At 63.6% G+C, this 58,665-nt stretch overlaps 3 protein-coding genes across 3 annotated transcripts in view; 1 reads left to right on the top strand and 2 right to left on the bottom strand.

The window, feature by feature from the left end:
• The first annotated feature begins 9,785 nt into the window (after positions 1–9,785).
• NDUFA4L2 (NDUFA4 mitochondrial complex associated like 2) lies at positions 9,786–24,417 on the top strand. The gene is made up of 4 exons (XM_050925416.1): positions 9,786–9,877; positions 16,602–16,690; positions 23,554–23,614; positions 24,173–24,417. Exons 1-4 carry the CDS (start codon positions 9,821–9,823, stop codon positions 24,227–24,229), a joined length of 264 nt encoding a protein of 87 aa, XP_050781373.1. The 5' UTR covers positions 9,786–9,820; the 3' UTR covers positions 24,230–24,417.
• A 2,430-nt stretch (positions 24,418–26,847) lies between these two features.
• Positions 26,848–38,585, bottom strand: SHMT2 (serine hydroxymethyltransferase 2). Its single transcript, XM_050925409.1, has 12 exons — positions 38,485–38,585; positions 35,359–35,553; positions 34,950–35,029; positions 34,094–34,294; positions 33,682–33,763; positions 33,112–33,234; positions 32,659–32,798; positions 29,881–30,046; positions 29,680–29,779; positions 28,706–28,861; positions 28,137–28,244; positions 26,848–27,456 (listed from the first exon to the last, which is right to left on the bottom strand). The coding sequence occupies exons 1-12, from the start codon at positions 38,515–38,517 to the stop codon at positions 27,329–27,331; spliced, it is 1,512 nt and encodes a 503-aa protein (XP_050781366.1). The 5' UTR covers positions 38,518–38,585; the 3' UTR covers positions 26,848–27,328.
• Positions 38,586–45,006: 6,421 nt separating this feature from the next.
• Positions 45,007–58,665, bottom strand: part of NXPH4 (neurexophilin 4) — a 20,371-nt gene continuing 6,712 nt past the window's right edge. Inside the window, exon 2 of the mRNA XM_050925682.1 lies at positions 45,007–45,965. Within this exon, the coding sequence (XP_050781639.1) occupies positions 45,222–45,965 (744 nt within the window). The 3' untranslated portion in view covers positions 45,007–45,221. The remainder of the gene's footprint in view (positions 45,966–58,665) is intronic.

Genomic DNA, 58,665 nt, shown 5'->3' on the forward strand with positions numbered 1-58,665 from the left:
CTGCCCCCAAACCCTGCTACAGGTGCTGGCCTCCTCCGGATGGAATCCCAGCTCCTTATGCTAGGCAGCATGGCCTAGTGGGTAGGGCCCTGAACAAGCCACCAGGACTCCGGGGTTCTATTCCTGGCTCTCCCAAAGACCTCCTGTGTGACCATGGACAAGTTGCTGCCCTGCTCCCTGCCTCAGTTTCCCCTCCCACCCTTCATCTGGCTTGTCTATTTAGACAGTAAGGCCCACATGCTCAAAGGCCTGTGGGTGCCCAACTCCCATGGGATCCCCCCGTTACGGGCGTGTGGGGCCGGATCGCTTTGAGGCTCTGGACCCAAGCCATGTAGGGCAGAGGCTGGCTGTGCTGGGCCCAGCACTCCAGTGGGGCGTCTCCCGGAATACAAGTCACAGGCGGCAGGGCCTGGCAGCTTCCCTGGGCAAAGAGTGACATCATTGTCGCCCGCGCGGTACAAACAAGTGCAGTAAAGCGACCCTGGGGGTTCGTCCGGGTTCCCCGATCGCTGCTGGCGGAGTCGGGCTCACTGTGGCCCATGGGGGCATCAAACCGTGAGCTCGGCTGGCCGCGCGTTGGGCATGGGAGCCCCAGTGATATAGCAGTTACTGGGGAGGCAGTCGCCTGCCTCCTCGGGGCGCTGTGAAAACGACACCCACTGGAAATATTTATTTTCCCCTCTGGCTGGTACATGTGTGTATGTGTGTGTCTCTGTGTAGCTGGTGTGTGTGTGGCTAGTGTGTGTCTTTGTGTCTGTGTGGCTGGCTGGTGTGTGTGTGTGGGGGGGCTGGCGTTTGTGTCTGTGCGGCGTGTATGCGTCTGGGGGGGGCTGGCATGTCTCTGTGTAGCTGGTGTGTGTGTGGCTACTGTGTGTCTTTGTGTCTGTGGCTGGCTGGCGTGTGTGTGGGGGGGGGCTGGTGCGTGTCTGTGTGTGTGTGTGTGTGTGTGTGTGTGTGTGCGCGGCTGGTGCGTGTGTGTGTGTGCGTGTGTCTCTGTGCTTCTGTGTGTGTGTGGCTGGTGTGTGGCTCCTCTGTGTATGTATGTCTGTGTGGCTGCTGTGTGTGGGGGGGGGGGCTGCTCTGTGTGTGTGTGTGTGTGTGTCTCTGTTTATGTCTGTGTGGCTGCTGTGTGTGTGTGTGTGTGTGTGTGTGTTGCTGAGGTCAGGTGCTGTAATTCTTTTTATCTCTAGGGAGAAAGTCTCAAGCTGTCTTGTTCTTCCCCGAAACCGCTGAACCGTCAAATCTGCGGGTAACTCGGCGCTGGAGAGGGAATCCATAAACAACCGGAGGTTCAGCCAGTTACCGCCAGGCCTGCTGCCTGGGCCAGGGCGAGGGTCCTTCCCAGCCTGGCTCGCAACGCTGGTCTGGCCGACAGGCACCCAAAACGTGCTAATCGTCGCCTGTAATTAACAGAGGAGGCAATCGCCAAGCTCAATTACAACATATCCTAATTATAATAATGAACAATCAAGCAGGCAGCTGGCTGAGGAGGCCGGCTGGTGTGCAGGAAATCCAGCCGTGGGTCTGGCTGCGAGGGAAGGCAGGTGGGAAACACCAGGGCCACAGAGGAGCAGGCCCCATGAGCTGCCACATGGACAAAGAGTGAGAGGGGAAACTGAGGCACGGAGCAGGGCAGAGACTTGCCCAGGGTCACCCACTAGGTCAGTGGCCGAGCCAAGGGAACCCAGGTGTCCTGACTGCCTCCAGCCTGCCCTCTGGAACGGGTGAGGCATTTCATCGGCTGGCTGGACGTGAAACTGGGCTTCTGACCCCAGGAGATTTGTCCTGAGCCAGCATCTGCCTCCTGCGGAAAATTAGACTTTTCACACACAAAAAACACCCCCAGTGCCAAGAGCCCAGAATAATTCAGTTTGGAAATGCCACCCTGGTGCCTCCTGGGAGTTGTATTTCTGTTGCTTCATAGCCCAGTTTTCCTCTGTGTCAGGGGTGTGCAAACGTATTGGCCCGAGGGCCACATCTGGGTAGGGAAATTGTATGGCGGGCCATGAATGCTCAAAAAATTGGGGTTGGGGTGCCGGAGGGATGCGGGCTCTGGGGTGGGGCCAGAAATGAGGAGTTCAGGGTGTGGTAAGGGGCTCCAGGCTGGGGCAGAGGGTTGGGGTGCGGGGGGAGGGAGGCAGGGCTCCAGCTGAGGGTGCAGGCTCTGAGGTGGGGCTGGGGATGAGGGATTTGGGGTGCAGGAGGGTGCTCTGGGCTTGGATCAAGGGGTTTGGAGGGTGAGAGGGGGATTAGGGCTGGGGCAGGGGGTTGGGGCATGGGAGGGGCTCAGGGGTGCAGGCTCCGGGCGGCACTTATCTTAAGCAGGTCCCAGAAGCAAAGGCATGTCCCTCCTCTGGCTCCTACATGGAGGCGCAGCCAGGTGGCTGTGTGCTGCCCCGTCCCCACAGTTCCCATTGGCCACGGTTCCCAGTCAATGGGAGCTGTGGGGTTGGTGCTTGGGGCAGGAACAGCGCGTGAAGCCTCCTGGCTGCCTCTAAATGCTGGAGTCGGAGGGGGAACCTGCTGCTTCCAGGAGCTGCGCAGAGCTGCCCCTGACCCCGGGAGCATGGCAAACCCAGACCCCAATCCCCAGCAGGAGCTCAAGGGCTGGATTAAATTAGCTGGTGGCCCGTGGGCTGTAGTTTGCCCACAGCTGCTCTATGTGCTGGCCTCCTCAAGTGGACTACATCTCCCATGATGCACCAAAACAGGGGGGCCCACAAGCCCCACCTCCTCTTAAAAAGGAGGGGACACCATCGTGCATCATGGGAGATGGAGTCTGACCAGGGGGACCAGCCCATAAAGCAAAATGAGAACATGATGCACCTGAACTACAACTCCCAGGAAGTGCCACAACAGCATTTCGAAACTGAAATTTGTTGGTTTTTTTTGTGCGCCTGCCGCAATTACCCAGTAACTCTGTGCAAGGGCCATGGGCCCCCCAAAGCAGCTGGGGCAGGAGCTGTGTAGCCAAAATCTCCAGTTCACTCCGGCAGAAGCAGGTTAATTAATTGGCCCCACTGGTGCAGAGGTAAAGGGCCTCCCCACCCAAGTTTCTGCTCCGCAGGACTCATGGGTTCTCTTCCCAGATTTGTGAGGGGAGGTTTCTCCAGTAGGTTAGCGCAGTGGCCACCAAACCTGGGGCCAGCCTGTATGGCATGCCCTAGAAATACAGAGCCCCATACCCCATTCTGGCCCCCCCAGCCAGGGGTGTCAGTTTTGGTTGGACGCATTCCTGGAGGTTTCATCACATGACATCATCTTTTCTTAAAGATTAATCCTTAAATCCTGGAGACTCCAGGGCAATCCTGGGGGGTTGGCAACCCTGCCCCCACTAGCACCCCCCAGAGGGGAAAAGGCCCCATGCCCCCTGAGCCCACCAGCCCCATGCTGTTTAATTTTCAGCACTTTAAACAGAGCAATATTTCTGTCCCCCCCAATAAAAAGACCCATCAATTCCCCCCAGTCGATTAAGAGGCACGTCTCAGCAGCTGGAAAGCTAGCAGTGTCCCGCTGCTCGCTGAGTGCCGCAGCCGGGGCTGAGAGATACCGGCTGGCTGTTGTGCAGGGTGTTTTTTCCAGGGAGAGGAAAGCTGGCTCTGCTCTCCTGGGCCCGCTGGGTGCGCAGGAGAAGCGCCGAGGGAGCGGAGGATGCAATTTGTCTTGGGGAGTGGCACTTGATCAATTCGATTTCAAAACTCTAATTATACCGACAAAGGGCTCCGCACGGCGCCGCTGGCTGCGAGTCAAGCTTTGTTTATTTATTTCTGTGCACGCCCGCGACGTTCTCCCCTTTGTCCTTTCAGACTTTGCTGGAAGAAATGAGGTCACAGCGGAGGGGCAGCGGCAGATCTGGCGGGTGGAGGGCTGGAAGAGCAGGGGGGAGGGCTGCGTGTGCCTGCACTGTGGGTCGGGATTGAGGGGTTGTCATGGACTCACAGATTGTGCCCGTTCTTGGCCCCATACGGTCCCTGGGGTTGGTTGTGACTCCCAAGCTGGGCGTGCTGGTCACCCGTCACTGGAGTCTCCATTCTCCAGGCAATTGGCTGGGGTCCCAAGTTCCCTAACAACAAACTCCCTCTCCCATCACCTGGTTAAGCCAGTAACCCACAGGGAAACTGAGTCCCACCCCCTCTGCATGCAAACCATTGGAAAAAACAAGGAAAATACCAAGAAACGCCCCCCCCCCACTTCGTCACAGGGGTCTTGGCAGAGCTTTGGGGTGTGGAGAGTCCAGGGCTGGGATACCGGGGTCGTGAGTCAGGACTGATGGATGGTGTGGGGGGAGCCATAGATAAGAGGGGGTTGCAAGCTGGTAGCTGAATGACCCGGGGGCTGAACTCAGCGGGCTCGCTGGGCCGTACCGGGGATGGGGGAGTCCCCTTAGCCCACCTGTGTTCTTCACAAGGCCCAGCCGTGGGACTAGACGGGGCAGACGCTTGGCTTTTCCAGCCGCCTGCCTCTCTCTCGCCCCATTGTAAATAACCATTAGAAGATATTATCCGCCCGCGATGTGGAATATTAAAAAACTAATTAGAGCCAACTTTAAAGCAAACTGGGGTCTGTTCCTTGCTCATTTACCGAGCCGTATAATAGTTGCCTGGTTCTTTCTTTCAGGCAGACGTTCTGTCAATCTACAAATCTTTTGTTAAGAGTAAATGGATACAAATAGCTGTTTTCCATATGCACGGCAGCATCTGTTACTGCCAGGGAAATTTGCATGGCTAAATGTAAATTATGCATTATGTCATTTATCAAAAAGGGGGCAAGGGAGTGTGTGGGGGAACCCAGGCAAACAGAGGGGGAAGGTGTCACAACAAATCATAACACAAACCATTTGCACTTGTCAACGTCAGGCCGCAAAGCGCTCAGCAAAGGAGAGTGGGTGGTCTTGGCCCCATTTTACAGGTGGGGAAACTGAGGCAAAGGACAGGGAGGATGGTGTCAAATGGACACAGCTAGAGCTGAGAACAGAATTCAGGAGTCCTGCTGTAACCACTGGTCCACACTCCCCTACTCAGAACTGGGAATGGAACCCAGGAGTCCTGATTCCCAGCCCCCCCATCTCTGACTGCTAGAGCCCACTCCCCTCCCAGAGCTGGGGGTAGAACCCAGGAGTCCTACCTGCCAGTCTCTAACCATGGTTGCCGGCAGGCAGCACAGCTGCGTAAGCACCGAAGGGTCCCTCGTACTCACCCAAGGCAGAATTCCCCCCCTGCCCCCCGTGGATAGCCCCATCAGTTATAACCTGCTCCAGCGCCATTTGGAAGCCCAGCAGCAAACGTAGCGGTGCTTCGCTTGGATGAAAAAGGCCCCGGCTTGCAGGCTGGCATATGGTGGAGAGGCGCATTTTATCGGCCTTGTCAAATCCTGCCTGCCAGAGCCCTGGCGGGGGGGGTGGGGGTTGCCCAGCCCCGGGGCTGGCTGTATGGACCTGTCCCTCTGGACCCTGTGGTGGGGGATGGGGGAGAGGGGGGCTTAGCACCCTGCTGGAGACATGGGCTGACCCCTCGTGGGGTGAGGCGGGTGCTGGGGCAAGTTTCCCTGTGCAAAGAAAGCACCTGGCACCTCGGACCCCTCTCGGCAAAGGTCAGATCCTGTATGTGACCTTCAGTAGGGCCCAGGTCTCCCCTGGCGCCCGCCTGCTCCACTCAGGCCAAGAGCAAATTGACCGCACGGAGAGCCCACTTGAGTCCCTCAGAACTCAGCCCCCCAAGGCCGGCCTTCCCCACACGCAGGGAGCCAGGGGGCTGTGGGAGATGGGGCTGGCTGGGGAGGCATGGCCCAGAATACAGGGGTTGGAGCTGCCCTGCCTTGGCACCGGCCAGCCTGGGCTGGGCAAAGTCCCAGGGAACGGGGTGAGGGTCTCACCTGCCTGGGTGGTGGCCCCCTCAGCTCCTGCCTGGGATCAGGGCCCAGCTGGTGCAGCGCCAGTTGGGAGGGGGATTTACCCTCCTTTCCCAGGTGCTGCTGATCAGGCCTTGGGAGGGGAGAGGGAACAGCTGCCCCCCCCCGGGGGAAATCAGAGGGAACCCCTCTGCCCCCTTCACAGCCTCCCTCTGATCCCTTCCCATTCCAGCTACCGTTCCCCAGCCTCCTCCCCAGTTCTCTGCTTCCCCTCCTCCTGCCCCTCCCACTCCCCACCCCTCCTCTGCTCCCCCTGGGTCTCTGCTCCCCCAGCCCCCCTCTGCTTCCCCTCTCACTGCTCCCCCTGGGTCTCTGCTCCCCCCAGCCCCCCTCTGCTTCCCCTCTCACTGCTCCCTCTGGGTCTGGGCTCCCCCAGCCCCCCTCTGCTTCCCCTCTCACTGCTCCCCCTGGGTCTCTGCTCCCCCAGCCCCCCTCTGCTTCCCCTCTCACTGCTTCCCCTGGGTCTCTGCTCCCCCAAGCTCCCCTCTGCTTCCCCTCTCACTGCTCCCCCTAGGTCTCTGCTCCCCCTAGCCCCCCTCTGCTTCCCCTCTCACTGCTCCCCCTGGGTCTCTGCTCCCCCAGCCCCCCTCTGCTTCCCCTCTCACTGCTCCCCCTGCATCTGGGCTCCCCTCAACCCCCCTCTGCTTCCCCTCTCACTGCTCCCCCGGATCTCTGCTCCCCCAGCCCCCCTCTGCTTCCCCTCTCACTGCTCCCCCTGGGTCTGGGCTCCCCTCAGCCCCCCTCTACTTCCCCTCTCACTGCTCCCCCTCGGTCCCTGCTCCCCTCAGCCCCCCTCTGCTTCCCCTCTCACTGCTCCCCCGGATCTCTGCTCCCCCAGCCCCCCTCTACTTCCCCTCTCACTGCTCCCCCTGGGTCTCTGCTCCCCCAGTCCCCCTCTACTTCCCCTCTCACTGCTCCGCCTGGGTCTCTGCTCCCCCCAGCCCCCCTCTACTTCCCCTCTCACTGCTCCCCCTGGGTCTCTGCCTCCCCCAGCCCCCCTCTGCTTCCCCTCTCACTGCTCCCCCTCGGTCTCTGCTCCCCTCAGCCCCCCTCTGCTTCCCCTCTCACTGCTCCCCCTGGGTCTCTGCTCCCCCAGCCCCCCTCTGCTTCCCCTCTCACTGCTCCCCCTGGGTCTCCGCTCCTCCCAGCCCCCCTCTGCTTCCCCTCTCACTGCTCCCCCTGGGTCTGGGCTCCCCCAGCCCCCCTCTGCTTCCCCTCTCACTGCTCCCCCCGGGTCTGGGCTCCCCCCAGCCCCCCTCTGCTTCCCCTCTCACTGCTCCCCCTGGGTCTGGGCTCCCCCCAGCCCCCCTCTGCTTCCCCTCTCACTGCTCCTCCTGGGTCTGGGCTCCCCTCTACCCCCCTCTGCTTCCCCTCTCACTGCTCCCCCGGGTCTCTGCTCCCCCCAGCCCACCTCTGCTTCCTCTCTCACTGCTCCCCCTGGGTATCGGCTCCCCGAGCCCCCCTCTGCTTCCCCACTCACTGCTCCTCCTGGGTCTGGGCTCCCCCAGCCCCCCTCTGCTTCCCCTCTCACTGCTCCCCCTGGGGCTGGGCTCCCCCAGCCCCCCTCTGCTTCCCCTCTCACTGCTCCCCCTGGGTCTCTGCTCCCCCCAGCCCCCCTCTGCTTCCCCTCTCACTGCTCCCCCTGGATATCGGCTCCCCTCAACCCCCCTCTACTTCCCCTCTCACTGCTCCCCCGGGTCTCTGCTCCCCTCAGCCCACCTCTGCTTCCCCTCTCACTGCTCCCCCTGGGTATCGGCTCCCCTCAACCCCCCTCTACTTCCCCTCTCACTGCTCCCCCTGGGTCTCCGCTCCCCCCAGCCCCCCTCTGCTTCCCCTCTCACTGCTCCCCCTGGGTCTCTGCTCCCCCCAGCCCCCCTCTACTTCCCCTCTCACTGCTCCCCCTGGGTCTCCGCTCCCCCCAGCCCCCCTCTGCTTCCCCTCTCACTGCTCCCCCTGGGTCTCTGCTCCCCCAGCCCCCCTCTGCTTCCCCTCTCACTGCTCCCCCGGGTCTCTGCTCCCCTCAGCCCACCTCTGCTTCCCCTCTCACTGCTCCCCCTGGGTATCGGCTCCCCTCAACCCCCCCACTTCCCCTCTCACTGCTCCCCCTGGGTCTCTGCTCCCCCAGTCCCCCTCTACTTCTCCTCTCACTGGTCCCCCTGGGTCTCCGCTCCCCCCAGCCCCCCTCTGCTTCCCCTCTCACTGCTCCCCCTGGGTCTCTGCTCCCCCAGCCCACCTCTGCTTCCCTTCTCACTGTTCCCCCTGGGTATCGGCTCCCCTCAACCCCCCTCTACTTCCCCTCTTACTGCTCCCCCTGGGTCTCTGCTCCCCCAGCCCCCCTCTGCTTCCCCTCTCACTGCTCCCCCTGGGTCTCTGCTCCCCTCAACCCCCCTCTAGTTCCCCTCTCACTGTTCCCCCTGGGTATCGGCTCCCCTCAACCCCCCTCTACTTCCCCTCTTACTGCTCCCCCTGGGTCTCTGCTCCCCCAGCCCCCCTCTTCTTCCCCTCTCACTGCTCCCCCTGGGTCTGGGCTCCCCCAGCCCCCCTCTGCTTCCCCTCTCACTGCTCCCCCTGGGTCTGGGCTCCCCCAGCCCCCCTCTGCTTCCCCTCTCACTGCTCCCCCCGGGTCTGGGCTCCCCCCAGCCCCCCTCTGCTTCCCCTCTCACTCCTCCCCCTGGGTCTGGGCTCCCCCAGCCCCCCTCTGCTTCCCCTCTTACTGCTCCCCCTAGGTCTCTGCTCCCCGAGCCCCCCTCTGCTTCCCCTCTCACTGCTCCCCCTGGATATCGGCTCCCCTCAACCCCCCTCTACTTCCCCTCTCACTGCTCCCCCGGGTCTCTGCTCCCCCCAACCCCCTCTGCTTCCCCTCTCACTGCTCCCCCTGGGTATCGGCTCCTCTCAACCCCCCTCTACTTCCCCTCTCACTGCTCCCCCTGGGTCTCTGCTCCCCTAGCCCCCCTCTGCTTCCCCTCTCACTGTTCCCCCTGGGTATCGGCTCCTCTCAACCCCTCTCTACTTCCCCTCTCACTGCTCCCCCTGTGTCTCTGCTCCCCCAGCCCCCCTCTGCTTCCCCTCTCACTGTTCCCCCTGGGTATCGGCTCCCCTCAACCCCCCTCTACTTCCCCTCTCACTGCTCCCCCTCGGTCTCTGCTCCCCCAGCCCCCCTCTGCTTCCCCTCTCACTGCTCCCCCTGGGTCTCTGCTCCCCCAGCCCCCCTCTGCTTCCCCTCTCACTGCTCCCCCTGGGTCTGGGCTCCCCCAGCCCCCCTCTGCTTCCCCTCTCACTGTTCCCCCCGGGTCTGGGCTCCCCCCAGCCCCCCTCTGCTTCCCCTCTCACTGCTCCCCCTGGGTCTGGACTCCCCTCAACCCCCCTCTACTTCCCCTCTCACTGCTCCCCCTGGGTCTGGGCTCCCCTCAACCCCCCCTGCTTCCCCTCTCACTGCTCCCCCGGGTCTCTGCTCCCCCCAGCCCCCCTCTGCTTCCCCTCTCACTGCTCCCCCTGGGTATCGGCTCCCCCAGCCCCCCTCTGCTTCCCCTCTCACTGCTCCCCCGGGTCTCTGCTCCCCCCAGCCCCCCTCTGCTTCCCCTCTCACTGCTCCCCCGGGTCTCTGCTCCCCCCAGCCCCCCTCTGCTTCCCCTCTCACTGCTCCTCCTGGGTCTCTGCTCCCCCTAGCCCCCCTCTGCTTCTCCTCTCACTGCTCCCCCTGGGTCTCTGCTCCCCTCACTCCCCATCCCTCGGCTCCCCCCGGACCCCTCAGCCCCGACTCCCGAGCCCCGCCCTGGCCAGCTGCGCCGGGAGGAGGGACAGAGCGACCGCCCACAGTGACCCCCCGGCCCGGGCCGCCCTTCCCCGGGCGGAGGCAGCGGGACTCGGGAACCTGCCGCTGCTGCTGGCGGAGCGAGTCAGCCCCGGCCGCAGCATGGGAGGGACCCGGCCCGGGTTCGCCTTCGCCCGCCAGCTCAGGAGGCATCCCGGAGTGAGTGACCGGCCGCTCGGCCCGGCCCCTGCCCCCCTTCCTCTGCCCTCCTCTGTCCTCCTCCTCTGCCCCGCTTCCCCTGCCCCCCTCTGTCCCCCACTTCTTCCTCTGCCCCCCTACTTCCTCTTCCCCCCTCTGTCCTCCTCCTCTGCCCCCCTTCCCCTGCCCCCCTCTGTCCTCCTCCTCTGCCCCCCCTTCCCCTGCCCTCCTCTGTCCCGCACTTCTTCCTCTGCCCCCCTACTTCCTCTGCCCCCTCTGTCCTCCTCCTCTGCCCCCCACTTCTTCCTCTGCCCCCCTACTTCCCCTGTCTTCCTCTGCCCCCCTTCCCCTGCCCCCTCTGTCCTCCTCCTCTGCCCCCCTTCCCCTGCCCCCCTCTGTCCTCCTCCTCTGCCCCCCCTTCCCCTGCCCCCCTCTGTCCTCCTCCTCTGCCCCCCACTTCTTCCTCTGCCCCCTTCCCCTGCCCCCCTCTGTCCTCCTCCTCTGACCCCCTACTTCCCCTGCTCCAGGCTCTGCCCACCTCCTCTGTCCCCCAGTCCTCCTCCGCCCCCTCTTTCCCCTGCCCCCCTCTGTCCTCCTCCTCTGCCCCACCCCCTCTACTCCACTTCTTCCTCTGTCCCACAGTCTTCCTCCTCTGCCCCCCTTCCCCTGCCCCCCTTTACCCTATTTCTTCCCCTGCCCCCCTCTGTCCTCCTTCTCTGCCCCCTACTTCCCCTGCCCAGGCCCCTGCCCCCCTCTTTCCCCTGCCCCCCACCCCACTTCTTCCTCTGTCCCCCATCCTCCTTCCCCTGCCCTCCTCTGCCCCCCACCCCCTCTATCCCACTTCTTCCTCTGTCCTCTGCCCCCTGCCCCCTCTACCCCACTTCTTCCTCTGTCCCCTGCCCCCCTCCTCTGTCCCCCTCCTTCCTCTGCCCCCTATTCCCTCTGATTCCCTCCTCTGTCCCTCCATCCCCTGCTCCCCCTGTCCCACTCCTTCCCCTGCCCCCTATTGCCCCGTCTCCCTCCTCTGTCCCCCTGTCCTCCTCCTCTGACCCCTGTCCCCTGCCCCGCCCATCCCCCTGTCCCCCCATCCTCCTCCTTCCCCTGCCCCCATCCCCCCTTCTCCTGCCCCTCCTCTGTCCCCCTCCATCCCCTACCCCCCTCGGTCCCCCTTTATCCCACCCCCCAGTTTGCTTCTATCCTCCTTCCACCCTCCATTCCAGTTCTCCTCTGTCCCCCCTTCCAACCCCCTCCCAGCCACCCCCATCATCAAGCCCCCCCAATCTGCCCCCAGTTTCCTGCCTTCCTCTTACTTTCATTAATCTCCCACTCCCGCCCCCGGCTTCCCCTGCCTCCCCCTAGAGCCGCTGGGGGCCCCTGGGCCGCCTCCTCCCAGAGCTTGTCTGCTGCCCCCTCCCCACCCCGCTATGCAATGTGGGGGCGGGGAGCTGCTCTGTAAAAGAAAGCAAGGCCCCAAACTCCCCCCTGCCCATTTCCTGTTCTGCATTTTGGCCCCTAATCCTGGGGGTCTTTGCACTTCGCCCCTACACAGGGGAAAGTGGGGACTGTCTGTCCTCTCCCTCCCTGCAGCGGTTCCTTCTCCCTATGGCGTATGCGGCACCGAGACACACCAGGGTCCCAGCTCCACCCCCCATTTGATCCTCTGCCACCCCTCCCAGCCCCCCAAATTCAGAACCTTTTGTTAGCCGGGCAAGGGGGAGAAACCCACCTCCCATCCTTTCATGTCAAATCCATCAGCTCCCCCCCGGCCATAAAAAATTCATGATGAGGATTTTGTTTACAAATAGGAATAAACCCTGATGAATGTGAGATGCTGGGAACCTGCTTCAACCCCCCCCCCCCCCGAACAGGCCGAGGAAGGGGGCTGGAACTGGGGGTGGGGGCTGGGGGTGGCTGCACCCCCTGGCTTGTTGGGGTTTCTGTCATACATAGGGTTTACAGGTTGGGTCAATGGCTCTCAGCCCCCGCTGCCCCCCACTACACACATTGTCCTGAGAAAACGGGGGTGTGGTTTGGCCCGGTGTTTTTCCATACGACGAGTTTCCATGGGCTAAGCTAAGAATCCAGCTCGCTCCACGAAGCCACCCAGGGCTAGCCAAAAGCTTTCCCCAGGGAGCTGGTTCACCTCTGTGGGTCTGGCCCTTTGCCCGGGTGATTCCAGGCGAGCGGCCGGCCCTGTGAGGACGGGGGTGGCGTGGGAAGGGTTAAGCCCAGCGGTGGTTTGGTTTTCGGGAGGCCTGGGCTACACATTCAAACAGTCACGTCCACACTCTGCTCTGGGCCAGCCGGGGAGGGGCAGGTACTGGGCAAAGACGTGATGCTGGGGAGGCTGGAAATAGGGACGCATTGGAGTCTAGGGGTTAGAGCAGGAGCTAGCCACAGGACTCCTGGGTTTTTAGTCCCAGCTGAAGGGGGTGGGGATTAGTGACTGAAGCAGGACTCTTGGGTTCTATCCCTGGCTCTGGGAGGGGAGTGGGGTCCAGCGTATAGAGCAGGCGATGCTGGGAGCCAGGACTCCTGGGTTCTATCTCTATCTCTGGGAGGGGAGTGGGGTCCAGTAGTTTAGAGCAGGAGAGGCTGGGAGTCAGGACTCCTGGGTTCTATACCCAGCTCTGGGAGGGGAGTGAGGTCTAGTGGTTAGAGCAGGAGAGGCTGGGAGTCAGGACTCCTGGGTTCTATTCCTCACTCTAGGACAAGAGTGGGGTCTAGTGGTTACAGCAGCAGCCAGCGTCAGGACTCCTGGGTTCTATTCCCAGAGGAGGGAGGGGTGTTTGCTTTTTGGAGCAGAGAGGAGCTGGAAGCCAGGATGCCTGGGTTCTGTTCCCTTCCTTCAGGTTGGGAGCATGGACTAGGGGTTAGAGTGAGTGGGAGCCCCACTAGGCCCTGTGCCCAGCTATGGGCAGTATTTGCCATGTGAGGTTGGTTTCCTCATCTGTAAAACTGAGCAGGGAATTAGTTCCTGTAAATTGCAGGGGAACCTGCACGTGGGGCTCGTGGGCAGCCGAGCGGGGAACCTGCCTTGGCCCCTTTAAAGGCAGAGCACTTTCTGACACGCCAGCCGTTCTCCGGGCTGAGCGCTCCTTGCCGGGCGGCCCCATCAGCACGTTCACCTTGTCCCGACTTCTGCTGCTGCCCGGCTGGCTTCCCGCGGTGCCCAGCTGCCAGGCCTCGCCGCCTGGGCTGTGATTAATGCCGGCTCGACAGCAAAGGCAAACGGAGCAGACTGGCTGCGAACTCAGGGCACTGCTAGGGGGACAGAAATGGAGCGGGACAGGAGCTGCTCTTGGGAGCTGCTTTGCTGCCTGCCGCGCACCCCCTGAAAGCAGCTGAGGGGGACGAGCACCCCCCAAGCCCCTGCCCAGGGGTCACAGGCCCCTTAGTATTCAGTATTGTGCCCACCTGCCACCTAGATCCCAGGGGAGTTAGGAGCCTAAATAGCTTTGAGCCTGGCACCCACATGACACCCAGCGAGCGCCTCTCCCAGTGGCCTCCTGTGTCCCCCCCACCCTAATCTCTTTTAACAGCAGCTATGGCCTGAATTACTTGGAAGGGCCAAAGGATGCAGCTCTGACTCCATGGGGCTGATGGGAAGGTGGGCTCTGACCCCTGGCCGCCTGGCCAGGCAGCAGAGCAGGGAGTCCCCGAATCCTGCTTTGCCTCTGCCTGTTGCCCCAGCTATAAACAGGGGTGACAGCCTCCAGCCCAGAGCAGGATTCCAGCAGCGTCCCTGCTGGGGAATATCGCACGAGCTGCGATCTTTTCCTTAAAGCCCCAGCACCTGGATTCATGGGAAGGTGGCCAGACGTCAGCTCACATCTCTTGTTTGATAACATGAACGTTTCTAGCCCTCAGGGCAGGGCAGAGACTCTTAAAACAGAGGCCTGTGAAGGCTCGGAAAAACCAAACAAACTCAGAAAGCAACAGACCCTCCCGATTTCTGATGTTAAATCTTCTGCTTTTCAAGCCAATCTCATGATTTTTTGGGGCAGGTGTTTTCTGAACCTTTGCAGCCAGCCACGCTGCAATTCGTCCCATCGCTGCCACTGACCCTAGCTCCAGCTCCCCCCACACCGCCAGCCTCTCAGTTCATTCCCCGGCATTAATAACCCAGAAGTGTCAGCAGCAGATGGCGAGACGAAGGCCTGTCCCCGCGTCTCCTCCACAATTCCCAGGAGTGCGGAGTCCGGTGTTATTACCTGGCATGGCCAGGCAGCGGCGGCTGCCAGCTCTGACTGGCACACGGCGCAAAAGATCATTAGCGGCCAGCGTCTCTGACCTCCAGGATCATAAGCAGCATCTGCTGGAAATTTGATACGCCAGCAGACGCGGGGCGAGGGGGCACTGGGCGTCGAAATTCAGCTGTCACGGTGGGGGAAAGGTGAGAGGAGATGATGGACGCATGGCGGCCCTGGGGCCGATAAGCTGGCAGCGAGCAGCAGTGTTCAGATCCGTGCAGCCGGACCCTGAGCTATTGAGGGACCAGCAGGGTCTAGGGGCATTGGGCTGCTCCTCAGGATGCCTGGGTTCTATTCCCGGCTCTGTCGTTTCACCCATTTTCTCACTCTTCCCTCGTCCGTTTAAACTGCCAGCTTTTCGGGGCAAGGATTGGCTGCGACTGTGGGCCCAGCTCCCGGCGCAATGGGGGTCCCCGGCGTGTAATAAATACTGGCTAATGTCTCGTGAGAAGGCCACTTGGCACCTCCAGAGCAGCCTTCGTGTCTGGCTCCCCAAACGGGTTCCTTTAATGAGCCCTGGGAGACGGGGCCGGAATTATTTTACCGATGAGGAAACCGAGGCATGAGGGGATCAGTGACTTGCCATGGTCACACAGCCAAATGGCTGAATTGAGCACCCAGCCCAGGAGTCTGGGGTCCCTGCACTCCATTGGCATCAGAGGGGCCAGATCCCCCACTGGTGGAAACTGATGTAGAGCTGGTGGAGTCAGTAAGGCCGGATGCCCCGCTGACGGGAATCAATGTCACAGGCCCAGCCAGGCTGGGGCCTGCAGAGCGGGCGGCTCCGTGGGGTGGGGAGCGAGCGAGGGAGGGAGCTGGAGAAAGTGACCCTGGGGGACGATACAGAAGGGTCTGTAATGGGGCGGGAGTCGGGAGCACTTTCATTTCATGAAACCGGGAGCCAAACAAACACCACATTGAGGTACCAACACATTGAGGGTGTGTCCCCCCTGCTACCGGCACTGGGGGCAGGACACAGTCACGCGGCATCCTACAGCTGGCCAGCCCCATGTGTCCACCTAGCCCCACACCCCCAGTCCATCCCAGCATGCCCCAGTCCAGCCCCACACCCCCTGTCCAGCCCCCCATGCCCAGTCTGTCCCAGCATGCCCCAGTCCAGCCCCACACCCCTAGTCCAGCCCCACACCTCCAGTCCATCCCAGCATGCCCCAGTCCAGCCCCACACCCCCTGTCCAGCCCCCCATGCCCAGTCCGTCCCAGCATGCCCCAGTCCAGCCCCACACCCCTAGTCCAGCCCCACACCTCCAGTCCATCCCAGCATGCCCCAGTCCAGCCCCACACCCCCACTTAGCCCCACACCCCAGTCCTGCCCCACACCCCCAGTCCATCCCTGCATGGCCCAGTCCAGCCCCACACCCTCACCTAGCCCCATGCCCTCAGTTCAGCCCCACACCCCCAGTCCAGCCCCACACTCCCAGTCTGGGGGAGGGGGGAGTGTTCAAAAGGGGCTGTGTGCTGCCTAAATCAACCAGAGTCTATAACGACCAGGTGCTAGTGCCCAAGTCACTTAGCACCCCCTGGCCATTCAGCTTCTTCTGGCTTTCAGGGCTCGGGTGACCCTGGGGCACTTTTGAAAATGTTTCTCGTTATGGGCTGTGCAGCAAGGCAGCTGTGCTGGTCCCAACATTGTTACATGGGCTAATGCATTGCGTTGGCCAGAGAGAGATGGGTGGGGGGCATGGGGAGAGAGAGGGAGGGGGTGGAGGGGGGTAGATAGATATATAGATGGGAGTGTGGGGATAGATAGGGTGGGTGGGGATGGATGGATAGCTGATAGATGATGGATCTGTCAGGGGATGTGTGGATGGCTAGATGTGTAGGTAGACAGAGAGGTACGGCTGGGGGCGGACGGATGGCCAGCTAGGTAGACAGAGGAGTAGAGAGAGATGCATGTCTGTGGGGCTGGCTAGGCTGCCAGCTGTGTCCGGGGCCTGGGGGTGGAAGGATCGGGATGCAGAGGGGTACGGCTGGGGGTGGACGGATGGCCAGCTAGGTAGACAGAGGAGTAGAGAGAGATGCGTGTCTATGAGGCTGGCTAGGCTGCCAGCTGTGTCCGGGGCCTGGTGGTGGAAGGATTGGGCGGCAGAGGGGCACGGCTGGGGGTAACTGGGTGGAGGGATGTGTAGAGAGGATGGGTGGGCCCCGATACAGCACTAACGTGTGCCCCAGCGCCATCCCCACTCGCTCCCTGCCCTCCACCTCTCCCAGCCCCACTAACGCAGACGGGGGTGGGGGGAGCGTGCGATTTCTCATTCCGAATCCAATTCCTCTCCAACACAAGCCTATTTTTCTCCCCCCTTTGAATTCAGTCACTCAAGCTGACAGCTACACTGTGTAGGGAGCCCAGGTACAGGATTGCTGTGCCGGTAAATCTCCCGGCGTGTCAGGCTCCCTTTCACTCTCCCGGCGGCCTGATAAATATTCATTTCATTGGGGCATTTGTCATCTCTTCTCTCTCCCTCTCTTTGCAGCTCATTCCCCTCATCGGCTTCATCGGTCTCGGCCTGGGCAGCGCCGCTCTGTACCTGCTCCGCCTGGCCCTCTGTAGCCCCGATGTGAGGTATGAGGCTGGGGCGGTGGGCTGGGCTCAAGGAGCAGCCGAGCTTGCTGGGGCAGGAAGTGGCTGGTTCGGTGTTTGTACAGCCCCTGGCACTGGAGGGATTTGGTCCATGGCTCTTTGGCACTACTGCTATATACTAACAAATAACCCCAAAGCGGAGGCCCTGGCGTCCAGGGAGTAGTTCCTGCTGGGTTCTAGTCCCAGCTCTGTCGCTTCCCCGCTCCATGCCTCAGTTTCCCCTCCTGCCCCTCATCTCCTTTCACTTGTCAGGGTGTTTAGGTGCCTGGTCGGGGTAGGGCTCAGCTCCCAGCCCAGCAGTGTCCTGCTCTCAGCCAGGGGCCTCGTGGTGCTGCCCTAACACAAATCAGGAAGGCGAGTCACAAATGGCAGAGGGAAACCCAGGCAGTGCATCCCCGTTTGGGCCGACCTGCGGGGAGGGTCGTGCACCGGGAGCTCCCCAGGCTGTCTCTCATACCAAGCAGGGTAGGGTCCCAGGCACAGAGTGGGCTGGATACTCCAGTGTTAGGGGATGTGAGGCCTAGTCATCCCCCCGCCAGCCCGTTGGTCTCCTCTGTCCCCCAGAGCTCCCCACACAGCCTCAGTCAGGGCAGCAGGGAACCCCCCACACCCTAGGAACCAGGGTGGGCAGAGGAGTGGACCATACGCTGGCAGGAACTGTCCCTGCAGGGTGTGAGAGAGAATGGGAAGGGAGAGAGATGGATCAGGATGGATGGACGGAGAGAGAATGAGAGCAAGAGAGATGGGTGTGTCTGGGGATGGATAGATAGATTAGATTAGATGGGGTGCATGGAGTTAGGTAGAGGGGGTGTATGGGGATTGATAGATAGATGTCTCTAGGACGGATGGGTGGATGGATGGATGGATAGAAGGATGTGTGTGAGATGGATGGACTGATGGATGGATGGGTGGATGGGTAGATAAGAGGGGTGTCTCTGGGACGGACAGATGGATGGATGGATAGATAGAGGGGTGTGTCTGAGACGGATGGATGGATGGGTAGATGGAGGGTTGTGTCTGAGATGGATGGATGGGTGGATGGATGGATGGATAAATGGCTGGGTAGATAGAGGAGTGTGTCCGAGACAGATGGATGAATGGATGGATGGATGGATGGACGGGTAGATAGAGGGGTGTGTCTGAGATGGATGGATGAAAGGATAACTGGATAGACAGGGGTGTGTTTGAGACGGACGGATGGATGGGTGGAGGGGTAGATAGAGGGGTGTATCTGAGACGGATGGATGGGTGGACGGATGGATGGATGGATGGGTGGATGGGTAGATAGAGGGGTGTGTCTGAGACAGACAGATGGATGGGTGGATGGATGAACAGGTGGATGGGTAGATAGAGGGGTGTGTCTGAGACAGATGGATGGGTGGACGGATAGATGGATGGATGGGTGGATGGGTAGATAGAGGAGTGTGTCCGAGACGAATGGATGGATGGATGGACGGATGGATGGATGGATAGCTGGGTAGATAGAGGGGTGTGTCGGAGACGGATGGACAGGTGGACGGATGGACAGATGGATGCGTGGACGGGTAGATAGAGGGGTGTGTTTGTGACGAATGGATGGATGGATGGACGGATGGATGGATGGATGGGTAGATAGAGGGGTTTGTCTGAGATGGATGGATGGGTGGATGGATGGATGGGTGGATGGGTGGATAGAGGGGTGTGTCTGAGACGGACGGATGGATGGATGGGTGGGTGGATGGATGGATGGATAGGTGGAGGGGTAGATAGAGGGGTGTGTCTGAGATGGATGGATGGATAGATGGACAGGTGGATGGGTAGATAGAGGGACGTGCCTCGGCTCTCTGGGTACCTATCAATATGTATCCTGACAGATTCAGCGTTTCCCCCTCCCTGGCTCTGGGCTAGGCCCGGCCCCTCCCCTCGGCCCGGCTCTGCCAGTGCGCTCTGGAAGGGTCTGACTCCATCACTGATTTAATTTGCCGCTGGCTGCCCAGGCCCCTTGGCTCAGCAATTAGCAGTTCCCAGGCCAGGTGCCTTTGATGGGGGAGAGGGGGTCCCAGCAGCCCCAGTGACATTAGCCAGGTCCCGGGGCACCTGCCAAGGCACCACTGGCTCCACCCCCCCCACCCCCGGGCTAGCAGCCGGGGGAGCAGGAGGTGGCCAAGCTCGTTCTGGGGGGGACGTCTCTGGAGCTCCCCCTCCCCCCAGCCGCTCGGCTCCCTGGGACGGCCCAGTGCCCCCCCGCCCCATGTTCCCCACCCCCGCTGCTGGTGACCTCACAGTGGGTTGCTGTGGGGACAGCTGTGAGGTCATTAGCAAAAAGGGGCAACGGGAGCCTCGGTGCTGCCATGGCCCATTGAGTGCAGCCGGGCAGGTACCACTGGGATCCGAACCCGACGGGGGGGTGAGGGGTGGGGGGGATGGAGGGGTGGATGGAGGGAAGGGTGTTATGGGGACGGATGGAGGGAGGGAAGGGTGTATATGGGGATGGAGGGGTGGATGGAGGGAAGGGTGTTACGGGGATGGATGGAGGGAAGGAAGGGTGTATATGGGGACGGAGGGGTGGATGGAGGGCATGGTGTTATGGGGACGGATGGAGGGAGGGAAGGGTGTATATGGGGATGGAGGGGTGGATGGAGGGCAGGGTGTTATGGGGACGGATGGAGGGAGGGAAGGGTGTATATGGGGATGGAGGGGTGGATGAAGGGAAGGGTGTTACGGGGATGGATGGAGGGAAGGAAGGGTGTATATGGGGACGGAGGGGTGGATGGAGGGCAGGGTGTTATGGGGACGGATGGAGGGAGGGAAGGGTGTATATGGGGATGGAGGGGTGGATGGAGGGCAGGGTGTTACGGGGATGGATGGAGGGAGGGAAGGGTGTATATGGGGATGGAGGGGTGGATGGAGGGCAGGGTGTTACGGGGATGGATGGAGGGAGGGAAGGGTGTATATGGGGATGGAGGGGTGGATGGAGGGAAGGGTGTTATGGGGACGGATGGAGGGGGGGAAGGGTGTATATGGGGATGGAAGGGTGGATGGAGGGAAGGGTGTAACGGGGATGGATGGAGGGAGGGAAGGGTGTATATGGGGATAGAGGGGTGGATGGAGGGAAGGGTGTTACGGGGATGGATGGAGGGAGGGAAGGGTGTATATGGGGACGGAAGGGTGGATGGAGGGAAGGGTGTAACGGGGATGGATGGAGGGAGGGAAGGGTGTATATGGGGATGGAGGAGTGGATGGAGGGAAGGGTGTTACGGGGATGGATGGAGGGAAGGAAGGGTGTATATGGGGATGGAGGTGTGGATGGAGGGCAGGGTGTTATGGGGACGGATGGAGGGGGGGAAGGGTGTATATGGGGATGGAAGGGTGGATGGAGGGGTGGATGGAGGGAAGGGTGTTACAGGGATGGATGGAGGGAAGGAAGGGTGTATATGGGGACGGAGGGGTGGATGGAGGGAAGGGTGTTATGGGGACGGATGGAGGGGGGGAAGGGTGTATATGGGGATGGAAGGGTGGATGGAGGGAAGGGTGTAACGGGGATGGATGGAGGGAGGGAAGGGTGTATATGGGGATAGAGGGGTGGATGGAGGGAGGGAAGGGTGTATATGGGGATGGAGGAGTGGATGGAGGGAAGGGTGTTATGGGGACGGATGGAGGGAAGGAAGGGTGTATATGGGGATGGAAGGGTGGATGGAGGGAAGGGTGTAACGGGGATGGATGGAGGGAGGGAAGGGTGTATATGGGGATGGAGGGGTGGATGGAGGGGTGGATGGAGGGCAGGGTGTTACGGGGATGGATGGAGGGAGGGAAGGGTGTATATGGGGATGGAGGGGTGGATGGAGGGAGGGAAGGGTGTATATGGGGATGGAGGAGTGGATGGAGGGAAGGGTGTAACGGGGATGGATGGAGGGAGGGAAGGGTGTATATGGGGATGGAGGGGTGGATGGAGGGCAGGGTGTTACGGGGATGGATGGAGGGAGGGAAGGGTGTATATGGGGATGGAGGGTGGATGGAGGGGTGGATGGAGGGCAGGGTGTTACGGGGATGGATGGAGGGAGGGAAGGGTGTATATGGGGACGGAAGGGTGGATGGAGGGAAGGGTGTAACGGGGATGGATGGAGGGAGGGAAGGGTGTATATGGGGATGGAGGGGTGGATGGAGGGCAGGGTGTTATGGGGACGGATGGAGGGAGGGAAGGGTGTATATGGGGATGGAGGGGTGGATGGAGGGAAGGGTGTTACGGGGATGGATGGAGGGAAGGAAGGGTGTATATGGGGATGGAAGGGTGGATGGAGGGAAGGGTGTAACGGGGATGGATGGAGGGAGGGAAGGGTGTATATGGGGATGGAGGGGTGGATGAAGGGAAGGGTGTTACGGGGATGGATGGAGGGAAGGAAGGGTGTATATGGGGACGGAAGGGTGGATGGAGGGAAGGGTGTTATGGGGACGGATGGAGGGAGGGAAGGGTGTATATGGGGATGGAGGGGTGGATGGAGGGAAGAGTGTGTATTGAGATGGATAGATGGAGGGGTGGATGGAGGGCAGGGTGTTACGGGGATGGATGGAGGGAGGGAAGGGTGTATATGGGGATGGAGGTGTGGATGGAGGGCAGGGTGTTATGGGGACAGATGGAGGGAGGGAAGGGTGTATATGGGGATGGAGGTGTGGATGGAGGGCAGGGTGTTATGGGGACGGATGGAGGGAGGGAAGGGTGTATGTGGGGATGGAGGGGTGGATGGAGGGAAGAGTGTGTATTGAGATGGATAGATGGAGGGGTGGATGGAGGGCAGGGTGTTATGGGGACGGATGGAGGGAAGGAAGGGTGTATATGGGGAGGGATGGAGGGAGGGAGGGAAGGGTGTGTATGGTGATGGAGGGAACAGTGTGTATTGGGATGGAGGGATGGATGGAGGGAGGGAAGGGTGTATATGGGGGTGGAGGGAAGAGTGTGTATTGGGATGGATGGATGGAGGGAGGGATGGATGGAGGGAGGGAAGGGTGTTATGGGGACGGATGGAGGGAGGGACGGGCATGGCTGTGGGCAGGGGGCGGGCTAGGCAGACGATGGCCGGCCAGAGGGGTGGGACAGTCAGTACAGTGGTTAGAGCAGCAGTGTGGCCGCGGTGGCCAGCGAGCCCCTGGCCTGTGTATGCAGCTGCTGACCCAGTTTCCGCGGCCCAGGCGGGGGAGCCAGGCTGACAGACGAGGGAGCGAGGGAGTGAGGCTGCAGAGCCCGAGGGCAGCCCGAGTCCCTTCCTCCATCACAGCAGGAGCTGGCAGCAAATCACTCCGCTGGGGAGCTGGATGGGCAAGGCCGGGGAGCAGTGGCAGCTCCCCACCCCACAAACACACAGGTCTGGGCGAGGGCAAAGGCCAGACCTGACAGGGGCAGCCTGCCCTGCCCTGCCCTGTGTGACCCCCACACGGGCTCGCCAGCTGCCATGGAGGATGGGGGGGGCTTTCACCCCAAGATAGAACTGAGCTCAGACCCCCCAGTTGGGGGAGGCATGGCGCCGGTCCAGAGCCCGGATGTATTGTGAGGGAGACAAGTGCTCAGTTCCTTGGGGCGTCGAGCACTCAGAAAGCCTGGCCTTTGTGCTCAGTGACTCAGTTTCCTCCAGCTGCCTAGGGCCTGTCGACTGGGAGCTCTCTGGGGCAGGGCCCAGCTCTGACCATGGGGCTCTGTGCAGCGCCCAGCGTGTCTGGCTGCTACCATAATGCACCTAGTAACGTCAATGTTCTCTCTCGCCTGCTGGCTGAGCTCTGCCCCCCATGCGAGGCCAAGGGGTGTCAGCTGCCTGTCAGGTTCCCTTCCCCAGGCAGACGCTCAGGCTCCTGGCAGCTGCCTCCCGGAGATTCATTTCCCTGCCAGTTAAATGGAAGGTTGCAGGTTATTTCCCCAGGGCGCGTCACAGGTAAACAGCCATTGGGCCCCATTAAACTCAACCAGCAGCTGCCCGCTCCTCCTTGCCCCCCGCCAGCACCACATCCTGGGTCCTGATGCCCCACGGCTCTCGCAAACACCCTCACTGGGACACTGGCCTCAGCCAGCTCTGGGCCAGTTGCGCCCAGCTCTGGGCCGGCACCTTGGCTAGTGTGAACGGCCATAGCTCCACTGATCCTGCCGTCAAACCCTCCTTGGCCGCAGCGCCTGCAGAATAACTCGGGGGGCGCCAAGCCCTGGCCAGCCACGCTGCCCCGAAGCGCCTCAGTCCCTTGGGCTGGGCTCGTCCAGTCTAGGCCTGCGGCCTCCCTAGCTCACCCACTCTGGCCACTTTGCACTGGTGCGAGGGATTGGCGGCAGGGGCTATTGTGTAGTGTTCCCTCCCCTGGGTGAAATTGGCCAACCTACCTAGTGGGACCTGGACACTTTCAGCTTGTCTGGGGCCTCTGGCTCACTTAGATTGTTAGCACCATGCACGTGGGACCAGCCGTGAGCCTGGGGAGTCCAAGGCTTGCACGCTCAGTGCAAACATGATAGTGTTTGCATGCGGCCTGGGCTGCTGCCCTCCCCCCCAACACTGCCTGTGCCGGGGCAATGGCACCCAAGGGTTAGCGCTGCTGAGTCTCTGCAGCAGTCCCCACAGCGGGCGGTGACACAGGCGGTGGCCATTTGGGAAAGGACATGGGACCCCCCCGCCCCGTGTCAGCTTCTCACCAGCACAAATAACTGCACCGCGGCACCATGGTGACCAGCCCGCAAGTTGCACCAGGTGTTTTTAAACATTGGGCTGTAGGCAAAGGGGAACCGAGCGCCAGTGGGGAGGGGGCCCGGCCTCCATAGGGGGACACTGGGGGGGCGCAGGGGGGAGCTATTCACACTGGCACCGCCCTGACCAACCCGCCCTCTTGGTTCCTTGCAGCTGGGACAAGAAGAACAACCCAGAGCCGTGGAATAAACTGAGTCCAAATTACCAATACAAGGTGAGTGCGGGCAGGGGGCTTGGGGGGTCCATGAGCTGGGCTGGCTCAGGGCAGTGGGGCTTGGAATACAGGGCCTTTCTCCTCTGGGGGGCAGCAGCTCCCAGCTGGCTTGGGGGGCAGGGAGTGGGGCATGGGGGGGGCCTTTCTCCTCTGGGGGGCAGCAGCTCCCAGCTGGCTTGGGGGGCAGGGAGTGGGGCATGGGGCCTTTCCCCTCTAGGGGGCACCAGCTCCCAGATGAGCTTGGGGGGCAGGGAGTGGGGCATGAGGGGCCTTTCCCCCACCAGCTCCCAGATGGGCCGGGAGGGCAGGGAGTGGGGCATGGGTCTTTTCCCCCATTGATCACTGTGACGCCAGGTTGGTCATGCACATGAGGTGGGTGCAGTTTGAGGGTCCCTGTGAACTGAGTTTGGGGGAACGGGGGGGCTCTCAGCCCAGGCCCCATGATCCAGTGCTGGCAACAGGCCGTGGGGAACACGGAGTCCCCAGGCTGGAGGCTGAGGGGGCACCAAGGGGTCAGCAGCTCAATTCCTCACCCCCGGCTTCCGCCCCCCTCTGCAGTTCCTGGCGGTTTCCACCGACTACAAGAAGTTGAAGAAGGATCGGCCTGACTTCTGAGGCCACCATGGCGGGTCCGGGCGCCCCCCCGCCAGGCCTGGCTGCCCCCCGTCCCCCGCTTCCTGCTCAGGGCCTGCCTGGCTCCATCGCGCTGCCGGAGGTGATGCTGCCTGGCCCTGGCCGCGCCCTGACACCCCGGCGATGGGCACCACCCCCAGCACTGCAATAAAACCCAAGGCGCCACACAACGCGGGAGCCGACTTTTCCTACCCGAGTAGCCCACGGGGGCAGCGGTTTCCAGCCACCTCGGGAATTCCTGACCCCCCCGACCCCCATGTGCTGCGTTTCCTGTCTCTCACGCTGTGCTGGGGGGGGGCATCCCCCCAGCACAGCATGGACGTGTCCCGATGTCCCATTTCCCATGGTCCAGGCCACAGCTGGGCTGGGAGAGCCCAGATGTGGGAGAGGGCAGTGTGAGAGTTGGGGGAGAGGCTTCTGCCGAGGGGTGGGGCCAGGTCATGACTGAGGCTCCCCCAGCCCCTGGCAATGAGCCTGGCCTGGCTTGGTGTGTAAATTTGCGGTAGAGGGGGTGGGGGGTAAGCCCGGCCGGGGGGGGGGGAGGTATGTGCCCGTATCGGTGTGTGGCTGTGTAGACAGGCGTGCTCACACCTGTATGCGTGCAAGGTAGCATGTGTGTGTCTCCCCCTGGGGCTGCCCCTGCACTGCCCCCCACCCATCCAGCAGCACCTTGTGCCCCACACTCACTGCCCCACCTCCTCCAACCTGGCACTGCCAGCACCGGTCTCCATTCCCTGCAGTGCCCACCAGCATCTTCTCCCCCCCCCCCCCGCCCCCAGCACAGCTGGGGCTGAGCAATAGGCCCTGGCCAGCAACTCCCCCTGCTGCAAGGTGGGGGGGGCCTATGGGACTCCACATTTGCAGGGGGAGCCAAAGGTGGCTCCCCCCACAAGCAGAGACAGCATCCCCCACCCCCGCTACAAGCAGGCCCCCCCCCGTGGTGTGAACACCAGGTGATGGGTCACCTCCTGCAGCCTCCATGCTCGTCACAATCCCAGCCCCCAGCGGGTCCCACCCGAGACCCCCCCCATCCCCCAGGGACAGACCCTGCTGGGGAAAGGGCCCCCAGCCCCTCCCCGTGCAGAGCAGCCACTGTGGGGCTAGCAGGGGCCCTGCTGGCAGATGGTTTGGCACCGGCGGGGCAGAGGGTGGGTTGCTGGCAGTGAACACACAGCAGCCATTGTGTGGCGTAGGCCGGCAGCGACGTGCCGTGCTGCAGGCAGCCGGCAACTGTGGCCAAGGGCCCTGGCATCACCAGCACCCCCAGGGCTCTGGCGGAGCCATGCGGCCGGCCCAGGGCGGGGGCGTGAGCCAGGCTAAACGTCTGGAGCAGAAGAGGAAACACCCAGGACCTGGGCGCAGAGTAACAGCCCCGGCTCTGCCCCTCTGACAGAGCTGGGGGGAGCCCCCAGGTCCCCCTCTATTGGAGTGAGGTGTCCATCTGCAGCCCTGCCCGAGCCTGGGTCGATGGAGGGTGGCACGTGCCCCTTCCAGACCCCAGCCTCAGCTGCAAGGGGCCAGAGGACTGAGCCCCCCCAGCTCACCCATGGAGAGGAGCTTTAGGGAGACAGGCACAGCCCTGCCCCCGCCCCCAGCCAACCTCCACCCCTCAGCTGCTGGCCCCCAGTGCACCAGCCCCACAGCAAGAGGCAATGCCTGCCCAGGAGGGTATGAAACTCCTCCAGTCCCCCCCCAAGCTGAATCATGCAGGAAGACTTTACTGCCTGGATTGGGCGGGGGGCGGGGGGGAGAGGGCGTGTTAACAAAAGGCAAGGAAACCTGCTGCAACCTGTGGGTGACCCCCCCACGCATCTGGCAGCAAAATCCAATTGCACTTAACAAATCCAATTTGCTGCTGCTGCTAATAGCATTTGGTGCCGGTTTAACGGATGGAGCCGGACAGCAGGGAGGGCTGGGGGCCAGGTGTTCTCAGAAGCGCAGGGTTGATTGATCATGAGCTGCTCCCTGTGGCAGGCCCCATGGGCACAGCTCTGCCAAGAGCTGTGGGGCAGCCCCACCTGAGCGAGCCAGGCCCATGGGGGGGGCCGGCACTGTGTGTGTGGGGGGGGGAGTGTCTCTGGCTGTTGACAAGAGCCAGGTGGGCATCAAACATGCCCTGAACCGAGGGGCTGGATAGTTCTACGGGCTTATTGCCAAACAGGGAGAACAAACGTAGGGGTGGCGAGGTGCCTTCTGGAGACCATCTACCTGGCTGGGGTTGGGGGGTCACTGGGGAGCCCTCCACCAGGGTGGCAGGACCCTGCAATGGGAGATTTGGCCCCCCCAACCCCAGCAGCCAGGAGAGAACCAGCCTCACACTGCACAGAGTGGCGGCTTCCTAAGCTCCCACCATGGGCCATCTCCGAGCCCCCCTGCCAGGGGCTGGGCTGGGGGCCGCCCTGGGCAGCCCAGTTCCAAGCCCCCCCACAAAGGGCCAGAGGAGCAATGCCCCTGTGGGCCACTGATGGATAGCAAGAGAAGAGGAAGCCGGGGGCTGGGTCAGGGTATGGGGAGGGGCCAGAGAGCCCCCCAGGCAGCAGCTCTTATCATCTGCCCCCTCCATCCCCCGCTGGACGGACAGACGGACACCAGACTCCACACAACTTTCCAACGTTCCAGGTTTCTTTGCTCAGTGAAAACCAGCGGTGCCCTGACAAGGGGGCACCCCCACCCCACCCTCGTGCTGCCCCATTTGACCCAACCCGCCTGGGGGCAAAGGAGCTGGAGCATCCTTAACAGGAGGGGCTAGGACCAAGAACTAGGCCCTTGGGGGCATTTTCCCACCCACCCCCGCTGACATGGCAAGGGGGGCGCGCAGGGCTGCCTTGTGACTGGCAAGGAGGGGTGGGAGCTGGCACGGGGCCAGGGGATGTTCCAGCAGGAGACCCTACAACAACAAACAGGTCAGCCTGAGCAGGGGCAGGGGAGCCCTGCGGGGAGCTGCAGGGCACAGCGGGATACGAAGGGGCCGTGCCACCCGGTGGGATACCCGGGGTCCCAGCACCGCCCCCTCCTGGGGTTAGGGTCAGTCTCTGTACCCGGAGCAGGGGTGGGGATCAGGGCGGGGGCAGCCCCCGCTGCTCAGTGATCCTGGAAGCCGGGCATGGGGAAGGAGCGGGCAAAGGTCTCCACGCGTTGGCGCAGGTCGGCCAGGCGGCTCTGCGTCGCCGCGTCACTCAGCAGGAAGGATTTGAAGTCTTGCAGCTTGGCTGGGGAGAGAAAGGGGAGGGGGTGTGTGGGGGATAAAGAGGAGGGTGGGTCGGCCAAGCCCCCCCGCAGGGCTTCACAAAGACAGACACCCTCCCCCAACCCACCTGTCCAGTCCAGAGCCATGGCACGGACTTTATCCCCAATGTACAAAGGAAAACTGCTCCAACCACTAGACCCCAACTCCCCTGCCAGAGCCAGGGATAGAACCCAGGAATCCTGGCGCCCACCCCCCCTGCACTAACCACTAGACCCCATTCCCTGCTCTCAGCCCCACCCGCCCCTTACTCTTAACCACTAGACTCCACTCCCATCCCAGAGGCGGAATGGAACCCAGGAGTCCTGGCTCCCAGCCCCGCCCCCGCTCTAACCACAAGACCCCACCACACCTGCTCTAACTGCTAGACCCTCCCTGCTCCCAGCCCCCCCCCACTCTAACCACTAGACCCTGCTCCCCTCCCAGAGGCGGGATGAACCCAGGCATCCTGGCTTTCAGAGAAGCCGTGGGGTACCTGTGTCACACCTCGGGTCCCCCCAGCCCAGTGATCCCCGATCCCCAGGCTGCTGCACCAGCGGGACAAGCCCGATCCTTGGCTGGGGCCTGCCCCCGTGTGGGGCACTCAGACCAGCAGGGCAGAGGCTGAGAAGCTCCTGTCCCCCACCCCGGCACCCACCCACTCACTGGTTTTGCTCTTGACCTCCAGGCCGATGCTGATCCCCTCATCGATGAAGGCCACGACCTTCTGGAAGTCGGCCTCCCGGAACCGGCGAGACGTCAGAGCCGGGGCCCCTGGGGAGAGCCCGGCCCCACGGTTACCTGACCGTACCGGCTCCCCGCCCGGGGAGAGCCCAGCAATGGGATTACCTCACCACCACCCCCAGCACTGGGGTTACCTCACCGTGCCGGCCCCCCCACACCCCGGGGAGAGCCCAGCCCCGGTGTTCTCTCACCATGCTGGGTCAGGGGGCATGTGGAGGGGAGTGGGGGCTAGTGGTGCGAGCAGGAGGCTGAGAGCCAGGACTCCTGGGTTGTGCCCCCAGCTCTCACTGATGTCGGATACCCAGGGGTGCTAGGGCAGAGAGTTGAAAGTCGCTCTGGTACTCTCAGGAGGGCAAAGCTGGGGGGCATCCCCAGAGGGGAGGCCAGGAGCGGATCTCCCAGGGGAAGGCCTCATACTGGGAGCAGACTGTGGGAAACAATCCCCCTCAAACTGGGAGGCCGGACACGCCCCACCCCCAGTGCCCCCTTACCCAGCCGCAGGCCCCCCGGCGTCAGGGCGCTCTTGTCCCCGGGGCAGGTGTTCTTGTTGGCTGTGATGGACACCAGCTCCAGCACCCGCTCGGCCCGGGCCCCATCGATCCCCTTCGGCCGCAGGTCCACCAGCACCAGGTGGTTATCGGTGCCGCCTGGGTCAGGGGAGAGAGATCAGCGCCCTGACCCGCAATCCCCACCCCCCAGATCTGCTGGTGCCCCCCAGCCCTGAACTGCAGCCCCTGCCGGCTCCCCCCAGCTCTGTCAGCGCCCCCCGCTCCTGACCCGCAGCCCCCGCCAGTTCCCCCCAGCTCTGCCAGCAACCCCCGACCTGCAGTCCCCGCTGGCTCCCCCCAGCTGTGCCGGTGCCCTTCATCCCCGACCTGCAGCCCCTGCCGGCTCCCCCCAGCTCTGCCGGTGCCCCTCACCCCCCGATTCGCAGCCCCTGCCAGCTCCCCCCAGCTCTGCCGGTGCCCCTCACCCCCGATTCGCAGCCCCCACTGGCTCCCCCCAGCTCTGCCGGTGCCCCTCACCCGATTTGCAGCCCCTGCTGGCTCCCCCCAGCTCTGCCGGTGCCCCTCACCCCCCGATTCGCAGCCCCCGCTGCCTCCCCCCAGCTCTGCTGGTGCCCCTCACCCCCGATTCGCAGCCCCCACTGGCTCCCCCCAGCTCTGCCGGTGCCCCTCACTCCCCGATTCGCAGTCCCCACTGGCTCCCCCCAGCTCTGCCGGTGCCCCTCACCCCCGATTCACAGCCCTCACTGGCTCCCCCCAGCTCTGCCAGCACCCCCCGACCCGCAGCCCCCTGCTAGCCCAGCCCTGACCCCTCCCCCCTGCTTTGCCCTCCAAACCTCCAGCCACTAGCAGCAGCCATGCACTGCCCCCATCCCCCATGCTACCCACTATGCCTCACTGCACCCCCCCAGCTCCCCCTGTGCACCCCCCCTCCCGTGCCCAGCTCTCGTGGGCATCACCTGACACCAGGGTGTAACCCCTCTGCAGCAGCGCCTCCGCCATGGCCCTGGCGTTCTTCAGCACCTGCTGGCAGTGCTCCCGGAAGGCGGGGGAGCTGGCCTGCGGGGGAGAGGGGTGGGTGGGTCAGTGGGGCCATAGATCGCCCCCCTCCCCACCCCCAGCCATGTGCCACCCTCGCCCCCACCCCAGGGGGCCCCCACCTGCTTCAGGGCCACGGCCACGGCGGCGATGGCATGGTTGTGGGGCCCGCCCTGCAGCGAGGGGAAGACGGCAAAGTTGATCGGCTCCTCCAGGTTGTAGGGGGTCTCCTTGCCCGTCTTCTTATCCACCGAGCGCAGCCCTTTGCGGTAGAAGATCAGCCCGGACCTGTGCAGCCAGGGGGATGGGTCAGGGTGTGACCCCCCCCCCCACAAGCCATGGGGGTCCACAAGCCAGGGCAGCTGCCTGAGACGAGTTTGCCAGGTCTCAGCCCCGGGGCCCACAACCCAACCTGCGCACCCAACCCCCGGCGGCTCAGCTCCCTGCTGCTCCCTGTAGGGATCCCTCTCCAGGGAGCAGGTCCATCGGGGTGTCCGCACGGGGAGGGGGGGTTCTTTGCGCCTGCCCCCACTCTGGATCAGAGGGCTTAGTGGGAAGAACATTAAATCAGTGTCAACTCATGTGGCCACCCCGACCCGCAGCCCCTCTTCCCACTGGCATCCTGGACACAGAATCACCAGGGTCTGGTTCCCTCTTGGGAGTGGGACGGGGCGTGGGCCTGCAGAAGGGGGGCAGGGGCAGTGCGTGGTGGGGGAGGAGGGAAGGGGGACAGGCTGGGGGAGGGACATGCCGGGGGGAGGGGAAGGGCAGTGCGTGGTGGGGGAGGAGGGGAAGGGGGACAGGCTGGGGGAGGGACATGCTCGGGGGAGGGGAAGGGCAGTGCGTGGTGGGGGAGGAGGGAAGGGGGACAGGCTGGGGGAGGGACATGCTGGGGGGAGGGGAAGGGCGGTGCTTGGTGGGGGAGGAGGGAAGGGGGACAGGCCGGGGGAGGGACATGCCGGGGGAGGGGAAGGGCGGTGCGTGGTGGGGGAGGAGGGAAGGGGGACAGGCCGGGGGAGGGACATGCCGGGGGAGGGGAGGGGAGGGGCGGGGCAGGCCAGTGCAGTGCAGTGTAGTGCACGGTGGGGGAGGAGAGAAGGGGGACATGCTAGGGGAGGGGAAGGGCACTGGGGGAGGAGGAAAGGGAGACAGGCCGGGGGAGGGGAGGGGAAGGACAGTGCGTGGTGTGGAAGGAGGAAAGGGGGACAGGCCGGGGGAGGGACATGCCAGGGGAGGGGAGGGGAAGGGCAGTGCATGGTGGGGGAGGAGGAAAGGGGGACAGGCCGGGGGAGGGACAGGCCAGGGGAGGGGAGGGGATTGAAGGGGCAGGGCAGGGCAGGGCAGTGCATGGTGGGGGAGGAGGGAAGGGGGACAGGCCAGGGGAGGGGAGGAGAAGGGCAGTGCATGGTGGGGGAGGAGGAAAGGGGGACAGGCCGGGGGAGGGACAGGCCAGGGGAGGGGAGGGGAGGGGAGGGAAGGGGCAGGGCAGGGCAGGTCAGTGCATGGTGGGGGAGGAGGGAAGGGGGACAGGCCAGGGGAGGGGAGGAGAAGGGCAGTGCGTGGTGGGGAAGGAGGGAAGGGGGACAGGCCAGGGGAGGGGAGGGAAGGGGCAGGGCAGGGCAGGGCAGTGCATGGTGGGGGAGGAGGGAAGGGGGACAGGCCAGGGGAGGGGAGGAGAAGGGCAGTGCATGGTGGGGGAGGAGGAAAGGGGGACAGGCCGGGGGAGGGACAGGCCAGGGGAGGGGAGGGGAGGGAAGGGGCAGGGCAGGGCAGGTCAGTGCATGGTGCGGGAGGAGGGAAGGGGGACAGGCCAGGGGAGGGGAGGAGAAGGGCAGTGCGTGGTGGGGAAGGAGGACAGGCCAGGGGAGGGGAGGGAAGGGGCAGGGCAGGGCAGGGCAGTGCATGGTGGGGGAGGAGGGAAGGGGGACAGGCCAGGGGAGGGGAGGAGAAGGGCAGTGCATGGTGGGGGAGGAGGAAAGGGGGACAGGCCGGGGGAGGGACAGGCCAGGGGAGGGGAGGGGAGGGAAGGGGCAGGGCAGGGCAGGTCAGTGCATGGTGGGGGAGGAGGGAAGGGGGACAGGCCAGGGGAGGGGAGGAGAAGGGCAGTGCGTGGTGGGGAAGGAGGGAAGGGGGACAGGCCAGGGGAGGGGAGGGAAGGGGCAGGGCAGGGCAGGGCAGTGCATGGTGGGGGAGGAGGGAAGGGGGACAGGCCAGGGGAGGGGAGGAGAAGGGCAGTGCATGGTGGGGGAGGAGGAAAGGGGGACAGGCCGGGGGAGGGACAGGCCAGGGGAGGGGAGGGGAGGGAAGGGGCAGGGCAGGGCAGGTCAGTGCATGGTGGGGGAGGAGGGAAGGGGGACAGGCCAGGGGAGGGGAGGAGAAGGGCAGTGCGTGGTGGGGAAGGAGGGAAGGGGGACAGGCCAGGGGAGGGGAGGGAAGGGGCAGGGCAGGGCAGGGCAGTGCATGGTGGGGGAGGAGGGAAGGGGGACAGGCCAGGGGAGGGGAGGAGAAGGGCAGTGCATGGTGGGGGAGGAGGAAAGGGGGACAGGCCGGGGGAGGGACAGGCCAGGGGAGGGGAGGGGAGGGAAGGGGCAGGGCAGGGCAGGTCAGTGCATGGTGGGGGAGGAGGGAAGGGGGACAGGCCAGGGGAGGGGAGGAGAAGGGCAGTGCGTGGTGGGGAAGGAGGGAAGGGGGACAGGCCAGGGGAGGGGAGGGAAGGGGCAGGGCAGGGCAGGGCAGTGCATGGTGGGGGAGGAGGGAAGGGGGACAGGCCAGGGGAGGGGAGGAGAAGGGCAGTGCATGGTGGGGGAGGAGGGAAGGGGGACAGGCCAGGGGAGGGACATGCCAGGTGGGGAGGAGGGGGTAGAAGAGGCCGGGGTGGATCCAGCCCCGACCGCACTCACCGGGCCCCGCGCAGGGTCTTGTGCGTGGTGCTGGTCACCAGGTCGGCGTGCTCGAAGGGCGAGGGCACCACCTTGGCAGCCACCAGCCCGCTGATGTGCGCCATGTCGGCCAGCAGGTAAGCCCGCACCTCCTCGCACACCTGTCGGAGACGGGCACCACGTCAGCCGCGGGGCCCCTCCAACCCCCCTCTCCGTGCCCCCAGCTCAGCCCTCCCCCCACGCACTCCACCCCCACAGGGCTCACACCAACCTCCCCCCTCCAATGCCCCCCACCTCGTCTCCAGCTGGCACCCCCGGGAGGGCCCATGGTCATCATGGGGGGGGGTGCCAGGAACCCCTTCCCCACCCAGCCCAGGCCCCTCCCTTTAACTCACCACTCACCCCCTTCCCCCTTCCCCACCCCCTCAGACTCCTCCCCCTCTGTCCTGAGCCGCTCTCCCGACCCCCCCCCACCTTCTTCATGCGGGCGTAGTCGATGAGGCGGGCGTAGGCGCTGGTGCCCGCGATGATGAGGCGGGGGCGGAAGAGCCGGGCTGTCACCTCCAGCTGCTCGTAGTCGATCAGCCCCGTAGCCGGCTGCGGGGGGAGGGGGTCACAGCTGGAGAGTTACCCCCTTGGGGGGGCCATACTGCTAAGGGGGGGTGGGGTCGAGCCTGTACAGAGTCAGGTGGTAGCTGGGAGGGGGGGGGTCTAGCCAGCCCCAGGACACAGAGGGGCAGAGGGGGTCCTGGGGGGGGGGGTGCACAGGGCTTGGCCAAGGCACCAGCCCCGGCAGGCAGGACGCGAGCGCTGGGGGGGCTCCGAGTGACAGGGGCAGCACGGGGGGAACAGACACTCCAGGCTCCCTCCCCGCAAATACACCCAAGTTGAGGGTCCCAAATGCAGCCAGAGCAGCAGAAACCTCCTGGCCCAGCCCCTGTGGGGAGCAAGGGACTGGGCCCCCCCCACCCCCGTGAATGCACGTTACCCTCCTGACCCCCCGCAGCGATCACCCTGCACAGACGCTGCCCCCTCCCCACTCACGTTGAGCTTATAGGGCATAGACTCAAAGAAGATGGAGGTGGCCGAGATGCGCTTGACGTCCGACATGTATCCGTGGGTCAGGCTGCGGGAGAGACGGACGGTGTCAGGCCAGAACCACAGCCTGACCCAGAGACCGGGCAGGACCCACCCCCCTGGGCCGGCTCCCCAGATGGGACCCCTTCTGGCAGGGCCCCCGCCCAGGGCTGGTCTCCCCCCCGGACAGGTGCCCCCGCTCCCCCGGCTGGGCTCTACCTGCAGCCCCCAGACCCCGCGTCAGCACCGCCCCCCCCAATTCCTGGGGCCTCTAAGCCAGACCCTGCCCCTCCTGGTACCCACAGGCTGAGCACCCCCCAGAGCCCTGCCCCCTCCCCCCCCAGGGCCCCCTCGCCCCGCTGCCCGCGGGGGGACATACTGGCCACCATCGGGCAAGTCCAGGCCCATGATGCGCTCGTGGGGCTGCAGCAGGGCCGTGTAGGCGGCGAAGTTGGCGGGTGACCCCGAGTAGGGCTGGACGTTCACCCCCCAGTGGGCGGGGTCCAGGTCGAAGGCCTCCAGCGCCCGCTGTTGGCACAGCAGCTCGATCTGGTCCACCACCTCGGCCCCCCCATAGTACCTGCAGGGAGGGCACCAGGGCTCAGCCCCTCAAGCAGCACTCCCCCCCCCGCGGGGCACCTGGAGGGAACTCAGGGCCATCACCCCCCTTGGGGCCTCCCTGCCCCCCCCATACTCGCAAAGGGGAACCCAGGGCCCATCACCCTCCTTGGGGCCTCCCTGCCCCCCAGGTGCCCACAAGGAGGGGAACCCGGGGCCATCACCCCTCTTGGGGCCCTTCCTGCCCCCCTGGTACCTGCAAGGGGGGAACCCGGGGCCCATCACCCCCCTTGGGGTACTCCCTGCCCCCCCGGTACCCACAAAGGGGGAACCCAGGGCCCATCACTCCCCTTGGGCCCCTCCCTGACCCCCCGGTACCCGCAAGGGGGGAACCCAGGGCCCATCACCCCCACCCTAAAGGCTGCCAGGGGTCCTGGAGGGAACTGACACAATCACCCAAAAAACAACAGCCCCAGCCCCTCCCGCAAGGGCCACACACAGCGAGTTACCACTGGGGAGGGGAGCACCCCCCCCAGCTCCTGACTGACAAGGAGACCTGGGCCCCCAGGGCCTGTGTGCAGTATCCCCATGTTCTCTGCTCTGGCCGGCTCCACCCCAGAGCAGGTCCCCTCCAGGGTGCCCCCCCGCCCAGGGAGCTGCCCCTCCATCCCCCGTACCTCTTGCCGGGGTAGCCTTCCGAGTACTTGTTGTTCAGGCAAGAGCCCAGGGCCTCCAGTGCGGCGCGGCTGCAGAAATTCTGGGGGACAGAGAGCGAAGCAGGAGGGGGGGTGGTCTGTGAGATGGCCCGGGAGGGGGTCGAGCACCGGGGCCCCCAACCCAGCCTCAAGCAGGAACCTGAGGGGCAATGCGGGGTCAGCCTCAGCCCCGCCCTGCGTTAGAAAGCAGCTGGGGGGGAGGCAGGGCTCCAGCATGTACTTGGGAGGAATCAAAGGCGGGGGGGGGCCTCAGGGCAACGCAGCCCCCCCCGTGGTGCTCCCTCCTCCCCCACTGCAGACCCCCCGAGCCCCCTGCCCCCCTGGCCACCCTCCGACCCTCCCTTCCCTCCACCCTTGCCCCCGCACCCACCTCAGAGGCAATGAGCTCCAGACCCCGGCACTGCCGATCCTTCTCCTTCTGCACCAGCTCCCACATCTCAGGGTCGCTCTCCGCCAGGCTCTCCTGCCCGGTCCAGCCGGGCACCTCCCCAGCCGCTGCCGCAGCCGCACGGCTGTGCTGGGCCCGCAGGCCGGGCGTGTCCAGCCACCAGCGTCTCTGCAGAGGCTGACAACGGGAAGCGGGAGAGTTCTCACCAGAGAAGGGCATAACCACCAACACCCCTCCACACACCCACACCTGCCTGTACCCCCCATGCCATGGGGGGCACCTCACCAGGGAACTCACTCTTCTCTGGTACCTTTGGGGATACACAGCCAAAAAACACCCTGATATCCTCACGGCACACGTGGGGAGCCAGGAATAGAACGCAGGAGTCCTGGCTCCCAGCCCCCTCTGCTCTAACCACTAGACACCACTCCCCTCCCAGAGCCGGGGATGGAACCCAGGAGTCCTGGCTCCCAGGCCCTCTGCTATAACAACTGACCAAACAGTAACTGGGGAGCGGGGCAGCCCTCTCCCTCCAACAGGGGGTCACAGGGTGGGCATGGGCAACTCTGGCAGGGGAGAGGGGAAGAGGACTGCAGGGAGGGAGGAGAACTTCCTTCCTTCTCTGGTTCATTTGCGTGGCCGGAGGAGGCGTTTCTGAGGCCTGGGAGTGCGGTAACAGCTGGGCCCTTGTGCAGGGGACCAATCACCCCGTCTGGGGAGAGGGGGCAGCCACATGGCAACGGGGGGGGTGAGGGGCCCAGGCTGACGGGGGAAGCCAGGGGACCATGTGAGTCACATGACCCCATGTGTGTGTGTGTGTGTACGTGTCCCCTTCCTCGTGTCTCAGTCGCCACAGCTGGAAAAAGGGTTGAAGCAGCAGAAACGGCTCCAAAATCCCGGGGGGGGCAGAAGGGGGGGGAGACTGCAGGCGTGTGAGAGAGTGCACGTGAGTGTGCAAACCGGGGTGGGAGGAAGCAGAGTGAGCTGAGTGTGGGGGGAGAGCACATCTGCACACACAGGATGGGGCTGAGGCTGGAGTCTGTCCTTCGTGTGCCAACCCCTCACCCCCCCCGCCCCACACACTTCCTGCCATGGCTCACTCGTGTCACACGGAACAACAAGTGCCTGGAGACAGATCTTTGCCCCCCAGCCCCAAACCAGGCTCCCCACTGTGCACTGCCCCCCCCCAGACTCCGACAGAGTCCTCCTCCCTACACTAACCCACCAGGCCAGTTTGCCCCCCGGGCTCCCTCCCACCCCCATTTTCTCCCAGGACACCTGTCTAAACTCCCCCGCAAACCATACTGGAAGACTGCACCCCCTGCTGCTGGTGTGTCACTTCCACTCCCTCCCGCCCCTCCCAGCTGATCCTCACCCCCCTTTGCCCCCCCGAGAGCTACAGACTCTGCCCGCAAGGGGCCAGCCAGCTCCCTGGGGGCCAGGAGAGACCTGGGCCCGGTCTGGGGGCGCTGATCCCACATTGGACCTCCCTAGGCTGCTGGCTCTTTGGGGAAACGGGGTCCTGGCCCAGGCCGCCCAGACACCAGAGCAACACAGCCAGTGGACAGCCAAGAGAAAGACACTGCGGCGCGAGATATTTGCCGGAGCATCTCTCAGAGCCCCGACTGGATCCGCACAGACGGACCCCCCAGGATCCGGGGCCACCACGGCACCAAACCATTCCCAGGTGGGAAGACAAGTTCTTGCTCCCGAAACAGCCCATGTGCTCCACCAGGCCGAGCACGGCGGAGCTCTCCAGGAGAGCGGCATTCGAGGCCTAGGGAGCCTGTCAGCTTTGCCCCCCTCTCAGGCACCGCCAGAGCCCCTGGCACAGCGCTGAGGGGCCGACCGTGACAAGGAGCTCACTCTCCTCTCCTGGGGCCGGATCCGAAAGCAGCAGAACCTCGGGAACAGCGGCTGCTCGGGAACAAAACTTTCCAGGTCTTTCAAAAGTTTGCAGCTGAAGCCCAGAAACTGGTTCCTTACCCTGCCCCAACTTTAATTAAAAACCTTTCCCTCGATTGTGCAGTGGTTGATGTTTAACGCAGCGTGCACTGTATTGGGGGGGGGCGTTTGGTCTCTGTGGCTGCCTGAGGGCATCCTCCGGGTTTCCAAGGAGATGTGGGGCTGACGGGCCAGGTTCTGCTGTATCCCTTGCAGGCCTCAGCAACAGGCATGATGCAACTAGGCCACTGCCCTTGCATCAGCTGGCTTGAAAGCCCCACCGTGCGCCAAGTTTCCCCAAACGACAAAACACAGTTATTCAGAAGAAACTTGGGCAAGTTCTAACCCATGGGGCAAGTGGCTCTCGCCGCCCTGTGACGAGGGAGCTGGACCCAAATCTTCAGAGTTAAGCTCCCCCCCTTTTCTTTCTCTCTCTTCCCCCCACCGCAGCCCCAATCGCGCTAGTCAAAGATGCCAAGAGAAAAGCTGTGGGGAGGTGAGGGGCCGCTGGGCCGTATTGACTCAGTTCCAAGGGGTCAGCACAAAACTCATGCCAAGCAGACTTTGGTCAGGCGCCGAGGTTCGACCGATGGTCACCGGGCCCTGTTCACCGCAGCACTGGGGGAGATGTCAGGGAGCCGCTGAAGTCAGCGGAGCAGGGCAGGTGGAGAGCGCAGGATGGCTCTGGCCTGAGCCTGGCACGTGCCCGCCCCCCATGCAAACAGCTGGGCAGCACCCGCCAATGCACCCAGTGGGTGCAGGAGAGCAAAGCGGAGCGACCCATCACAGGGCCGGCGAGCGACCCAGCTCCGTCTGCGAGCCTGGCAGGGGCGACACCCCCCACATCTCTCTCCTGAGCCCCCCCCGGAACACGGGCTTCCTATGGGGCATCTGGAAGCAGAAGGCGGGGATCTGCAGGGCTGAGCCTGCCATGAAATCGCACTGGGGCAGGACTCAGCTGGGGGGAAGTGGGGGGAAAGGAGCACCCCCATATTTGCACTGCTCAGAGGGTGGGGGACAGCGCTCTGCAAAGGGGCCCAGCCAGGGCACGGAGCCTGCATGGGGGGGGCGCATCTGGAGCTGGGGGGGAAGCCGAGATATTTTGCAAAAGACATGACCCCACCGCCAGCCCCCAACCCGAGCCCCCCCGCGCCCCCCACTCACCCCGGCCAGGCGGCCCAGGCAGCGCGGAAACATGCTGCAGGCGGCGCGGAGCAGGACCACGGGGCAGGTGGCGGGTCCCAGGCGCTGCTCGGGGGGGCGGGGCCCTGGTCACGGGAAACACGTGTCCCCCCCTCCCGGTGTACCCTGGGGGATGTAGTTCGCGCCGGGTCGGCAGCTGAGCCCCGCCCCCCCGATCGTTTATGCAAAGTGGTTAATGAGCTGATTTGCATGTTTGCAAATAAGCGGAAACCTACCGCAGCCTAAGGGAGCAGCAGGGGGCGGAGGAGCCTTGGGCGAGCAAGTGTGAGAAACCGGGACATTTCGGGGGGGGATAGTCGTGGGGGAGGGAGAGTTGGGGGGTAGTTGTGTGGGAGGGTGAAGTTGTGTGGGGGAGAGGGAGGTGTGGAGGGAGGGGTAGTTGGGGGGGTGAAGTTGTGTGGGGGAGGGGTAGGTGTGGGGGGAGGGGTAGTTGGGGGAGTGAAGTTGTGTGGGGGAGGGGTCGGAGGGGGGTTGGGGGAGGAGTAGTTGAGGGGTAGTTGTGTGGGGGGATGAAGTGTGGGGGGGAGGGGTAGGTGTGCGGGGGAAGCAGTAGTTGTTTGGGGTGGGGGGGCAGTTGTGTGGAGGTGTAGTTTTGTGGGGGGGGGGTTCTCCCATGAGTAAAGTTTAGTCACATGTGTTTGCAGGATCGGGGCCCTTTAGACTGGAAGCTCTTCGGAGGGGCGGGGGGTTGGGGGGGCCTTTGTCCTCCAGTGTCAAGGGTGGCCTGGAAATTTCTCACCCAGTTCTTACCCGCAGCCCCTCTGGGGTGATGCGCAGCAGCTGGTCCACACCCCCGTTTATGGAGGGTGTGTGGGCGCATTACAGAGCGGGGTGGGCTCACCGTGCCAGTGCCCCAGTGCCAGGCCCAGAGGTTGGCGAGCCCAGGGATCTGGCCCAGTTATCCCCTGTGCACGCCGCAGCCTGGCCCCCGGTAATGCAGCATCAAAGGGACCTTCCTCCCATGCAGCCTCCTTCTCCCCATACAGCTCCTTCCTCTGATGGCTGGGAGCAGGCTGGACCTGCGGGCAAAGGGAGTGGGGCTCTGGCAGCAAAGGGGTCCAGGAGCTGCAGCCGCACAGCTGGGCGAATGGCAGAGGCAGGACAGAGACGCTGCGGGCAGCCCCTGGCGCCCCTCTGCCGCAGGGCTCAGTGGTGCAGCGGGACCTAGTGGGCAGAGCACACATTCACATCCCAACTGCTTGCAACCATGAAAGAGCCCGGCACACAGTCTGCAAAATCAGGGTGTTAGCCCCAACCCCGTGGGCAGGGCCCAGCTCAGGCTGCTGCTTTCTGCCGCCCTACATATGTCGTGTGTTGTCAGCTTGGTGTGCCATTCCTCTGCACTACACTATCCCGGAGCGTTGCTGTGTGTTGTCAAATAGCTGCCATGCTCCACCCCAGAGGCAGCTGCATTCCCAAACTAGTTGAGCCTTCCCAGCAAGGCATTGCTGCGTGACTGTTAATCAGCATCAGCGCCCATCCCCAAAGGTGGCTGCATTTCAGTGCTGGGTGAGTGATCCCTGTGCAGCTTTGCTGTGTGGCTATGAACCAGCGGTTGCAGCCCACTCCAGAGGTGGCTGCATTTCGGTGGTGGGTGGCAGGATCACTGAGTCTTGTGATCTTGTGATCGAATCATCCCCTACAGCGACAGAGACACTGGGGAGGGGGAGCAATTTTAAAATCTTTTTACAGTGGCAGCAGCACACCAGGGCCACGTGCTGCCCCCCACCCCAGGCCCAGCAAGTCCCCACCCCAGGAAGCAAGGCCGAAGCCAAGACCTTTCTCCCATTGAAGAATGTTCCCTGCCCCTTCAATGTCACTCAGTGGCAGATCTGGGGTTAGAACCCCCTTGCTCTAACCACTGGACCCCACTCCCCTACCACAGCTGAGAATAGAACCCAGGAGTCCTGGCTCCCAGCCACCACTGCCAAAGCCAATTAGACTCCACTCCCTTCCCAGAATCAGTACAGGACCCGGCTGTCCCGTCTCCCAGCCGTATTGCTCCAACCACTATATATTCCCCCTCACTTGGTCTTCCCTCCCCCGGCATCTCGCTTTACTTTGGCTCGGGAAGCGCTAATGGAATTAAATCTTATTAAAGCAGCAACGACCTCAGACATCTGGGCCTGGGGAATTAATGGGGGGAAGCGGGAAATCGATTTTGCATGGCACATCAGCACCTCCTGCACGGCTGGGGACAGCGTCTGACGGGGCCCCCACCCAGCGCCTGGGAGGAAGCTGCCAATTTATCCTGGGGCTGATTGAGGGTGCCTGGGATGTGGGGATCCAGGCTGTCGCCAGGGTCTACCAAAGACATGGTGTAATTGTGGGGGTATGGAGGTGTCCCTAGCCAGCATGCTGCTGCTGTTGGTGCTCTCGATGCCCCCCTGCTCCCGACATCTGGGGGTGGAGTGGGCGGGCTGGCAAGTATGCACTGCATTATAGGTATTTTCTGTGTCCCGTAAGGAGCCCGAGTGCAATTAGAGCAGCCCCTAGGCTGCTCCAGCATATGGTAGGGGGCCGGGTAGTTTGTGCAGCCATAGAGCACAAAGGAGCTTACACACACACATACACACATTCCCTGGTCATTGAGCCAAGCACAGACCCAGTGTCCATGAGCCTCAGTTCCCCCCATCTGACCCCCCCCATCTTACCCCTTCCAATGCAGCCTGCCAAGTGGCTGTAGCTGCCCCCAAAGCCCTTTGCAGCATGTCACAGCACACAGCCATGCCGTCGATGGCCCCAGGAGGCAGACTGGTGCCCGATGCTTGCCAGGTCACATGCCACACCCCTGAGGAACGGGCACCGGCCTCACTAGCCGCCTCGACCTGGTGTCTCCTGCAGAGGGTGGAGTCTGCTGTTGTGCCCTGTGCTGGCGGTGGGCCCAGCGGGGAAGCTGAGCGGTGGCAGAGCCAGGCTAGCGCTCCCCAAAGCTGCCATCACTGGCAAGCCAGGATGGGGACAGATCCTGCCTGGCACCGAATCCCAGCCAGCAGGTGCACAAGGCTCCTAAACCCAGATGCTCAGAGGCTTTCAGGCACCTAACTCCCACTGGCTGAACTAGGCACAGGGCCAGGTAGGGTCGTAACACAGACAATGGGTGTGTGTCCCATTCCCCCTCACCCGCCCCAGGACAGCGCTGCTCTGGGGGGCAGCATCCACAGGCTGGCAGGTCAGGTAGGGCCCTGGCCACCCTCCCCGTCTCAGCTCCACTGAGACAGTCACTGCTGACAGACCAGACCTGCATGGGCACCAACCCGCACCAAGAGGCAGCATGGTATAGTGGTGGGAGTGGGGTCTGGGACTCAGGACTCCTGGATTCTAGCCACAGCTCTGGAAGGGACATGGGGGTCCAGTGGGTTGGGTCGGGGGCTGGAAGCCAGGACGCCAGAGGTCTAGCCTCAGCCCTGTCACTCTCCAGCTAGGTAACATTAGACAAGGCCCAGCCTGGCTCTGTGCCTCAGTTTCCCTGTTGTATCCATTGGGAAAACCAGCTAAATAACTATATGCGACCCCCTAAATTCACCCAGAAACCCCACACGGCTTTATCTGGGCTTCTGTGGGGGGGGCACCTCCCCTCTTGATTGTTTCCCCTCCCCTGAAGTCCTAATTCACCTTGTCCAACATCCCCCTCGCATCCCGGCTGGAGTCAACAGGACTGCAGGGACTGAGAGACCCTGCCCCCAATCCAGGTACCAGTTGCAGGAATTTAATTCGAAGGAGAAGCCAGAAGACACACACACACATACCCCCCACGCGCCGTTCTGCACTGGGGAGCCAGGCTACAGAGCAGAGGACAGCTGAACTAAGGAGAATCAATCACTGGGATTTCAGAGGCGGGGAGATCCCAGGGCCCAGCGTGCCCATCCATCAGGCGCCGTGCGCTGGCAGGGTGCAGCCGACTTGCTTGTCACAGGCTGCTCCCAACATCCTCTCCCAGCTCCGCAGCCTCTGCGGCAATTCATCAAACCCAGCACCCTGGGTGTGTGTGTGTGTGTGTGTGTGTGTTGGGGGGGACAGCTCCCCATGCGGCATGGATGGGTGCCTCTTTGCAGCTGGGCCCAGGCACTGCCGTTGGCAGTCACTCCAGCTGATCCATCCTCGGGCTTCAGGGGCTCGCGGGCATTGGGGTCAGGAAGGAAATACTCCTCCCTGCCCTTGGGGCCCCAATTCTTCCTACAGGACCCCCAATGTCTCCAGAACCACCCCCTGCGTTCCCAAGCACTGGCCCAGCCCCTTCTCGCATCTGGGGGGGGGGGTGCTGCTAATCACATTCGATAGGGGAGCTGTCAATCATGCTCACTGGGCGGGCCTAGGGCTGCCAACCACACTCCATAAGGGGAGGGCAGGAGCTGTCAATCATGCTCAGTGGGGGGCAGGGGGCTGCCACTCACACTCATGCACTGGGGTGGGGGCTGGGAATCGATCATGCTCCACACCCAGAGTTTTTATTTCATTCATTTTTTTAATCACATTTTTTTCCCTCAATTTTATTTTGTTACAAAAATATGAAGTTGTCTCAGCCCAGAGCCCGGGGGGGGGGGGGGGGGGGGGGGATTTGAGCCGGAGAGGTGCTGCCCAGAGCATGGGGAGGAGTGACTGGGGCTACAGGGCCCTGCCCCGACCCAGTGCATGGCTCAGCCTGGGGGGGGGTGACCCCAACTCATCCTGCACCCCCCCAGCCCCTTCCCCAGCCCCCTGGCACCTACTTCCTCACTCAAATGCACATTTTGTGAGGAGCGATGGACAGCTGGGGAGGGGGCTCTGTCCGGAGGGTCCCCGCCGTGCTCTGCTGCCATGGGGGGGGCACGCCGTGCCAGTCGCTGGGGGCTGGGCTGGATGGCACTGCCAGATGTGTGGGAGGGGGGAGGCTCCTGCTGAGATCCAGGGGCACATCTCAGGGAGCTGGCTGGGCCCCCTCACTCAGTGCCAGGACTGCGAAAGCAAGTCCGCTGCAGAGAGACCCATGGAGACACGCACCAGTGTGTGACCACCCCCCGGATACACATCCAAGCACCCCCACGTGCACAGCTGCACACCCCCACCCACACAGAGCCGCACACACGCATGGACACCCCCACCTACAAGCACAGTGCAGCCACAGCCGCAAAGGAGGCAAACACACACACACAAGCACACAGTCGTGCGACACCCCCAACACCCCCCGTGGGCTTATTTCCCTCTGCAGGTTGCACCACTGTAGCCGTGCTTGGGAATCCGGCCAGGACCTGCCTTCCCCCTCAGCCACGCTGGGGTTTCAGCCCTTGGTCGGCTTCTTCCCAGCCCTGCAGGGGTCAGGGTTAGATCTAGGGGGGTCCCTGAGCAAGGGGGAGAGCCTGGGAGCAGGTGGGAGGTCACCCCCTCCGTGACTTCCCTCCCGCAGCCCTGCAACCTGCAGGGCGTGGGGGTGCATCTAGGCAGGGCTGGGGGCACATGGGGGAGAAAGAAATGGGGGGAGGCTCTGGTCCCCTCCCGAATAACGTGCTCCCTCCCCTGTGTGAGTCACTCTGCAGCCGCAGTGGGGGGGGGGGGCACGGCTCCAGGGGAGAGAAGGGAAAGCAGCGCTGGGGGTGCAGTGCTCCTGGCCCGGCCACGCAGATCACTTCCCAGCTGGGTGAAGGGGGGAAACAGGGCCAATAGCTCTCACTACGGCCCCAGCCCCCGAGCCCCCAGGAGCAGCCAGGGGGGCGGGTTGGCTCAGCCCAGGCAACGGCTGGCAAAGGTACCCGGCTGTGCTGGGCCCTGAGCCATCCATCTGTACACATGCACACACACCCCGCCGTCACTGATACATTTACACACGCACGCCCGCTATCACTGATACATTTACACACACACACCGATATCACTGAGATATTTACACACACACACATCCCAATCACACGCCAGCCATCACCTCCCACTATCACCAATACATTTACACATGCACCCCCCCGCTGTCATGGATACATTTACACACACACACACACACACACACACACACACACAAACACACAGTCACTGATACATTTACACATGCATACACACACCAATCACATGCCAACACCCCTCACTATCACAGATACATTTACATACACATGCCCCGATATCACTCATACATTTACACACGCACCTCCTGATATCACTAATACATTTACACACACACACGCCAATCACACACCAGCCAACACCCCCGATATCACTGATACATTTACACACGCACCCCCAATGTCATGGATACATTTACACATGCACTCCCCACCATTCACACTCCAGCCAACACCCCCCATATCACTGATACATTTACACGCACAACCCCACCTTGCCGATTTGAACCCCTGGAACGTGTCACTCGCTGGCCCTGTGCAGCCCCTTGCCCTCATCCCCCCATTTCCCCGCAAGAATGGGGACGACCGGCTCCGGCTCTGTTGCTCGCTTGTCCCCCCACCCATCCTTCCACCACGGTTCGAGGGGAGCCGGCTGCGTCTGCCCGGCCTGGCCGGGTCCTGGGCGGTTCCGCAGGCCCGTAGCTGATGGAGCAAAGTGTCCTGTCCCCAAAGGGGCTCGCCCCAGGGTCCCCCTTGCCCGGTTCCACGGCACTGCCTCCTCCGCGCAGCCTGGAGAAGCCCATCCTCGGACCCCACCAGGGCGAGACAGGGTCCTTCCCCACCCCCCGGCTGCTGTGCGAGCTGGGTTTTTATTTGGGGGGGCGGGAGGGCTCAGCCGAAGTAGGGGCGGTCGTGCTGGAAGTTGTAATCGGGGCAGACCTTCTGTACCAGCTTGTAGTCAAAGCTACAGAAGGAGACGAAGATGCAGATGACTTTGAAGGGCTTGGCGCACAGCCAGGCGGCGTGGCTCTGCGTGTGCTCGGTGAAGCACACCTTGGCCGGGTCGTAGAGGCAGGGTTTGTTCTTCCGGGCCCGGTTGGTCTTCTCGTACTCCACGTGGCAGTTGAAGGCCCGGGGCTCCTTGGCCTCGGGCAGGGTGGCCTGCTGGAGCTCGGGGGCCGGCGGTGGGCCCAGCACGTCAAACTCCACCACCTTGCCTGGGGGCACGATGCTGACAGAGACGTTGCCCAGGCTGGAGGAGTTGTGCCGGAAATAGACGCTGAAGGTGCCGTTGACGTGGTCCACGATCTTGCCTGTCACCAGGAGGCTGAACTTGAGGGTCTTGATGTTGAAGTAGAAGTCGCCCCAGCCGAAGATCTTCCGGGCCCGGCCCGTCTTGAGCGAGGGCTTGCGCTGGACCCGCTGGCCCGGGGGCTCGGCGCCCGTCTGGTTCCTAGGCCAGGCCCAGGGGCTCAGGGCGCCAGCCTTGGCCTTCGAGGGCTCCCCAGAGAACAGCCGGGCCGGGCGCAGGGGCGGAGGCTTCAAGGCGCTGGGCGGGAGGGTCTTGAGGAGCCCTGAGGTGCCCAGCTCCAGGTAGCCCAGGGTTTTGGTCATGTGGCCCTCCACACAGACCACCTGTGGGGGGCAGAGAGAGGGGGGCAGTGAGTCAGCACAACCCTGCTCCCCAGCACAGCACAGCACAGCCCCCACCCTGTGTGCCCACAGCCCTGCCTGCCCCCCAACCCGTGTCCAAGTCCCTGTGCCCCCTGCCCTGCCCCTCTGTGCCCCACTCCCCAGCACAGCCCTGCCCTGCCCTCCCAAACCCTGCCAAACTCCCGAGTCAGCCAGGCTCAGTGCCAAGCCTAGTAGGGTCCCTTGGAACCGGGCCCGGTAGCACCAGAATCGGCACAAAGGCTCTCCGGCCCCAACAGCCGTGTCCGCGGTGTCTGAGCCCCGGGCGGGGGGAGCTCCGGCTGCACCGAGGCGCAGCAACGGCTGGTTTTACGATAGCACCTGAACACAGGTTCCAAAGCTCGTGGAGCTCATGTGAACATGCCCGCACGCCCGTGTACACTCACACACACACGCTTTCACCCAAACACATTCACACGAACACGCCCATATGCCCATGCACACACACACACACACACACACGCTCTCACCCAAACACACACATGAACATGCCCACTCGCATGCACACACACATGCTCTCACCTAAACACACACACGAACACGCCTGCACACTCATGCATGCCCAAACACACTCACATGCACACCCGTGCACACTCACCCACACTGTCACCCACACTCACACACCTGCCGACGCACACTCACATTCTCACCCAAACACACACATGAACACATCCACCTGCGCACACAAACACACGCACTCTCACCCAAACACATACACACGAACACGCCCGCCCGCGCACACACATTCTCTCACCTAAACACACACACGAACATGCCCACATGCCCATGTACACCCAAACACACTCACATGAACACACCCGCACACACTCACGCACACTCTCACCCAAACACACTCACACGGACACAGCTGCCCACACACACACACACTCTCACCCAAACACACACACATGAACACGCCCACCCGCACACTGACACACACGCTCTCACCTAAACACACACATATGAACACATCCGCACACCCGTGTACACCCAAACACACTCACATGAACACACCCATGCACACACACACACGCTCTCACCCGCGCACACACATGAACATGCCCACCCGCGCACACTCACGCACACTCTCACCCAAACACACTCACACGGACACAGCTGCCCGCGCACACACACACACGCTCTCACCCATGCACACACATGAACATGCCCACCCGCGAGCACACACACTCACACAAACACACACACGCTCTCACCCATGCACACACATGAACATGCCCACCCGCACACACACACACACGCTCTCACCCGCGCACACACGAACACACACACGCAGGCGGCTGAGCTGAGCGGCAGGTGGGGACGTGCTGCAGACCGGCGGCGGTGGGTGTCATTCACAGGTACAGGGAGCAGGCAGGGAGCCTCATTAAACTTCTGCCCAGGCGATGACTAAACACAACAGGCAATTTACCAGCCTGGGCCAAGGCGGCCCCGGGGATTTCCAGGCCAAGCCCAACCCTGGGGCAAGGTCGGGTGATTCTGCTGGGAGCCCCACTGGTCCCTTCCCCACGTTCCCCGGCACCCTGCCCGTCCCTCAGGGGGGAAGGAGGGTGGCACCGGGCACCATCTCGGCAGGACAGTTTTCAGGCAGTTTCTAACTAAATGAAACAGGCACCTGGCAGCTCCTTGGCACCCACGGCGGCAGGTTCATTAACACCTGTGCTGGCATGTTCCAGCCCCATTAAAATGCAGGTGGGTGGGCGGGGGCAGGGGAGCCCAGCACCGCCTCCCTGGGAAGCCTGATTGTATTATACGGAGCCTCTGATCTGCAGCTGAAATTACAGGGCCCCCGCCAGGCCGAACGCTGTGGATCCTGCCCCCGGCGGAAGGGTGCATGGGGAGACGCCGGGCAGGGCCGCTGGAATGCCCCACGCCTACAGCTTCTGCTGAGCTGGCAGATCCTGGGCCGCAGCCTCCCCCGCCCCTTAAACCCAGCCCGGGGGCCCTTGGAACAAGCTGACACTGGAAAGCCCCCCCCCCCCGTGATGAGCCCCCGCCTTCCCCAGGCAGCGGCTCTTAACCCAGGGACTCCAGGCACCATGCAAAGATCCACACACACACTCCCAGGGGGCTGGGGCGTACCGTTCCCCTGTGTCGTCACAGGGAAACTGAGGCACACGGCCAGTGGGGAATTTCTCCCAGGGGAGGTGTTGGTAGAGGTAGAAATAGAACCCAGGAGTCCTGACACACACACCACCTCTCCCTTCTACCCTGCTGCCACCCTTCAACTCCACTCCTCCCTTCCAGGGCTGGGAATGGAACCCAGGAGTCCTGGCCACACACCTGACTTCCAAGAAGGGGCAAATGGGTGGGAGGGGGAGGCCGGGAATCAGGACTCCGGGGTTCTGTTCCCGTGTGGTTAAAAGGGGCCATTTCTAAGCTCCTTCAGCCCTACCGAATGGCGGCTGAAAGGGATGACATACAAGCCGTATCCAGCCAAAATGCAGCCACCTCTGGGGCAGAACATGCCTGCTGGCTAAGAGCAAATGGCCAGGCAGTTTGGGACAGGAAGTGAAGGGGGCTGTCAGTACATGCATTGCAGTGTGTTCCCTAGAAGGTGTCAGGAAGGGATTGTGCCAGGTGCCGGACATGCATCCCTGCCCCAAAGAGCTTCCGATCTCCGTTTGCCTGCGAGATCAGGCCCCGTCTCCTGCACTCGGCTCATCCGCCATCTTTGCACCGGCTGCTGGATTTACCCAGCTACGCTCCCCATCGCTCAACTCTACCTACTTACCCCCCCGCATCCCGGCCCCATGCTGGCTGCAGTTTCTCAGAGCTGTCTCCCTATTTATCACCCCCCCCGCCCCCCCTGCAGCTGGTCTCCACCCGGCGTGTCTCAGCTGCGCTCCGGTGGCTTTTGATCACGGCTTGGCCCAGCCTCGTCAATCACTGTCACTTTCCGGCGCTGCCGTGTGGCAGGTTTTTATACTCAGCTCCAGCCGACCTGGTTTCCCAGGCAAACAATGTTGGGAGGGCGGTTCGGAGGCAGGGGGCTGAGGAGCCGGTGTGGGAAGATCGAGGGGGGCAGCATGTGGGTTGGGGACCAGGCTGTCCCAGGAAACTAACCCAATCTGGCCAGGGGCAAGGCTAGTGACAGAGGCGGAATGAGTTTGTCAGGACTCAGTCCAGCTCCCAGGCCCCAGGGGGTTTGAAGCCCAGGAGCTCGGGGTGGTGGTGTGGGGGCTAATTGGCCTGGTCCTTGGTTACCCCATTCCTGTCCCTGCCCGGGGGGCGAGGGGTATTTCAAGCCAGCTTTACACTCTGCAATCTAGGCTCTGCCCAGTCCCCGGCCCCCATTAGAGCAGCCTCAGGGCTGTGCTAACTGATGTGCCGCTCCCCACGGCCCCCGTTGAAAGCTGGGAGGATGAGGTGCAGGGTAAGGCCTGGAGTCAGGTGCCAGGGCCGTCTCTGCCTATGCACTCAGGGCAGCACCCCCAACCCCTCTCCCCGCCAAGCCGGGGGGGCGACCGGGGATGCCCTGGAACGGCTCCTTTTCCTTTCTGCCTCCGCAGTGGCTGCTGTGAAATCCAAGTCCCCTGCCGCGGGGTTAGCCGGCGAAGACACCGCCTGGGCTGGGATTAGTCGCTTCATTCCCCGGTGCCGGGCTTGCTGAGCTCAGCTCGGCTGCCGTGCCGCGTCTCAGCCACTCCCGGGCGGGAGCTGGCTCTGGGTGCCAAGGGGTGTGTGAAGCAGCGCGGTGCCAGCCTGGCACAACACCTGGCAGGGGGGGAGTACCTGGTACCTGGGAGAGCCAGTGACCTTCCCAGCAGGCGGCCCCTCAAGGGCGCAGGGTGAGCCGTTCCCACCTGGCAGTGCCCAGAGGTCTGATGGGACGCGATGGGTCCTCACCCAGCCTGCCCCATGGGGGGGAAGGGGGAATCCAAGCAGCCCCCAGCTGTGCTACCTTTCTCCGGGGTCTCCGACGGTCCTCCCTTATGGGACAGATGGCACCAGCCCCTCTTGAGGAGCTGGGTCTGATCCAGGTGCCCCCCCCTCCACACACACACCTGGGCCGGCCCTTCAACCCCCCTCCAGCCACTTGCCTCCCTTCCCACCCCCCAATCTCTTTCTCTGAACAGATCAGCCTTATCTATATTTCAATGCAGCTTCAAAGCCGGGTGTCTGAGCCGGCAGGAGCTGGAGCCCCAGCACGGGCAGGAGGTGGGGAGGCAAGGGAGGGCCCCCCAGGAGAGAGTGAGACCTTGGGGGAAGATAGAGAGAGATCGGGGGAGGGAACGACAGCGGTCATGTCAATCACCCCCCCGCCCCGTTATCTCCCATCTGCCTCCCAGCCCAGTGCCTGCCTGCGGTTATTAATCCTGCAGCTCATACATATTGATTGGGACCCCCCCCCGCCCCTGTCGAATCCTGCTGGGGGGAACGGGCAGCCTCCCGTGCAGCGCAGGAAATTACCAGGAAATGAGCCCGACCAAGACGCTGCCCGTGATTGCCCCCCCCCCCCCGCCACCAGCTGCACCTTCCGCGGGGCTGGGTACCCCTGAGCCCCCGGGGCTCTCTGCCGCAGATGCACCAGCAGCGGGGGGCAAATGATCCATGTGCAGGGGGCAGCGGGAAGCAGAGGAAAGGCCTTCCCACTGCCCCCACCCCAGCCAAAGGGGCAGTTAAAGCCAGTTCGGCCCCCTCTCACCGGCAGAGCTGTGGGTGGGGGAGAGATCGGGGCTGGGATAACAGGGGCTGCGGGTTGGGAGTGTGGGGCACCGGCAGAGCTGGGCAAGGGGGGGAGATAGCAGCTTTGCCAGCTCCCAGCTCAGCCCCCCCCCCTTGCCAGCTCCGAGAATCCCAAAGCAGGGCAGGTTTGGCAGCCCACCAGCACCAATCGATAGGGGGTGCAGTGCGGGGGGGGCCCCACTCTGCAAATACCTGGGAGCAACAGCCTGGAGCTTAAACACCCCACGGCCCCCAGCTGGAGTGAGTGGGGCTCCTGGGGGGAGGGTACAGAGCCCCTGGGACTATGGGGGGGCACGAACCCTGCCATTCCAAGGCCTGATGGAGCCGGGGCGGGGGGGAGCAGCATTCATAGATCCAGTTTGACCTATCTATGGGGCGGGGGGGGGGGGTGGACAGCCCCAGGCAGGCCAACTGGGCCACCGGAGGGGGGGGGAGATTCTGCACCTGCTGGGCCCCCGTCTCAGCTGGTCCTGCCCCCGTTAGCACGTGGAGATTAACTGGCATTTGTGAGCGACAGTCCCCAGGGGCCCCCCCGGCGCAGACCCGGCCAGGCCAGGGCTGAGCAGCAAACAAGGGGCCGGTGACAGGTCCCATTAATCTCGGCCAGGGGGAGCGCGGAGCCGGTGCTAACACCTGACACTGAGCTGAGCCAGGTGCATCCGTCAGGCCATGACAAGCTGAGATGGGGGGTAGGGGGGGGCTGGTGAGTGACAGGCCCTGGGAAGGTGACTGTGCCACGGCAGTCCAGGCTGCGGGTCGGGAGTGAGGGGCACTGGCAGGGCTGGGGGTGGGGAGCCCAGGGCTGTGCTAGCAGGGGGCTGCGGGTCGGGAGTGAGGGGCACCGGCAGAGCTCGGGGTGGGGAGCCCAGGGCTGGGCTAGCAGGGGCTGCGGGTCGGGAGTGAGGGGCACTGGCAGAGCTGGGGGTGGGGAGCCCAGGGCTGGGCTAGCAGGGGCTGCGGGTCAGGAGTGAGGGGCACTGGCCGGCTGGAGGGAGCCCAGGGCTGGACTGGCAGGGGCTGGGTCAGGAGTGAGGGGCACCGGCAGAGCTCGGGGTGGGGAGCCCAGGGCTGGGCTAGCAGGGGCTGCGGGTCGGGAGTGAGGGGCACCAGCAGAGCTGGGGGTGGGGAGCCCAGGGCTGGGCTAGCAGGGGGCTGGGTCAGGAGTGAGGGGCGCTGGCAGGGCTGGGGGTGGGGAGCCCAGGGCTGGGCTAGCAGGGGCTGCGGGTCAGGAGTGAGGGGCACCCGCCGGCTGGAGGGAGCCCAGGGCTGGACTGGCAGGGGCTGGGTCGGGAGTGAGGGGCGCTGGCAGGGCTGGGGGTGGGGAGCTGTGATGGAGCAGGGGCTGTCTGTGTGGGGGATGGGAGAGCAGGGGGTGACTTTAGAGGAGGGACAGGATCTTTAAGCCTGTAACCTGAGCCAGGTAGGGGGGAGGGGGTTAGCACCTGGGCCCGTGAAGCTGGACAAAGGAATCGGCCGGCTGGAGGAGGGGCCGTTCAGTTTCGGTTTTGAGCTGGGTGATGGGAATTCAGGGGATCCTGTGCTGGGATCCAAGCGCCCTGAACCCCGAGAAGGACTCGATGGAGGGGTCCTGGTTGGGCCTCCAGGCTCTGCTGTAACCTGCAATCCTGTTGTCCAATGAACCTTCTGTTTTACTGGCTGGCTGAGAGTCACTGTGGGTCCCAGGAAGAGGGGTGCAGGGCCGGACTCCCCCACACTCCAGGACAGGAGCCCAGGGCTGGGCTAGCAGGGGCTGCGTGTCGGGAGTGAGGGGCACCAGCAGAGCTGGGGGAGGGAGCCCAGGGCTGGGCTAGCAGGGGCTGCCAGGAATCAGGGATGGGCTAGCCCTGCACTGCCAGGGACCAGCTCCCCCCTCCTCGCGCTGCCAGGGACCAGCCCTGCCCCACACTGCCAGGAACCAGTCCCCTCCTCCTCACGCTGCCAGGGACCAGCCCCCCCCCTCGCGCTGCCAGGGACCAGCCCCCCCCTCCTCGCGCTGCCAGGGACCAGCCCCCCCCCCCCGTGCTGCCAGGGACCAGCCCCCCCCCCCCCCCCCCCCGTGCTGCCAGGGACGGCTGAAGGAGCTTGGAACAAATGGAGCCCAGTGGAGCTGGCCAGACGGCTGAAGGTCGAGAGTGGGGGGGAGGGGGAAGGGGACAGATGGTGCCAGGTGTGTGGGGGGGCAGGTGGAGAAGGGCAGGAATGGGAGGCTGGGGGTACCAGGCAGATGGGGGCAGAGAACAGGAGCAGAGCGGACAGGGGGCAGAGAGGGGACCAGCCCCCATTACTAGGGTGTAACGATCCCCCCCCGCGAGGTCCCACGGAGGCCGGCTGACGAGAGCCCAACCCCCAGGATCCTGCTGCCCCCCACCTGCCTGGGCCCCTCGCGCCCACACCGAGCTCAAAGGCGTTTGAAAGACACAGCCCGTGGCCGAGGCGCAGGCCGGCTGTTCGGTGCCCCCCGCGGACGCTGGCACATGCCAGCTCTGCCACCTCCTCTCCGTTCACTGCTCCTCTGCCAGCTGCCGGCCCCGGATCCCAGCTCCCCCCTGCCCGTGTCCCCAGCAACGGGTCTCTGGGGCAAGAAGCAAATTGCCTGGTGCAGTTTCGTCTCCCCTACACCAATGTCTGCGTCACACTCAGGGTACAGAAGGGAGTTGGGGAACGGACATGGGGCCTTTCTCCTCTGGGGGCACCAGCTCCGATTTGCTCCCAAGGCAGGGGGCTGGCTGGCTTGGGGGGCAGGGAATGGGGCACGGGACCTTTCCCCTCCAGGGGGCGCCAGCTCCGATCTGGCCCCAGGGTGGGGGACTCACTGGTGCAGGGGGGCAGGGAACGGACATGGGACCTTTCCCCTCTAGGGAGCGCCAGCTCCGATCTACTCCCAGGGCAGGGGGCTGGCTGGCTTGGGGGGCAGGGAATGAGGCACCAGCATCACCAAGGACCTGTTAGTCCAGGCCCCTGCCCCATTTACTAAGATGCTGTGGGTGGGGTCAGGGTGCCAGACTTGCATGCCCCCCCCCCGCCACCGGTGCCACCTACTCAATGAGGAGCTGCCCCAGCCCAGCCGCCCTCCACCACTCGGCTTGAGGAGCGACTCCCTCGGCTGGCAGCAGTAGTGGAGCTGTACCATCTGCGCCCCCACCCCCAGCGGGCCGCACACGGATGCCCAGCCGGGCCGTCTGCCACCCCCCGCCCTGCCAGCCACGGAAACCCCAGCACCCCAACCACCATTCATCGCCCATCTCCCTTCCCTGCCCCGCCCCCCGGCCCCCGCTAACCCCGCAGCCGGCACGGCTGTTGTATTAAGGCACCCGGCTAATAAATATTTCATAGCCTGGGGGTTCGTCTTTCGGTTCTTTCTCCCTGACGTGCGTCTCCTGCCTTCCCTGTGCAAGAGCGCGGGGTGGGGGGATGCGCTTCGGGGAGAGAGAACCCCCCCGGAGTGGGACGCAAACCAGGAGCCAGATAAGCTGACGAGGGGAGACCAGAGACAAAGATCCAGGCCCAGGTGGCTCATGAACCCCCCAAACGAAGGGCCGCATGGAGCCAAGCGGGGATGTGATGGGGGGGGAGCTTGACGAGGCTAAGATGAAATTGAATCTCGCTCTCAGAGGCGCTGCATTAAAAACGTCCCCTCCAGTGGCGCAGGAGACGGGGAAGGGGGGCAGTGAAGAGCCCAGAGCCCTGGTTGAACTGGCCCCTTGGCTGGATTATTTAAAGGGGATTCAGCCAATTGCCCAGGCCAGGCTGGGAGACCTGGCGAACGGGGGCGTCTGCTTGTGGGGCTGGGGCGGACTGGCCCTGCACACGCCCCAGGAGAGCCCTCGACAGGGGGAGCAGCTTGGTCTCTGCAGCCTCTCCATCACGGCAGCTGTTTGCAGGGCAGGGACCATTACGCTGGGTGTACGACGGTGGCACCAGGAGGCCTCCAGTGGAGATTGGGGCCCGTGGTCCCAGGCGCTGTGCAGGGAGCGCGACAGTCCCTGCCCCCTGGAGCTCGCAGACTGAACAGACAAAGGGGGGGAAACTGAGGCACCGGGGGCTTGGCAGAGGTCCATGGTGGAGCCAGGAAAAGAACCCAGGAGTTCTCACTCCCAGCCCAGAGCCCCACCCTCAAGGCTGAGAACTGCTTACACAGGTGCCTGGGTCTGGTCCCTGCCCCACAGATCTGGACTGCAGGTGAGAGGCAACAGGTTCCAGGCCCCGGCCCAGGGGCGGCCCTGGCTTCAAGGGGCAGCGAACACGTTGCGGGGGGGGGCTACGAAAACGGCCACTTGGTGCCCCAGGCAGAGCTTTGCCCAAGGTCAGTGGCCCTGCCCCCGCCCGCTCTGAGCTCACAGCCCCTCCCCTATGACATCACAGACAATCCTATGGGGAACGGATGTGATGTCAGAGGCTCAAAGAGCAGAAGGGGGGGCTCCCCTATGATGTCACAGCGCTGCCCTCCACTGGCTGGAATCAACTGCTCGGGGGCATGTGTCATAGTCCCTAGACTGCTGATGGAGATTCTCCTTTAGCTCAGGGCTGGTGCGTCTGGAGCAGGCAGTGAGGAGTTCTAGCCCCGCTTATGCCATGCGCTCATCAGCCCTGGGTAGAGTCTGAGAAATGGAGAGCTGAGCCCAGAACCAGCACCAGGAAAACTACCAGCAGCCCCCAGGGGAGAGTTCAGGGCTGTGGGTCGGGAGTGAGGGGCACTGGCAGAGCTGCATGTCGGGAGCCCAGCGCTGGGCTAGCAGGGGCTGCGGGTCAGGAGTGAGAGGCACCGACAGGCCTGGCTAGCAGGGGGCTGCGGGTCAGGAGTGAGAGGCACCGACAGGCCTGGCTAGCAGGGGGCTGCGGGTCAGGAGTGAGAGGCACCGACAGAGAATCCCTTAGCCCCAGGGGACAGTCAAGCTCCAGTCCGCCCCGTGCCGGCTCTGCCCCAGAGAGCTGCGGCTTGGCAGGTTATTAAGACTTGTGATGATCCCGCGCGCAAGGGCAGCCGGAGCGTGACCCGTCTCCCCCTGGCCTGGCCACGAGCGGCTTGTCGAGGGCTTTGTTCTGGGCTGAGTCAATCCCTACCTGTGCTGCCCAGAGAAAAGCCAGATGCGGCCTCGCGGGGTGGGGGAAGGGGGAGCCAGGATGCCTGGGTTCTCTCTCCAGTGGGGTCTAGTGCTTAGAGCACCAGGGGCAGAAAGTCAGGAGCCCGGGTTCTGTCCTTCCTCTGAGAGTCACTTCCCCCGCCCCACCCCCCACCAGCCGTGCCTCAGTTTCCCCCATCTCTAAACCAGGGAGAATACAATTTCCCTGGGCATGACTCAGAAAGGGAGTGAGGGGTTTCACCCGGCGGGGTTGGGGTGCTGCCCTGCTCCCCTCCTCCCCCCACCACCCCACAGCCAGGAGCACATGAAGGCGCCGGTCCAGCTTGTCCTTTGCAAGCAAAGTTTTCCCTGCAGCCAGAAAACTGTGGAACAACCCAGGCGTCCCCCCGCCAGGCCCCGCTCCCAGACCCACCATTTCACTTTATTATTGCAATAAATGTAGCCATAAAAGTGGCAAGTATCATATACTCGCGGAGATCAGTTTGACTGCGCAATGGAAATGTAATTTCGAGTGTGGCCGGGAAATTTTATAAGATCTTATCAGGCAGGATCATAAATTGCATTTCAAAGTTCCCGTCCCCGCCCTCGGCACGGCCTGATTGGTATTAAAAGGGATTCCGCACACACTTAAGGTCAGACGGTGAATGAAAAACGAGGGAGGGGGAATTGCAGGGGAACATGATCCCCCCCCAACACCGCCCCCGGTGCAAATCTTCTTCTCCCCTTTTCCAACTGCCACCTCATCTGTTACAGTCCCAGGCTCCCCCTACATCCTGCGGGTGCCCCTCACTCCCGACCCGCAGCCCCCTGTTAGCCCAGCCCTGCCCCCTCAGCTCTGCTGCTGCCCCTCACTCCCGACCCGCAGCCCCCCACTAGCCCAGCCCTGCCCCCCCGCAGCTCTGCTGGTGCCCCTCATTCCCAACATGCAGCCCCCTTTTATCCCAGCCCTGCCCCCCCAGCTCCCCAACAACCAAAAGCCCCTTTTCAAGCCCCTCCAGGTTGTGCCAGTTTATTCACAGCAGGTGGGAGGACACGTCTGCCCCCCCCGCACCCCCTATCCCCGGGGGAGGAAGGAGGACAGAGGCTGGGATTAAAAGCCCGCGGTGAGGAATCGGTGCTGGCAGAGACAATCAAGGCTCTGGCGTCTGGGGGATAATTTGTTTCATGTGCATGTGTCGCCGGGCGAGGATTACCTGCCCCGCGCAGCTCCCGGCCTGATCTGTTATCAGCGGAGCCCTTCCCACAATGGAGGGGAAGGGGGGGAGCCCTCCTCCTTGGTGCCCCCTGGGGTGGGGGGCCCAGAGGGGGAGGTGCGGTGTTATCATGGGTCCCTCTGTGTTTTGGAGGCATGTGGGTGCAGAGGGAGAGGTGGGGTTATGGGGGTGCAGGGGGCTATCTTGGCAGCACCCCGTGCCCGCAGGATAGGGGTGGAGGTGCAGAGGACTATGAGGGTGCAGGGGGTTAACTTTGCAGCCCCCATGGCCCCAGGATAGGGGTGGGAGTGCAGGGGGATATGGGGGTTCAGGGGGTTAACTAATGGATCAGCAGGCGCTGTCGCAGTGACAAGGAATGGGATGTAATGGGGGGGTCTCCTTCCATTTCTGTAGCATCCCCTCATCTCCCCAAGATCCCAGAGCACCTGGCAGGTGGGGGTGGGGGGGTCTCCTGGGCACAAAGTGGCACGGTAATGGACTGGGAAGAGCCCGAGGGGTGTGGGGAGAGGCTGTGGCTAACGGCACCGGGATCAGCATCCAGCTCTGCCCCCAACTCCCTGGCCCTGGGGCCAGTTCCCCGGGCCTCAGTCTTCCCCACCTGTAAAACGGGGACGAAGACCTCCCAGCCCGGCTGTCCTGGGGGCACATAAAACCCGCGCAGGCAGATGTTCTCCTGCATGAAGAAATTAAACAGTATTTGTCCGCTGTGGCGGCAGCCGATGCCAGCTCAGCTGCCTGGGACGGGCACCCAGGCACCGCGCCAGCCAGGGATCGACACCCCCAGCCTGGGCACTCGCTCCCAAAACGGCTTTTCCACCCAGCCATCGGGGGGGGGGGTCTGATTCTTTCGGTCTCATCCGTCCAGCCGGCTGGAGGGGACGTTTCATCTTTGCCAGGTTGTTTCTCCGCGCACCGGAGAGGAGCCACGTTGCCGACACAAAGCCGATTGCTGCCTGGGGGCCGATCCTGACCTCTCGAGCAGCTGCTGGCTCCCTGGCAACCGGGATCGGCCCCGGCGGGAGAGACGCAGATGCAGTGGGGCTGACGCCCATCAATCCCGACCCACAGCCCCCTGCCCCGCCAGCCCTGACTCCCCCGTCGATGCCCCTCAATCCTGACCCGCAGCCCCCTGCCCCGCCAGCCCCAATTCCCCCACCGACACCCCTCAATCCTGACCCGCCAGCCCCGACCCCCCGCTGACACCCCTCAATCCTGACCCACAATCTGCTGCCCAGCCAGCCCCAACTTCCCCGTTGACACCCCTCAATCCTGCCCTGCCAACCCCGACTCCCCCACTGACACCCCTCAATCCTGACCCACAATCTCCTGCCCAGCCAGCCCCGACTCCCCCGTTGACACCCCTCAATCCTGACCCGCAGCCCCCTGCCCCGCCAGCCCTGGGCTCCCCCCACACCCAGCTCCGCCAACCCCTTCACAGAGCAGCCACCGATGTGAAAACAGTCGGCGATACACGGGTGCCCTGGGGTGGCGGGTCCAGTCCCTGGGCTGCCAATCACACGCTGGGCACACCTGCCAGGCACACCCACCCACGCCGGGCACCAAGGGGAATGAAGGGGGTTGGCGGGGGAGACAGACACCAGCTCACTCCAAATACGTGTGACCAAACATATGTGATGTTTC

The sequence above is a fragment of the Gopherus flavomarginatus genome, chromosome 16 (assembly GCF_025201925.1).
Source record: "Gopherus flavomarginatus isolate rGopFla2 chromosome 16, rGopFla2.mat.asm, whole genome shotgun sequence".
In the NCBI taxonomy this organism is placed as follows: Eukaryota; Metazoa; Chordata; order Testudines; family Testudinidae; genus Gopherus; species Gopherus flavomarginatus.

Bases quoted from the DNA above. Each gene is read 5' to 3' on its own strand.
- NDUFA4L2 (XM_050925416.1), top strand. From the start codon at position 9,821: ATGGGAGGGACCCGGCCCGGGTTCGCCTTCGCCCGCCAGCTCAGGAGG. The intron at 9,878-16,601 runs GTGAGTGACCGG...CTCTCTTTGCAG, and splicing joins AGCTCAGGAGGCATCCCGGA to CTCATTCCCCTCATCGGCTT. The intron at 16,691-23,553 runs GTATGAGGCTGG...GGTTCCTTGCAG, and splicing joins CTCTGTAGCCCCGATGTGAG to CTGGGACAAGAAGAACAACC.
- SHMT2 (XM_050925409.1), bottom strand. From the start codon at position 38,517: ATGTTTCCGCGCTGCCTGGGCCGCCTGGCCGGG. The intron at 35,030-35,358 runs GTGGGTGCGGGG...TCTGTCCCCCAG, and splicing joins TGGAGCTCATTGCCTCTGAG to AATTTCTGCAGCCGCGCCGC. The intron at 33,235-33,681 runs GTGAGTGGGGAG...CTCCCCCCGCAG, and splicing joins CTATGCCCTATAAGCTCAAC to CCGGCTACGGGGCTGATCGA.